The sequence below is a fragment of the Abrus precatorius genome, unplaced genomic scaffold, assembly GCF_003935025.1.
Source record: "Abrus precatorius isolate BTA unplaced genomic scaffold, Abrus_2018 Scaffold6, whole genome shotgun sequence".
NCBI lineage: Eukaryota > Viridiplantae > Streptophyta > Magnoliopsida > Fabales > Fabaceae > Abrus > Abrus precatorius.
Window position 1 is genome coordinate 17,236,373 of NW_020874406.1, and position 60,665 is coordinate 17,297,037.

At 32.8% G+C, this 60,665-nt stretch overlaps 4 protein-coding genes, 1 long non-coding RNA gene and 3 other non-coding genes across 10 annotated transcripts; 4 read left to right on the top strand and 4 right to left on the bottom strand.

The window, feature by feature from the left end:
* Positions 1–2,636: 2,636 nt before the first annotated feature.
* LOC113869486 (protein AE7-like 1) lies at positions 2,637–6,268 on the bottom strand. 2 transcript variants are annotated; one of them, XM_027505817.1, is made up of 5 exons: positions 6,052–6,268; positions 5,848–5,953; positions 5,649–5,748; positions 4,199–4,244; positions 2,637–3,023 (listed from the first exon to the last, which is right to left on the bottom strand). In XM_027505817.1, exons 1-5 carry the CDS (start codon positions 6,161–6,163, stop codon positions 2,923–2,925), a joined length of 465 nt encoding a protein of 154 aa, XP_027361618.1. In that variant the 5' UTR covers positions 6,164–6,268; the 3' UTR covers positions 2,637–2,922. The 2 variants fall into 2 exon arrangements, with proteins under 2 accessions (XP_027361618.1, XP_027361619.1); XM_027505818.1 differs by having other exon boundaries at positions 2,890–3,023; positions 5,848–5,941; positions 6,034–6,268.
* A 2,609-nt stretch (positions 6,269–8,877) lies between these two features.
* Positions 8,878–12,070, top strand: LOC113870289 (vacuolar sorting protein 39-like). The gene is made up of 7 exons (XM_027506879.1): positions 8,878–8,910; positions 9,681–9,741; positions 10,106–10,326; positions 10,560–10,802; positions 10,956–11,399; positions 11,503–11,601; positions 11,813–12,070. Exons 1-7 carry the CDS (start codon positions 8,878–8,880, stop codon positions 12,068–12,070), a joined length of 1,359 nt encoding a protein of 452 aa, XP_027362680.1.
* Positions 8,893–8,966, top strand: TRNAI-UAU. Its single transcript has one exon. It is a non-coding gene; the product is annotated as a tRNA-Ile (tRNA).
* Positions 12,071–14,158: 2,088 nt separating the features above from the next.
* TRNAQ-CUG lies at positions 14,159–14,230 on the top strand. Its single transcript has one exon. It is a non-coding gene; the product is annotated as a tRNA-Gln (tRNA).
* Positions 14,231–16,311: 2,081 nt separating this feature from the next.
* Positions 16,312–16,596, top strand: LOC113870290 (protein RADIALIS-like 3). Its single transcript, XM_027506880.1, has one exon. The coding sequence runs from the start codon at positions 16,312–16,314 to the stop codon at positions 16,594–16,596; it is 285 nt and encodes a 94-aa protein (XP_027362681.1).
* Positions 16,597–17,995: 1,399 nt separating this feature from the next.
* On the bottom strand, positions 17,996–19,167 carry LOC113870003. Its single transcript, XR_003505515.1, has 3 exons — positions 19,051–19,167; positions 18,274–18,471; positions 17,996–18,186 (listed from the first exon to the last, which is right to left on the bottom strand). It is a non-coding gene; the product is annotated as an uncharacterized LOC113870003 (long non-coding RNA).
* Positions 19,168–20,724: 1,557 nt separating this feature from the next.
* On the bottom strand, positions 20,725–29,582 carry LOC113868407 (nucleolar protein 6). Of its 2 annotated transcripts, XM_027503953.1 has the most exons (27): positions 29,290–29,546; positions 29,045–29,206; positions 28,746–28,911; positions 28,539–28,655; positions 28,330–28,460; positions 28,079–28,229; positions 27,464–27,531; positions 26,961–27,059; positions 26,744–26,859; positions 25,589–25,763; positions 25,393–25,503; positions 25,222–25,300; positions 24,952–25,095; positions 24,747–24,860; positions 24,369–24,490; positions 24,210–24,292; positions 24,007–24,131; positions 23,795–23,915; positions 23,581–23,718; positions 23,001–23,097; positions 22,779–22,904; positions 22,250–22,342; positions 22,057–22,162; positions 21,557–21,699; positions 21,361–21,450; positions 21,123–21,244; positions 20,725–21,025 (listed from the first exon to the last, which is right to left on the bottom strand). In XM_027503953.1, exons 1-27 carry the CDS (start codon positions 29,425–29,427, stop codon positions 20,965–20,967), a joined length of 3,198 nt encoding a protein of 1,065 aa, XP_027359754.1. In that variant the 5' UTR covers positions 29,428–29,546; the 3' UTR covers positions 20,725–20,964. The 2 variants fall into 2 exon arrangements, 1 of the variants encoding a protein (XP_027359754.1); XR_003505367.1 differs by having other exon boundaries at positions 20,740–21,244; positions 21,553–21,699; positions 29,290–29,582.
* Positions 29,583–40,217: 10,635 nt separating this feature from the next.
* On the bottom strand, positions 40,218–40,324 carry LOC113870585. Its single transcript, XR_003505606.1, has one exon. It is a non-coding gene; the product is annotated as a small nucleolar RNA R71 (small nucleolar RNA).
* Positions 40,325–60,665: the final 20,341 nt, after the last annotated feature.

The window sequence follows — 60,665 nt, forward strand, 5'->3', positions numbered from 1 at the left end:
TTTCATTGTTACTCTTATGTTATCGATCGATCGATATTTGTTATTTTTAAATATTTATTTTCTGAAACAAATACAAATAATGGGTATAAAATAAATATGCAGATATCTAGAAAGTACAGATATGTTCATAACCACTAAATATGGATTGAGTACAAATATTTGTTATTTTTAAATATTTATTTTCTAAAACAAATACAAATAATGGGTATAAAATAAATATGCAGATATCCGTACAGATATGTTCATAACCACTAAATATGGATTGAGTAAAAATATTTGTTTAAAACGCAGATAGATAGAGAGATGAATATTATATTACACTATCGTAGCTTAACCGTTGCCATCCCACGTATATAGATTACGACTTTAATATCAATTATAAAATTTTCAAGCAATCCTTAGGAATTTTGGAGAACTCTATCATCAACAAAATGCAGTAGTTGTGCTTGTTACTTCTTCGTTACGTGCACACAAATGACTTATCAGCTATAGTAATGCCAAGGTCCCAGGCATCCACAACACCTTGAATAAGCTTGAAGCATATATTTTTCTGAAGGCAGATTCTATTAACAGCATGTGCAAATTTCATTGAACATAATAGTTATGTTAACAACCATTTGTTAATTTTAATCTTTATATAAAAAGCAGTCATAAAAATTTCAATTATAAACTTTTTACAATCTCGAAGATTAATTAAAAAGTTTATTAACTAAAAAAGAAAAAGCAGAAAATTGAATCACCATCCCTGAATGGGCCAGCGCTTATCTGGATCAGGAAGCCAAGAAGAGCGTTTCTTCTGCTGCTTCACCACCGTGAGACCCTCTTGGGCAGAGGAGATTCTTGTGAAGGAGAAGAAAACCTTCCCAAGAAGCCCCATACCCCTTTTTTGCTTCTTCTGTTTTTCACTCAAATCGTGTTCCCCACTTAGCCTCATGGATTGGGAGAGTCTCTCATAGCCAGCGATTTTCGCACATTCCGAAGTTACAGATTCGGATGATAGCAGTATGTGTTGTGATCTAGACAACCTGAAACTTCTGCTAAATTCCATCAACCTCAACTTGATGAGGTTACTATGTTTCTTTTGTTCTTAGTCGGTGTGAGGAAATAGAATGAATGGAATTTTAATATTTGGGCGTAATTGGTTGGGAAATGTTAGGATTATAAGTATATAATTGCGGATTCATTTACAAATCGAAGAAAGTGAGGGTCAACTCTTGATGGACATTATTTAATAGCTGTGTCTGATAATAATATTGTTAAAACATGCGTTGGGGGTTGATTGAGTGTGACTTCAGTGCACCATAAAAAATTTGGGATGTCTATCTCTTTCTTTGGTTTAGAATTTGTTTTTGACTTTTCTACTTTTTAAACTTTCTTGTTTTATGTATTTAATAGCAGTTTGTTGTGTTTGCTTGCTCTTTGTGGGACCTAAATTGAACAGAAGAAAATTTAAGTGCATTACTATAAGTAGTTTTTAATACTATTTTTAATTAAGATTATAATTTCATTTTACTGTAGCTGTTATATAATTTAATATTAAAATAAAATTTTAATTTTAATTGATAAATAACAAAAATGAAACATAAAAATCAACGTATTAATTTTATCCAATTAGATAAAGCAAATGACAAATTCAGCAATAAACGCGAATACGGGTAGATAAATAAAAATTGGATATTCTCCATTATTGTACAACAGGACCGCTTAACCCCAACTCAGCAGGAAATGCTAATATGGGGTATAGATAAGAACTGAATCTTCGTTTTTAACAATTACAGGATCTGTTATAGTTGGAGTGAAACATTATCATATGGAAATATCATTGTTATTTGGGTTGTTTGACTTTAAATAACTCAGAAGAAAATAAAATTTTGCAACCATATACTAAATTTTATTTTATGTGATTTCTCTCTTTTCTTTTCCTTAAATTTAGAATAAAAATGAAATCGTTCTTTCTATTACATATTAAAATTACCAAACAGTGCAATAACAACTATTTTATTATATTCCATTTTGTTTAAGTATCCAAAACCATAACATGCAAGTATCCACATCAGCCCAATTGTCCGGACCTCCTCTGACAACGCAGAATACCCAGGGTTGCCCTTTAGAGGTCTCGTTTTTATTCGTCTTTATCCAAATAGAGGTCGGTGGGAAATTGATGATTCTAATTAGACTTACGACTTCCATAATTTCTATTCATATAATATAAATGTAAATCAAACATAACATTCACTTAATTAGACTTTTTAACATAAATAAAAAGAGACTATACAGTATATTCTACGAATATAAATTGAAACTTACAAAATTTGGTTATGAAAAAATGCAAATAAGGTAATTTTAGCAAAGGGAGATTTCACATTTCCGAGTGTATACATTCCAAAAAGGTCTCAAAGCATCACTTCTGTATCCAATATAAAATCTGAATTTCAGAGTCTTCGACAAAAAATAAATAAAATTAGTGCACTGAAGACTAAACCGCATTAATAATTTTTCATCTGTTTGAGACACAGATCGACATGTAACTGTAAATATAATTATCATTTGTCGCATCACACATACAGGAAATTATACTCACTTTCAACCTAACCAAATTAAACGGCTTGGCGTGAACTATGAATACAAGGACCGGGTCAACCTGTAAACAGACTCACTACATATTCCGTAAGGTACAAAAATATGGCAAAACGATGTCTAACTTAATCTACATGCATACCAGTATACCACATGCTAAACACAATGTGGAGTTGGGGAGGGGAGGGGAGGGAAGACGCAAAGTTACCTCCTATGAAAATCAAAGAGCTAAACCTTCTTGAAAGGTAAATCCCTTTCAAATAATTTCCAGATTGACTACTTTTTATTGCATCAAGAGCGGCAAATGCCCTGTACAGAGGTTATTATGCAGGCATATCTGCTTGTTCACAGTTCATTAGAGTAGAGGCACTCATCCACAAGCTGGCGGAGGTTGGGATTCTCCAAGGCAGCAGCAACTCTTTCTTTATCATTTAATTGCTTATTGACTGCATGAGAAAGATATGTAGTACTATTAGGAGTTCATGTTGCAGGAAGAAAGGATTCCAAAGAAACTGTAGTTCCTGAGTGAGGCATAGGCAAAATTGGAAGTGTCATGAATTAAGTGCGCATAGTTGTCTTCAGGAGAACATAGAAACATGAAATTTTTTGTTAAATTATAATTTTAATCTCTATAACTAACTTGTTTTGCATTTTAATTTCTATACAAATAAAATCCTATATTTGTTCTTATATATAAAAAAATTAAAAAATAGTCCTTATTATTTATTAAAATTATAACATTACTGTAATTTTTATTCAAGGGCAATAACAATAACTAAGTTTTATTCCACCATGTGAGGTCCCTTACAGGGATCACATGACACCATTGAGCTCATATTAAACTAAATAATATATCCTATGCAAGAACTAAAATGTAGAGCTTTTATATAGAAGGACAAAAATGAAGTGCAAGTATAAGAATTAAAATGAAAAATAGTATAAAATATAAGAAACAAATTTAACATCTTTTTAACTTTGATAAATGGCAAAAACTAATCAAGAAATCATTTTTTATATAAGGACCAAAAAGTAGGTTTTTTTTCATGTATGGGCTGAAACAAAAACAGTGTCAAATGTAGGAATCAATTCATAATTCAACCAAAATTATTAGTATTGTTTGAAATGAAATCTTTCCTAATGTTAAATGCTGCCAAAAACAGAACAGAAAAAAGTGAAGAAAAAGAGAGGGGAAGGGCTTAATCCCAGGAATGGATCTTCTTGTGTACATGACAAGACATGGACATTAAATAGACCCTCCCCCAAAATGAATGTTCATCAAGTCTACGAATCTTTTATCATAATTTAGCTTAATTTGGGTAAGTTTCTAGATAAATATTTATAAGAAAAGAAAATTAATATAAAAAAATAAATAAATCTTCTCTCACAAATTAAAAATAACTTATACTACTCAAGTTTTAAAAAAGTTAAACAAGAGAAATTAAAATATATATATGATTTTAATCGATAGGAGTTTAATTTATCTTCTTATTAATTTTTTTACTCCTACAAGTACTTATGAAGACATTTATCCAAACTAGGCCCTTGTCATGTTGAATTTTAGCATAAGGATCCATCCCTTAAGTCTTAAATGTTATGGTATGAACAATTGTTTAAACTTTACCTGAATCTTCATCAGCATGTGATCCTGGAGAAACCTTGATATCCACCTACAAAGAGAAATATGAATAATAGATGAGATAACTACCAGGCAGAAGACATTCTAAGATCTATACAGACATTTAATCAGAGTGGAAGACAATTTTCAGCGTGGAGCATTTGCAGTTCACATGAAAAGAAAGAAAGCCTCCTGCATGAGTGGAGATTCAAGAGAAAGGGTTGACAAAATAACATGTCACCAACCAAATTCAAATGAATGAAATAACACACTTCAACGACAAAAATATCCAACTACGTTTATAGAGATGCACAAAGAAAGTAATGCAACGGAGTCCCTTGGCATTACCATATGCAATTATTGATTAACTCAGTGGAGCCACTACAAACTTCCACACATGGCATTCACGAAATATATCCAATCCCATTCAAGAAGCTAGAACTAGAATCTAATTCACTCAATGATTATCTTCATTATTTTGTACATGGCACAAGGATCCTACCCCAAGCATCATAAGCACAAATCACAGAATCGCCCCCTCAAACTGCCTATATTCTTCAACATTCGCTACCTCAGCTATGTTCAGCACCAAACATATCAACATGATCATTTGAGTACTATAATTCCTTCCTCAAATGTCTTTCAATATCTTTTTGTCAACATCTATCCCCCTATGAGTTGTCAATTCAAATTCACTGATTTCTTTGTTCACTGTCACATCTCCCTGCCCCCTTAGAAAGCATTCGTTTTTTCAATTCATTTTTCTTTTCAAAATACTTCAATTGGCACACACCTAAATAGGCCAATTCTACAGGTTTGTGCTCAATTTCTCGTGGAATCAAATTCTCATCAATACACATCAAGGAAACGGACCCTGCTCCTGTTATTTCTACACAAAGGACATGGTAAAAATAAATACCATTCTTAACTTCCGTTTTGATGGACTGAATATCTTATGCAGGAAATTGAAGAAAAACACGACTTTTTCCAGGAAATCTACATTGGAAAAAATACATTGCACACCGTTCCCGCTTTTCTATCCAATAATCACAACCACTAGCCCCATTCCACAGAATTGAACACTACAAATAAGAACCAATAAAGAGACCTGCAATTCCATAGAAACGCATCACACTTCTTGTGGGAAAAAAATAAAATTTGCCGAGAATGAAATAAAAAAAGAACAAATCCCCACCAAGATAACGGGAAGTTTCAACCAACGAGAATCCTATTCACTTTTTTTTTTCCCTCTTTCAGTTTCTTTTCTTACTATTTTAACACCATCACACGTTACTAATTTCCAGCCAGCTGTTAAGCTTCAAAAATAAATAAATAACCGTTTCTAAGCAATCAGCAAATGATACACCTCTCTAACCAGTATACGTTTATACTATAGCAAAGTAAAAGCATGCAGAAAAAGACATGTATCAGAGAAGAGGATTCAGAGGCAACAAACTTTGTAATGAGGAGGGAAATAGTGCTTTAGTTTAACTCGCAGACACAGACCAATGACGGTGGCCATGCTACAGTGCTGCACGGTCGGCGTAAAAGTTATTCTAAACAAAATTAAAGTCAAATTAAGAAGGGAATAAATAATTTTTACTAATCCTAAAATGAGAAACAAAAAAATAAAGAAATTAAAAATAAAAACTCACAAAATCCTTCCTAATTTGTCATCGACGGTGATTGATTCCTCAGAGAGAACACTGAGCTGTTCCAAGGAATAAGGATGTTCGGGATCCCTAATATCCCTCACGAAATTTGTCAAATCAAAGTCAAGGATTCAAAAGTTTTGCACCGAACTCAAGCCATCGCAAAGTGAAAACAGATAGAAAATGAAGTGTGCAGAAAAAGGATATCATAAATATCGAGGGGATCAACGGCGTCGTCGGCGTGAGGATCTTCGGAACGAGCGATTCTCTCTTTCTTGGCGTGAACCACGGGATTCGCATTGATCAAACCCAGCGTCATCGCTTTCCACTGTCACTCTCTCTCTCCCACACGCTAATTTCTCAGTCACGGGCGTTCTTTTCGCTTCCTCCATTTATACATGTTACCATTTTGTCTCACAAACAACCTCATGTCAACATTCTTTCAATATTAAATGCATTTAATGTTTTTTAATATTTATTGCTTTATATTTAGTAAATATGATCATTAACATAAAATGTTACTCCTGTAAAAATATTTAAAATCATTATATTTCTTCAGAAGATTCAATTTTGATTGTTCAGAGTTATAGATTTTTTCTAAACAAAATGTAATTAATTGTACTAATAAAACGTGATTCAAATTTTATCTATTGTTAGTGACTCAAATAACTCGATGGATGTATTTCATAAAATTAGTAAATAAAATAATTAAAAGATACAAATAATAATAAATCAGTTAGTTGAATTAACGTTGTTTAATAATATTACTCATTAAACTGATTTATGAGTGTAAAGTGATATAAAAGCATGAATTTAATTGAAGTTTTTTTTTTTTTTTGGATTGCATCGTATTGTTAAATTAAAATAAAAATTTAATATATAATTTTATTTTAAAATTTAATAAGCTTAAAAAATTAATATTTTAATTATGATTTTTCAATATTTTATTATATTGAATGGAATAAATTTTTTACATGTATTTTTTTAATTAAAAACTGAAATATAAATTAATTTTAAATTAAAAAATGTTTAATGCATGAAAAATTACTTGACGAAATGAAAAAAAAAAGGAGGTTTATTTAAACATGGATCGAGATAAAATGAAATTGTGTGTAAGATTTATGAGCATGTTTGATTTATATTATAATTTATTTTTAAAAACATAAAATTAAAAACTATTTTTAGAAAAGAAATAGTAAACGAGACTTTGTGTACTGTTTTTTTTAAAATGAAATTTACTAATCTAATTCATTTTTGTAATATTATTATGAATAACCGTGTGTATAAATTTCTATACGAAACAAACATTCATAAATAATAAAATATTAAATAATTAAATTTGTGTGAAATTTATAAATTTTATATATTTTATTAAAAATTTAAATTGAAGAGTTTAACTGATTTTTTTTAATAACAGGTTATAAAAAGCAACCCTTTGCTTAATTTAACATCACGTGTCGTTTATAATGTTTGTTTAAAAATCATTAGATTTTTTGGTGATGTTTTTGTGTTTTAATTTATCTTAATTTTGTTAGATTGAATATATTAAAAAAGTAATATACTTTATGCTTAAAACACGGGATTATGACATGCTGTGGTTTTAAAGAGATTCATTATTTTAAAAATCAATAATAAATCCCTTTAAAGTATTGGTTAAAAATGAAGCGAAACACGGTTATTAAAAAATATTATTAATATATATTTTCCCATTAATTTTCTTACAAACTAACAATAATTTGATTTATTTTTCAATTTTTAATTGAGTGTCCCAAAAATCTTGATTAACAAGATTCTTATTAAAAATCACATCTAAAATTACTTTCTTTAACAAAACCGCAAAGCGCCTTCTTCAATATTTTCTCCGAACCTCCGTTAACATTTAGAGTTTTACTAAATATTAGCTCAATCGGTACTTAAGATGCTAAGATAATAATTAATCAGCGACATTGATATTTATGTCAAATATTTTAAACTTAAACAAAGAACCAACGTGATAAATATGTTAACAACTTAGAAATTAAAATAAAAACCCATTAAATTTGGATGAAACTAACCAAAAATTATAAAGTCAAAGATTAAGATCACAATCAATGCTTTTGAATATGAATATTAATCGTACAGTTATATATCATATTTAAAAGAAAAATTGTATCACGTTTAGCAATAAGCTTACTCAAATATATATATATATATATATATATATATATATATATATATATATATATATATACTCGTAGTTTAAATATAAAAATTTTAAAAAAAGTTTATCTCATAATAAAAGTAAAAATTATTAATTTAATTATAGTGTAATGACAATATAAATATTTTATACCATTTTTAATTATAATTACCATATTTGATTTTTATAATAACTATTAAGAAGACATGTTGACCGTATATTACAATTAATTGAGTGTAAAAATATTTACATTAGCAACATATTAAGATTAAACTAAAAATTAGTATTAGTTTTTAATTATTATTATTTAATTAAATAATAACGTAAATAGTACTTATTACCTTATGTTTTGTTTAAAATTATAAGTTTCAAACCCAGCAAGAAAGAAAAAACATCATATTGATACATTATTCAGAGTTTTTACTAATCCTTCATGATTTTATTTTCTAATATATATAATCACGTATTTTATTTACATTTTCATTTCTGTCATAAAATTTTTAAATATTTTCTGTAACAAAATTATTTTCAAAATTTTAGTACATTTAAGTAAATATTTTGTTAATATTTTAATATTATATGAGTATTTATATTATAAATTTAAATATAACGTTTATTAAGATAAATTTTGAAAAACAAAAAAAATGTAATTATAAATTTGTCGTAAATTTCTTCAAACTTATCATTTTCTAAAGAAAGACCCTGCCTCGATCATCAACATGTATTTGCGTTGATAACCATTAACAAAGTAAGCTATATACTGTGGCCATTTTTGAACAAATATATTATTGGCAGTTTGTTCAGAAGTGATTGGTGGACTGGGCTTGGGAGTAAGCTGATTATTGTATTATACAATGGAAAAGCAACACGGTCCCGTAGCTCAGTTGGTTAGAGCGTTGGTCTTATGAGCCGAAGGTCGCGGGTTCGAGCCCCGCCGGGACCAATATTTGTGGTTATATATATATATACACACATTTTAAGTTGAGTAATTATTCATCTAAAAATAAAAGAGTTATATATATTATTTTAATAAAAGTTATAAGCTGGGTTGGTTTATACCGCAAAAGGTTATTGTAATTAACCTATGCATGTCAGCAATTTAAGAAAATTTAGATGGTTTGTATGACTACATGACCTTTTTACAGCAGTACGGAGCATATATTTTAAACATGCTACATGGCAATTAGAATGTTATAAATCTAGGCTGTTAGCCCCGTTTCATATCTTCTGTAATATTTTGTGATCTTTTATAAAACTATACTTGTTTTGATGAATATTAAATATGTAACTTACCCTAGAAACCAAGAAGAAAGAGTTGTTTATGTATCTTTTACATAAAATAAACAGTGATTAGTATAATTAATGTATCTGTCTCTTCTTTTTGGAAGAGCAAGCTGAAGTAAGCTTAAAAAAAGAGAATGTGGGATTGAAGGAGCGAAAAGCGTGGGAGAAGAAAATGGTGCACAGCGCGTACGATTGTTTGGAAGTGGTAGGCAATTGCCCTGCCAAGATCGAAGCCATCGAATCGTACGGGTCGAAGCTCCTCCTCGGGTGCTCCGATGGATCGTTCTGAATATACGCCGCGGAATTTTTAAAAAGTTGTCACGGCTAATCTTTTTATTATTGCCTCTAAGACTAATATAGGTGGTGCTTTTAGGAAGTAGTAGTATCTGTAAGTCCACACTCCACAGAAGTTGGTGGTGTATTTATTGTGCCAGGTATTATAACGTGTTCTAGTGTTAATGGAGATTATATGAAGATATTCTTCTTTTGCATTATTTGATAGTCTAGATCAAATGACACTTTATCGTTAAAATACGAACTATTTTGGTTTTGTGGCTCTGATATGCTAGCAGCAATAGTTTGAGCTTTTTCCTATATGGGCTAATTCAGTTCTTTTCCTCTGCATCTAGCTGTACTAGAAAGTGTTGTCGGTGTAAAGTCACTCACCAATTAATTATAAAAAGATGTGTTCAATCTCCATTACATGTGGATTTTAAGTTTTCCAGGAGACTCAAAATCCTCCAAAGCAAAAAAGTTGTTTCCAATTCTTAGTTTTTAATTTGGTGGTTTCTGATGCAGCCGCTTGTGGGACCGACCCCATACTTGTTCTGGAGTTCTCAATGCTTGTTCTTGAAAGCTGTCCATCTCAAACTGTTGAGCTCTTTCTGTCCGGAAATATTCCAGCTGATATGGTGAACTCATATTTGAAGCAGCATTCTCTAAACATGCAAGCTAGGTACTTGGAGTTTATGCTTGCAATGAATGAGAATGCCATATCGGGCAATTTGCAGAATGAAATGGTGAGGACCTCTTGCATCTTATTCAAAGGCTTCAAGGAATGAATCAATTCTGTTTTTTATTTTGGCTTGATGGGAACAGGGTTTTTGGTGGATTTCATGTAAATAGCTAGTAAATTTTTTGCAAAAGCATTATGGTGATGCTGCTGCAAACTCAGTTGCTTTATTGTCAACACGTTTTATATTTGATTATTAGTAGGAGAAAATCTCTGAATTTACAGTATTCTGCAATGTAGGTACACATCTATCTTTCTGAAGTACTCGAGTGGCATGCTGCTTTAAGTGCTCAACAAAAATGGGATGAGAAAGCTTATTCCCCAACAAGGAAAAAGCTATTGTCTGCCTTAGAGAGCATATCAGGATACAGTCCAGAGGCTTCGCTAAAACGACTTCCACCAGATGCTTTATATGAAGAGCGAGCAATATTGTTGGGAAATATGAACCAACATAAACTGGCATTATCTTTGTATGTTCACAAGGTAGATCAAATATATATCATCTGTATTGCGATGGGGAGACTCATTGATGTTGACATTTTCTGATATCCCTGATGCATAAGTTCATTGCTTCGTGTATGAGTGTCATATAAATCAGTTTTTATGCTAATGAATGAGTGTGTTTTTCATTTGTAGCTTAATGTCCCGGAACTGGCATTGTCTTATTGTGATCGGGTCTATGAGTCTACTCATCTGCCATCTTTAAAATATTCCAGCAACATATACCTTGTGCTTCTACAAATCTATTTGAATCCTCGAAGGACCACATCAGGTTTTGAGAAGAGAATTACAAATCTGTTATCCCCACAGAATACAACCATTCCAAAAGTTAGTTCATTGACATCAGTAAAAAGTAGAGGCCGAGGATCAAAGAAAATTGCTGCAATAGAGGGTGCAGAAGACACAAAAGTTAGTTTGAGCAGCACTGACAGTGGCAGGAGTGATGGTGATGCAGATGAATACAGTGAGAGTGGTTCTACTATCATGCTTGATGAGGTCCTTGATTTGTTGAGCCGCAGGTGGGATAGAATAAATGGAGCTCAGGCTCTTAAACTTTTACCAAAAGAGACTAAATTACAGGTATCCATTGCTTGCTAGTGCACTATAGCTACACAATTACTTTTACTGGTCAAACTTTTGTTAGTTTCTTCAATCTGGTATGAAGTGCATCTATAATATGCAGGACCTGCTTTCGTTTCTTGGACCCCTTCCGAGAAAATCTAGTGAAATGTACCGAAATTGTTCAGTGATAAAGAGCTTGAGACAGAGCGAGAACCTTCAGGTAAGCATACACCGGGAATAAAAAATTTATCCATCATTAAAAGTTTCTTACTTCTGAATGGAATTATTGGACAACATCATTAGTTCGTACCTCATAGTATTTGTACTGTAGGATGTAACATGGCGGAGTCAATGAGTCGCGCTCTTGCGCATTTGCATACTTTTGTTTTGTTAGTATCTATCAAGTAGCATAATTCATTTTGTTCACACAGGTGAAAGATGAACTCTATGGTCAGAGGAAAGCAATTGTAAAGATAACCAGTGATAGCATGTGTTCTCTGTGCCATAAGAAAATAGGGACTAGTGTTTTTGCAGTCCACCCCAATGGGCAAAGGAGTAGGCAAAGGATCTCAATTGAGGAAGCGATTGTAAAACTGAAGGGCCATACCGATGGGTGGTCCAATTGTCTCGTGTGTGTGTACGCTTTTTACCCATGGTACCTGCTGGTCGGTGGATTATTACCGCAGTGACACTGTGATATGTTCGGGAATTCTTTTTTACAGTCAGTGTAAAAGGTGAGATTTGGTATGTGAAGAGCTCGATGTGTTTATTTTCTTGTGATGTAAACATTCGGGTTAGAGGGTCGGACATTTATTTGTTTTGAGCATTGAAAAGGAGCAGATTTTGCCCCTCTTTTTTCTTATGTGCTGTATTATCTGCACTAAATATATAAAAGTTAAATTTCAATATTAATTATTATCAAAATATATTGATAAATTGTATATAGTGTTGGAAAGAATTATAATAATATAAGATTCTTACACTAAACTCTAAACACAGATAAAATGTACTACTTCTGATCTTTTTACAAGAAACAAAAAATTAAATATCTAAGATTAAGAAAATCAATTAAGTCACTTATTTTTTTATAAATATAAATTTTATTTTAAAAATATTCATGATATTAATTACTATAATTAGTAATTTATATAATTAACGATGATACTAATAAAATAAAGTATAAAAAAAATTTAATAATTAATACTTCTTCAATTTATTATTTATTCTATATAATAAAGACAAATAAAATATTTTATTTTATTTTTTATAAAAAGAATAATACACATATTTTTCATGATTTGGCTGTGTATGGTTACATTCTATAGAAACTCTAAAAAAAATAAAAATCATGATACATATATATCAAATGCAAATTCAAACTCTAAATATATAATGTATTTAGAGATAGTGAATCTCACAATGCAAATTTTTTGCTAATCCAAATAATTTGTATTTTTTAAATACAAAAATAAAGATATAATATAATATTACAAATGTTGTGGTAAATAATATTTTTTTAGTGAGATTTTAGTAATTGAAAATTTAAAGCTTATAATCAAGCATTGAAAACATTGAAGTTACATGACAGTTCTATTGAAGATAGTGTTAAGATGAATAAGAAATTAAATGAACATTGATAAAATTTATTTTAAAATGAAAGTCATGTATAACATATGACAGTTATTAAGATTACTTGAGAATTTATTATGATTGAGTATAGAGTGCGAATTTTCTTTCAAGATGTCTATGGGACCCTCCCTCCTCCAACAAAGGTCAGAAGTTTGTTTGAGAATAAAACTTTATTAAAATTGTTTAATTCATCATTTAAAATTATATTACAACTACTGAGACAGTATTTTATAAATATATAATTATTTTAAATATATTAACTATTTTTTTATTGTTCAATTAGAATAAAAGAAATATCTTATTCTTCAATTTTTTTAGTAGATCTTTGAACAGGATTTTTCAACCGAGAAGAAGTTTTGAAGATGTATTTAAGTGTTAGAGTAACATCTGAACAATTATTGTAATTAATTAATGCCCTTAAAAAATAATGATTATAAAATTATAATCAACATTAGTGTAAAATGTTTAAATATCTTATAAAATATTTTAATTTTATAGTTTACTATTATATTATATACTGACATTTTTAATAAATATTACATGTTTTTACGGCTCAATTCATATTATATATTTTCTTTAATTCGAACATTTTTTTTAGTTAAGATTAACAAATAAATAATAATCTTTGCGACTTAAACATATAAGAAGGTTTAACTTAAAATTATTCTTTTAAATAAGAAAGCCTCGTGACTTATGTATGAAACTAAAATTTCTACTACATTTGTGATTTCACACTTATCTATCATCATTTAATATATTACTCCTTAATGTGGTATATAGGTAGCCTTCTTAATAGTTTAACTCCATCGAGGTATCAATTATGACAAGTTAAGCATATAAGAATAATTCAAGATAAATCATTAATCTTTTAAGTGTAAAAGGTTCATGCTTTACGTATAATATGAATATTCTATTCAATGTGAGATTTATAAAAACAATAATGATTATTTATCATAACTACTATTATATTAAATATTAAGGAATATCTAAAAACATACAAAATTTAAATATAAATAATTTATAATATTAATTCTTTATATTCCTTTGGATACTTAAGTTTAATCGATAAATAAAATGGTATGTTAGGGGGCAAATAAGCAAATCACTTTTAGTAATGTTATATTATATTTTATGATCTCAACACTAAAGGTCCCATGGTCTAGTGGTCAGGACATTGGACTCTGAATCCAGTAACCCGAGTTCAAATCTCGGTGGGACTTCTTCACATTTTACTTTCTTATTTTTATTAATTCATTGTTTGGCTGTTAAATAATAGCTTTCATTGTTATTATTTTATGTTAACTTCCATTATCTTTCTCGTAATTTTATGTTTAAAAGCAAACTCCATTTGCAAACCTAAAAACCAAACAGACTCTTAGTCCTACAGCTTTTTATTATTTTTTTGGTCTCGAGTCCTACAACTTAAGGGAGGCCTAGAAAAGATTGGTCAAGCCCTTCGCATAATACTAATCTGCAACCAAGAGCCAGGTTCTACCTACCTTTTTTCTACGCTGTGATTCTACAAACCTTAGCATTAAAGATATGAAAAGGGTAGAACTTGGCATCCTAATTACAACATTCACTCTCTGTTTTTTAAACAATTTAATAATTTTATTATTATTTTATAAAATCAATAAACAATTTTTAATGTAAAATTTTAGATTTTAAAAAAATATAAAATAATAAAATACAAGCTATTGTTTGTCTCTGAGGGGAATGAAATGCACACTTGCATGTTGTAATAGCAAGGCGCAACTGAATAGGGCACGAGCGAAGCATCTAAGGAGTTAAAAACACGCGTGTCCACACGCGCAGGGAACATCACGTGGAGTTTGGATGGACGCAAGGATGCAGATGAGACAGTGAGAATCGAGGCCCTATAATTAAATTTTGTCGAAGGAACGTTCTCGTACCTAATACACTTACTAAGAATATTAAGGCGTACACGTGTCTCTACGTTCTTGAATTCTTCAATCCACGTGTTATGTCTTTTGTGTCCTATGTTTCTCTTCAATCGATAAGGAAATTGCTGGAAAAACTCAAGTTCAACAATGGCTTCTACATGTCAAGCCCTTTTTGTTCGGTCGTATCATGTCAAGTACAATTAAATGTAATTTTCATTCAGTTACGCTGGTCACGTGAAAAGAAATAAACGACAGAGTCAAAATATTTATAGAAATTAAGAAAATAAGTAAATGTTAAACTAACACAGTAATTATTCGTATTTATTTTAATTATTCCTATTTTTATATAAAATCGGTAGGATAATAATAATTTTTCCTATCCGAATTGTAGTTTTATCCTTGTTTTTGCTCTTATAAATGAAAAAATAATAATTTTCTTAGTATATGATTAAACGTTAAATTTTGAAATCAAATTCTGAATAATTTATTTTACTATGGGAGACACACGATAGTATTAATTTTCAATTTATGGGAATGGATATTTTAATATCAGTTTTTCTATATTTATAAAAAAAATTACTCTTTTTTTTTCTCTTTGTTGGCATTAAATTAATAAGATTATACAAAAAATTGTATATGTCAATGAAAAAAAAAATTCAAATGATGTAATCATATAAAAATCATATGTAAAACAATCCTTTTAATAAACAAATGAAAACCTCATATGAAAAGTTTGTTAATGAACTTTTAGAACAAGTAAAAATAAAATTAAAATATGATAAAGTTTTATGTGCGGTCATTAGAGCATATATTGATAAAGAAATATTTGTTTAATATATATTAATTTTTTTATTGTTTTTAAAATTATTAAATATACTGTTTTCATATATTCGCAAATCTCCAAACCCAACCTCTAGATTTCATATTAGCTCAAATTTTCATTACACAAGAACAAAGCATGGGGGTTATTGGGAACGAAATCCTTATTTATTCTCAGCCTTTCAGATAGAACCCAGGAAGACTTGAAAGGGAAGCAACTGAGACTAATCTTTAGAACTAAACCTTCTAATTAATCAACAGCTGCACAATCATCTTATAATATAAGCACAGTATTTATAACATGTACTTTTGTTTGACAACTTGCAGCCTTTCCATATATAAGTTTAAATGGCGCACCAATTACCAGTTTTGCAGTGTCATTTCTTGAATCTAGTGTCCTTATAATATTCACATTAACAACTTCCTACTTCATTGTGTTTCCAACCAGTCTTCTACCTATTCCTTTCCCACTCATTTACTTACCTTTTGCAGTCAAAGATTCTTCCTAATTTAGTGACTAGTTGTTCACAGGATTACCTCTTTCTTCCCGTCTGAAATCCTATCTGATTTGGGTAGCAATGACATCTAACACACTTTCTTCTCCTAACACCAGTCTAAGATGGACAACAGAGAAGAACAAACTGTTTGAAAATGCTTTGGCAATATATGATAAGGAAACCCCTGACCGTTGGTACAACGTAGCCATGTTTGTTGGAGGAACAACTGAAGTAGAAGTCAAGAGGCAATATGAGATGCTTCTAGAGGACATCAAAAACATTGAGTCAGGCAAGGTTCCCCTCCCTGCTTACAGGAGAAATGCTGCATGTAGCAAAGTAAACATCAGCAATGCAGAGCAAAGGTAACATATATATGTATGATCCCCCCATTAGCATTATTGTGGCAACAAATTTATTGTGGAAACTCTCAATGAAAGAGTTACTCTCTGGTAAGTGTGTATTTGAAAAACATGTTCAGCAAAATATGTAAACATGTATCCAATTCAAAAATTATAACTAGATCCATGACTATTCAAATGTGAATTCAAAACACGCACGAAGTGTATATTTAGATTTATGTTGGAAAAGTCATAAATACATGTTTACTTTAGCACTTTTGTAACTCTCGGGTAGGATCTATGTTCACAAGTTTTTCAGCATGGTTTTAAACACATACTAAGTATGTTATGCCACAATTTTTTAATAACAATTCTCCTAAAGTGGGATGGGAATAGTTCTTGAAAGTGATCAATATGTCTTTTAATCCTCTACTTACCTAGGAGCGGCAGGTGTTGATACTCATCACAAATCGACAATAATAATTTATAAGAATTCATGTTTATATTAAGTAAGTCTAGTAGTATAAAAGTTGGTTGCCTACCCACCTCTTAAACTACGTGAGAAACTAAGGCAATAGAAAAAGATGTAAAGTACAAGTTACTCCACTCTCATGAATAAATAGTGTATATATCACAACCGCTTATTCTGAATTATCTATATAATTTGCATGCTTCAAAGGCACAGTTTTATTTCATTCGAATATCTTATTTAAAATTTGATTATGAATCTTACACTTCTTCTTTTGCAACCTTAATTGCCTAATAAAAGTAATCAACACTTCCCATTTGTTTCATAATTGCATTTTTTTTTTCTTTTGTTATAAATTGTGTGCAGGTTGAGAGATTTAAAACTCTAGCTGAAGAATGATCTTCAAAGGGACGAGGAACAATATTTCTCAAGAATTTATGTTAACAATTATGAAACATCATCGGGTCAGTAACGCTGTTTTTTCTCTGAACTTTTCCTTCTAGGTGTGTAATAAATTTCATCCATGCTTACTATTTGACATTTCTTTTTATGTAAAGAGAAATTAAAAGAAAAAATAAAACTCAAATAAGCGTTGCTGCAAATGACATATTGAGCTTTTACTTTCAAACAACTCATACTAATGAAAACTGAATTCAAAGATAATGCTGAGTTTGGTTTATCTTGCTAACTACGTGCTACTACAAAATGTAGCCAGAGCTAATGTGTTTAGATTCCCGTTTATCAATGTGTTGGATTTATATTTATAAATTTTTTCATCCATATTTTCACACATATTTATTTTAATGCTTATAAGTTGAACCATTGAATTATATGTGTTAAATTCATAAACAATTGAAGTCACGAATGATATAATGAAAGAATCCAATCAGTGAAACGATCAAATTTCTAGGCGGTGAAACACAAATGCATCACAATTCACAAATCTGCTATTGGTGTAGTAAAGAAATATCCTGCGTCGAAAATCTGAGGTCTTGGGATATACTATAAACCCTTTTAAGGTAACCCTCCACTGATGTACTGATGATGATTCACGAAAGCCTTCTAGTTCCTTCTAGATGACTGAAGGGGTACAGAGTTTTCGTTTGTGCTGTCACCGCTTTTCCCAAAAATCTTTGATGCATTAGCTATCTGTTTCAAACAAGATAGTATAATTTATCACTTACGACATCATCAACAACAGAGACTTTGTTGTATGCATCCACAGTAGAAACTTACCTTTCTAATTGTGTTTCTCAAGCATGTCTTGTGTTCGTCCGCAGAAGCATTTATAAATTCATGAAAATGGTTTCTCAAATTAGAGACGAAGCTCCCATTCTCAGACTTGTTTCTTTGGCAAAATGTGACTCTTGATGCTGTGTTGACTGCTAGTTTCTTGTCAGTCTGTTTGTTGTTAGAACCCATTCTAGCCAGCACCTACCACAATCTTCCACCAAGATTTTTGTATGAATCTATCTGTTTAAAACTGATCTTGAATGCTTCTCATTTCACTTCCTTTTTATTTCATTTTTGAGTAATATAACCTTATATAACAATTCAGCAGTTAACACATCCTTTCACTGAAGATATTAGAGCTTGACCATAATGAACCCATTAAAAGGAACCTTCCTCTTCCATAATTTTTCTACAAACACCACTAAATCGACAATATAGAGGGAAAGGGAAGGGATAATATAGTTTTTATTTTTAAATTAAGAAAATTATATAATATATATAAAAACAAACAAATGGTAAAAAGACATAAGGTTAAAATACCATTTTATTTCCTTCGTTTAAGAAATTAAAAAGGAAAATGGTAAAAAGACACAACATTGTAGTTAATCACTGAAAGTCTGAGAAATAACGAAACAGAACTACTGCACAAACCCATCTAATATGTCTGCATAAAACATTCTTAAGAAATAACATTCACTATCTAAATTGTTGGAAGCGTCGAATTAAAAACAGAGTAAAAAACAAATGCATGGAAAAAGGAGAGAAATCATAGTGACTTACTTTGAGCGAACAACAAAAAAGGGAAGAGCAATACTGTGGCAAAGTTCAAGAGCTTCTGTTCTGCCTTTCATTCATGTCGATCCCACATTTGCTGTAACAATTGGTATCATTTTGTTTCCAAACGGTGTCGTATACCCACTTCCGCTGGGTTTCTGATTTTACGGGAGCGTCGACACAGAATTGAGTGTGTTTTTTTTTTTTTTATATAATTGGTCCAAAAGGTAGCCTAGCGTTGGATTGAAGGCAGGCCTATTTTAATTTACAGCAGGCCTAAGCCCATTAATTAAGACTCTTGTCTCCAAAAGACCGTTGGAGCAAACACAACGGGATTAGAGAAAACAAAGGAAAAGGCAAGAGAAGAGAGCACGGGAAAACGGAAAATTCTTTTAAAAAGTGAACTGTAGCTTATTCTGTTTTTCTATTTTTTTTTTCCTCATAAAGTTGTGAAGGTCATCGTATGTGTCAAAGCTGGCCTATATGATAAGATATAGACGAAACAATTTGAACAGGATTTAATCCCAAAATCAAACAGTTGGGAAGCTATGTTTGAAAACTTTTTTTAGAAAAAAAAGGAAGAAATGATGAATTTTTAAAATTAAGATTGTCTGTAAAAAAATAAAATTGAGAGGCTTTGTAATAATTTATTATTTTATTTTAAAAAATCTCAAATTAAATAATATTTTCTTAAAATGCAAGTTATCCTACAATTTCCTTCCAAATCTATTTATCCCAAACATGTATCCTTAATAAACCCAGTAATGCATGAGGTAGAACTCTTCAGAAACTTAAGTGGAGTTACATGAAAACAGTATTTTATTTTGTATCAATCCCTTAACTTCTATCATTTTCACATTAATCAGTCCGTTGGCTACGTGTTTAAATGTCCCAGCTATTCCTTAATCCTTATGCATAAGTGTCTCGGTTCAATGAAATTACAGAATTGATGAAAGCTACCCTTATCGCAAAATTATTCTTAAGTTTTCATTGGAGACGCTTAAAAAGTTCAAAGACAACTTATAAAAATAATTTAAAACTCTTAGAAGCTCTTTTATCTCATTTTAATAATTTTCCTAACATAAACTATTAAGATAAACTGTTTATAACTTTTTCCAATAATTTTTATAATTAATTTTTTTACATAAATCCTCATTTAGAAAGAGCTTCCAGTATATGATTCATAGGTAAGTAAGCTGCAAGTCATCTCATATTTATTAAAACCTAATCCAATACTGTACAAGCACCACATTTACTCAATTTCCATAATGTCCTCCAAAGACAGTATATTGGATTAAAGAATTCTCTTGTAATTTGAAAATATATGATGGACGATGGCATAAACAAGCATTAGTCCAGCAAGTAGATTTTACAGGCTATATATCAACCAATCAAATCCATGGCTTACAAGTTCAGCACCTGCATGGTTGGTGCATATTAGAATTGATTTTGCTATCCTATCCAAAGGTTGATGGACCAAGAAATAGAAAATTCCGAATGCAATGTTTTCATATTTTTTTTTGTATGATGATTTTTTTTCCCCTAAATTTTTAGCCCTGCTTAAGATTTTAATTTATACTACAATTTATTTTTAAAAACTATAAACTGTTTTTAAAAAGTAAATCAAACATGCTCCTGAAAAATGAAAATAAATAAAATTCAACTTTTGCTAATACTTATCAAGAAATCCCGGGGAAGAAAATGAATCATTGAGCACTTCAAGTACATCAAAACCCTACATTCATCTGTATGTATGTTACGTATCAAGGGGAATCAAGATATTCGATTGAAAATGTATATTGTAATTTAATGACAACATATTACATCAGCTTCTTTATAAATAAGAATCAACAACTCTATTCATCTTTCTTGGGCAGCCGAGCTGTGGAGGTGGAAGTGAAGTATATACACACGCACAATCTACAATAACTCTCCATTTTCCCTCAACAGAGTAGAACTACGTTGAACTGATTCCTCCACGCTAATTAAAATTAATTTTCTAATTAATAAAATTAGCTAATTAATGGGACAAAATTTTTTCATTATACATATTGATAAGATAAGCAAAACAGTATTACTTGAGCTTTGGAGGCTTGAGAAAGTATATACTCTTAACAAAACCTTTCCCAACTTCCCCCACAGCTTTTAACACCTTGCCAGGGTTATATCCTTCATCAACTACTTCCTCTTGCTTCCGCTTCTTTAAAAAGGAAAAGAAAACACGGTGATCAGAATATCCATTTTTTGAGATATGCATAGTAAGAATTCATAATATACTTTGTGCAAAATCGACCAACATAAATGCAATTTTCACACCTTCGAAGAATATGATTCCCCCCACGTTAGGCCAATAACATCACCTCCTAGAGAATCATGCCATATTTGGAATGTGGTGGAGAACTCTTTCTGCAAAGTGATAAATGAAAGCATCTAAATTAGCAAAGAGGATGGGGAAATATCCTGCAAATGAAACAGCATTGTCTTCAACATTAAATCATTCACTAGTACTTACCTCTAAGTCTCTGATAAAATATCTTGATGGATCAAAGTCTACCAGCAATTTATTTTGAAGTTCCTCCTGCCTACCCTTCAAATCTCTAGGCAACAAAAAGGGTTGGAAACACTTGCTAGCATGTACTTTAGCAACTTGTGTTCCTGCCAACATTGCAAATGAGAATATGATTTGATTAGATAAGCATAACTCAAATGAAAAGCGGATAAAATAAAATATGAAAACGTCAAGCTATCACTAATTATTGTAACTTATTGATTCCTTAGTCTATTGAAATTTGAACCAATATTATTTTTATTATTATATATGTTTTATAGATCTAGAGCATTTACTATGATGTTATTGCACTTGACCACTTGCACAGGAAAACCTGTTATAGCTATCAAATTATGTATTGCGTTGCCACAAGTAATTATCCCCACCAACTAGTAATAAACTCCTCAACCTTGAATCATTTATGGACTTTAATTATGCAAACTACCAGCTACTAAGAATTGTACCGTGAGAAACATCTGACGTGAAGAGAAGTCTCTGGGGATATGGGAGTTTGTCCTTGTGCAGAATAATTATTGCATCATAATTGTTCAAAGGAGTTCGAAAAAGGCACTGCAGCAAGAATTAAAAGATCATGAAATATCTTGTACAATAAAAAGCTGAAACAAACAAACAACTGAAAAATGTGTTTCCACTCACCTCCCATCTATAAGGACCAATCTCTTCCTGATATGTGAGTTTCATTAGCAAATTGGCACTGCTTTGGGCATAAGCAACTAACCTTTTAAGTTCCTGTTAAAATTAAAAATATTGATAAAGCATCCCAAGGCAACCAATAGCTCATTGTAAATTAGCAAGTACTCAAAACATATGTAATGGAATCGAGTAGTGTCAAAACATTAGCAGAAGTGCAGAACAGAATACTTATGTATGGAAATCTTAGTATAGTTCACTGCTGGAATTTCCCATATATTTCAGCGCACACAACTTTTACTAGACCCCAACTATTGAGGACATTTTAGCAGTAAACTTATTTTTATTTAAAGGAAATTCAGCACCCAAGCAATATTATATTTTACAATAATTCCTAGAATTACGTGACTACAAAAAAGGGAGTGAGGAAAGAAATGGCAAGTAACAAACATGTAAAAAAGGAATACGATGAACAAACTTTCAAATGAACTATTTGACAAAATTAAAATTATATCCAATTTAAAGAACAACTAACCATTGCACTGGGTGATAATCCAGTCCAAGCCTCAGATGCTTTATCATAAGTTGTAGCTAAGAACATTGCTGGCCCTAAACTTTGTCCTTTCTCTCCCTGACCTTTCCTTCTGAGCAAAAAGTTGTCCTGAAAATCCATACAGCCATCAAGAAGTACATATATTTTCCAAAGACCAACATTATTCAGTTTTTACATAATTATGTGTACTCAGGCACAACTTACATTTATTTCCTTCTCATCACTTTGGCTCAAGTCATTATTTATGTCAACAACCAGCGGAGAAAAAGTCCAATCATAGTTTGAGATTAGTCGCAGGAACCTGTCAATAAAATCAATGAGCATAAGATGGTATTGTAATATTTAAAAATGCTTCTGAATAGGCCTAGGCCCTTTGCAACAATCGGATATTTGAATGTTGAGTCTTGAGAATTGTCCATCCCAACTTCATACCCAGTTGTGAAACCCCATCATAACATGCAAATGGCCATATTATCTGCAGTAATATGGTTCAGGATATTCCACCAAGAAACTTGAGTCTAAAGGAGTATACCAACTACTGTCTAGTTGGACATTCAAAATCTCCCAACCATATGTTGAAACTTTTGGTCCATTTAACCAGCAAGAATGAAAGGAGGAAATAATTAAGGAGCAGAGAAAATAGTCCCAAACAGTTTATTGTAAAAGAGATGAGTGCAATACTAGACAGTACAGGATGCAATGCTCAAGCAATACATAAATAGTCATTTTATCTTGTCAAAATTACATTGCCTATTAGACAAGTAACAATGATTAGGAAAGTCACCTTAAAAGCCCAGTGATCCGCGAGCAGGGCACATCAAATGGTAAAGGATTAAGAAAGAGATATGCAACCAATAGCTCAACAGCCTCCTCTACCAAGCAAGCGGAAAATAGATGTGAAGCAACCCATCGCTTAGCAAGTCTAGACATGTAAAAGCCTACATGAGTTACAGATTACAAATGGAATATAGCTTGACATAGAAAATTCAATTATTCACCTAACCACTGCACCAAATATTGGATGGCGACTTTGTAATCCATTGATCATGCTAGCGTGCTGACTACAAGTAAAAAGTTTCTTGTCAGCAGAAGGAACACGCTTCGCTTGATCGTTCCCAACTGCATGTTAAAACGGTTTGGTAAGTCAAACTGAGAAGAGGCATTTCCAATTATATTATCAAAACTATATAAATGAACTGGAAGCACATACTTTCCTTTTTGAGCAAACTAAGCCCCCTCTCGTGCAAAATTTTAAGACGAAATGCATATCCAGACATTAACACATCTACATTATCCTCAGTGGCAGTACATGACACCCCCCACATCTTTTGAAGACTGCCATAACATAATCTATCATATTAAATATTGAAAAAGAATAAGTTCCTGAAATTAATAAAGAATCTAAGTCCTCACCTCTCTCCAATTTGAATAAGGAAGCTAGATTTTGTTTTTTCAATAGCAATCTCATCCATCGGCCAGTTCCCAGAACCTTCCAGCTGTTAAAAGCAAAAAATTAGTTCTTCCATGTAAAAATGCCAGTTCATCGAGCACCATTGGTTTATAAAGCCATACCTGAATCATAACTTCCAGTGGTTCAATGCATGATGGAACTAACTTAAGCAGTCTGAGAGATTCAATTTTTTCACTGGCAAGAAGATGGGGTTCTGGAGGAAAGACTGATGTAAACCTGAAAGCTGTAAAATGATAATACACACAGAACATTGACTTAGCTCAAGGTTTACTGAGATTCAACATGTGTAACTTAAACACTGTTATAATTACTTTTTTTTTTTTTCTTTGATGATAAAAAAAATCAGTTCTCAACAATAAAAGCACACACCACAACCAAGCATTAATATGGTCGGGTTCAAAAAATGATAAAATAAAACCTGTAAGGATTTAACAAAAGCACGCACCACAACCAAGGGTTTGTTCAGGAGGGTAAAATACCTGAGTCTAACGGTTGAACACTGGACACCTTCAAAGGGAGGTCTTCAATAAGACGCAAACGCTTTGATAAAACATCAAATGCCCCAAGTAGACTTCCAGAGTATGATACAGGATCTGTGGGTCAATCATTTCAAAAGCATCACAACTGCTAATAAGATAAAAGCATAATAAACAAAAAGAAATGAGAATTCATAAAGATTGTTACCTCTTGCACCGTGAAGCAAAGAGAAATCAAGTTGATCCACAATGACTACAATACTTTCCTTGGATAAAGAAAGGTGCCGACTAAGAACATGCTCAGCTATTCTTTTTAAAATAAGATGCTTTGCCCATTGCTCACTTTCCCATACTAGGAATTGTTTTAGGGAGAAAAGCATCACCATGTTAGTAGTCATCAAGTGTCTTAGCCAACAAGACAGGAAAGTTAGGATGATCATACTGAATAAAAAATGAATTGTAACAACAAATGTCTCACCTGTGCTTTCCGCAATTCTACCATCTTTAAATCTTCTAAGCTCAGCTTTCTCTCCCCAGAACTTTCGAAATTCAAGAGCCTGTTTCAAATCGTGGGTGAGGGATGTATTGCATGCATAGCAACACAAATTCAAAAACAAAATGAAAAAGTGGGCATGAGCAGAAGAATAACCTCTTCTTTACTTTCAGCATTTGGACCAATATCAACCATCCTAAATGCTTTCTCCAATGTACTCACTGAAATCCCCACGAACAAGGGCTCTTTATCAAGTACAGACAAACCCTGAGGTTGTGAATTAAATTAGAAAAACTCAAAGCATGAAATGTATTTTAAATTAGACACTGAAAATCCATGCCCGAAACCATACATCATCTACATTCCACTGGCATTGAGTGTTTCTCCACGTAACTTGAATGGATTTTGCTCTATCATTCAACCCTTTAGATAAAATACAATGTATTTTCTCCTCATATGATCTCCAGCACTCATCATCCAAACAGAATCCCGATGCATATACCTCCTTCTTTCCCTTCAAATTTATTCTATAAGAACAAAACACGCATTAAGATAATTTGCCGCTTTTATAACTGGAAGCAAGTCATCATGAAAATTATTCTAGAAACTCAAAATACCCATCATGGAATACAGTACATAGATAAACAGCCAATAAGTGTCTATCATCCAGAAGAAAAGTAAAGGCAAGAGTTAAAAAAGGTAAACAAATCTCTTGTGTTATCAGGTAGCATAAATAAGCAACACATGTATCGTAATAAGGGCCACAACCACAAGGCTGTTTATTTACATGATTATACTTATTATGCTTCCCAAAATCGGTGTTATTATATCCACATTCACCAACGTTAGCTATTTCCGACACCTTTCAGTTCAAATATCCCTCTGGGTAACCAGCAGAAACTTAAGATGCCACAAAACCTTTGAACAAGAAGACCCATATATTTAGTTTAATACTAGCATATATCAATAACCTTATATGTATTCTCTTCAGAATACCACTCAAGTAATTGCTGTTCCACTTTAGAACCCATTTAAAACTCCCAATTTAAAACTGTAGCCTATCCAACTGTATTTTGCTGATCCTTTTGGAGACACTGTGCTTGATTCCCATTGATTAAATTTTATTTTTTCCACTAGAAAATTGATGCCTTCGTGGAGAGCTGAAGTACACAATACAGATCAAAATGTTGGAAACTAGACATTGTAATCTTTAAGAGAACAGCCATCAGCACCAACAGTTGCAAATATAGGCTGGAACAATACCACTCAGGTTTCACAAGACATGTAAAGAATACCTTCTTTTTTTTTCCTGCCTGCTCCAACATCTTACACTAGTGAGAGTATAACTAAAGAATGTAATTTATGTACATGACAGTACAAGCAACAGCATAAAGCATGATGAAAATTTCAAGTAGTAATCTGGAAGAAAGCATCGGTATAATATTATCCAAGCTGTAGAGCCCTCAAACAGACTATTAGTGACAAACAAACAGTGATGAAACAATACCTCATACAATAGTCATATTTAACAGCATAGTCAATCTTGGTCATAAAAACTTCCTCAAATCCACCATCTCTACACTTCTCCATGCACCTAAGTGTCAAGGAAGCTGCATCTTGAAGCTGAATATAGAAGTAAATAAATAATCCAAATGAGTGCGGTGATATTGTTAGTATTGCACAAAAAGAAAAAAAAAACCAAGTCAGTGAGTGGCCTAGACTACCTGTGTAAAACCAATTCTAGTTATTCGAAAAGCCAAATTGAATCCTCCAAATGGATGACAAATGATGACTGGAAATGACTCTTTAAGTTGCATCTTTTGCTGCAAATGGAAATCGTAAACACAACATATTGCATGAGAAATAAACTTTCTAGCAAACAATGTAATGAACATGGCATATTGTGTGAGAAACATTGCAAATGTGTTACAAATACAGCAATGAAGGACTCAGAAAATAAAGGACACTCATCCCAGAAAATAGAATGTTTATTTTCCATCAATTCAGGATTAACGCTGGTGTGTGAGCAACTGAAAATATAATGAAGCTACTTTTTAATGATGGGTCCAAAGCTTAATACCACATTAGCAAATATGATTTATTTAAAATTTTGCACCAATCAAATCAACAAAACAAAAGAATAGATGAAAAATTAAACATGAATGCAAATGATACACAAACTAGAATTACAAAAGTAAATAATAATTAAGAAAGTAGAGATCAGAACCTCTTTTGTTATATTGCTCTGGCCTTCTTTTGGAAAGTAGAGTCCTCGGCTCCATGACTCTGAGGTGGCTGCAAAACCAATAGCAATAATAAATACCTATCTACTGTAGGAATACACATCAGAGCCCCATTCCCAGTCTATGATATTTTTTGGGTCAGCAGTAAATTGCCTACAATTTCACTAAGAAACTGCACATGGCAGAAAAGATCGTTCTTTCTTTTGCAATTCCTTTGGATGAAAAAGAAAAGGCATTGGTTCAATTACAGAACTAATAAATTGAAGATATTACAGAAGAAAAACAGTGATAATGCATTGAGAATACAAAAGAATGGCAAACACTGTATTAATCATCAAAATAATCAAGTATAAAAGGAAGCTAAAAAATGTTTTCCCTAGCATTTTTTTATGAAAAAAGGATGTGCATCACTGCATCACAAGCACAACATATTACACAAGAACTAATACTGTGTATGTATATACATTGACAACCATAATTTGCCAATATGAACCGCGTCATTCTCATATCAGACCAAATTGTGGTACACTAACATGATAGGGTGAGCTGAACAAAATGAAGTAATGAACTGAACTGCAAAGGAGAGTCTATATGCGTACCAATGAAGTTCAAGGTAACACGAATAATTTCAGTTGCCTTCATTGAATTGCTAATTTTCTGCTTAGAAGCAAGATATGCCAGTATGACAGATATCAAATATCCATTCAGGCAATCATGAACATATATCGAAGTTCTTTGTCGAGCCCAAACCTAAAACAATGAAGACAAACGCTGACTTCAGTAATCCCTAGTACATTTTTATTTATTGAACACTATTCATAGATGCCCAAAAAATATTCAAATATCAAACCTTCAGAAGGATTAATGCTTCTCTTAGTTCCTTCCATCCAAGAAAATATTTGTTGATGAATTCTGTATCCTCTATAAACATGTCTTCCAGAATACTAGAATTGTACTTCGGTGTAGCCTGAAGGGCAGTCCCTTCAGAATATTAACAGTCAATCATCAACAATCTGTATCAAATCGGAAAAAACAAAATAAAAAGCTTAAGGCACAAACCATGATTCAGATTGTGAATGTTGTTGCGCTTCAGGTTCAACTTTTTTATGCTAAATATAGACATAGCCGACGGAATAATTCTCACAAAAAAACCAGGAACATCAACAAGCTTTGCAGCTGCAATCATTTTCCTTGTCAGTTGCGCCAATATCACTTTTAAATAAAACGCCTTAAAATTTAATTGCTAAGCTAACACGAAGTAAAAACCTGGATACGCAATGAGTAAGGGTTTTCTGGCTTCATTCTGTAGAGTGGACCATTCAACCCTATCAATAGATGGAGAAGTCTCCAAGTACTTCTTCATCAAGCAGAGATAAAGACACCTCTTAGCATGGTATCTATAATTCAAATAATCCTTCTCGTGGAAGCACTCCTAACAAAACAGGAAAAAAAGAGGTAAAAACAGTTACAACGATCGAACCATGCACCTCACGTTGATAAATTAGATTAAACACTATTTAATTAATATACATAAGTATAATTATCCTTCTTTTTCCGATGAGTACCTTCGGTAACCGTATAATGAGATCGACATTAATTTCAGGCCTCGCAAGGCTCTGTATAGAGTAACTGCCTCCGATCTTAACAAACGTTGGCTTCTTAAACTTGAACTCCACCTTATCAGTACCAATGTCCGTAACAAAACGCGATGCTAAATCAGCAGTTACCTGAAAATTCACGTGCATTGAGAAGGATGAGTATTGAATGCACGGAGAATCGAAGAAGAGGTAAAGACGGAGAGAAGAAGGACCTTAAAATCGTCGGGGATTTTATCGATGGATGCTTTAATGGCGGAGACGGTGTCGTCGACGAGCTTAGAAAACTGATGTGAGTAGTCCACGTGGACCTCCTTCAACAGCTCCGCTACCTTTAACTCCGTTGAGTCCATCACAGCGACGTCGCCCTCCGCCGGTGTGGGTGTGGTGAAGACGCAGCAGAACGAATAACGGCTTCTTCGGGTTTAGGGTTTATGGCAGAGCAATGGCGGTTGACGTATTAAGTGACTACGCAAATCTTTTAAAGAAGTGCTGCACAAATAAACATAAGGCTGTTGAACAAAAAAAGATAGAGATAACACTGGATTGACTTTGAAATTTTAAGAGATAATACCTTATTTAATTTTACGGTTTCTTTACTTAATCAAATTAAGTAGGCAAAAATTATTTTTTATACACGTGGAAAAATACATTACAGTTTTTTTAATTAAAATTAAAGTTTTTATGGAAATTAAAAATATTAAAACAGTTTTTTAATCACTTTTTTAACTTTAAATTAATCTATGCCACATATGTTGTTAATTTATATTAGGTTGACTTTTTAGTTTTGCTTTATTATATAGCAATAAATACTTTTTTGGATAGATAGCAATAAATATTTTATGTTATTTATCTTACGCATTCTTTATAATATCTTTTCAAATATGTAATATAAAATTTAGATAACAAAATATATGATATATAAATGAATTTCAATTCATAGCTAATACTTATAAAATAAATAAATTTATAAGACATAATTTAGATAAAAGAATTGATGAAGAACAATATTAGTAAATACTTATATAAAAATACGTGGTAATTTAGTTTCATGGGTAGATAAATAGAGAGAGATATCCTAGTTTGTATTTAATCATTAAAAAGTAAAATAAAATTTTGTCATCCAAAATTGAATAATAATAATAATAATAATAATATACATGTAATTTTTGCTTAATTTTGCAAATAATATTACATTGATTTTTATTTTTATTTTTAATTTAAAAATTAAATACTTCTGACTTATGTTCTATTATGTTTGGAGAAATTTAGATGATGTCTAACAAGAGTTATATTAAGAAATTTTAACAATATATTTTTAAAAAGAGAGAGAAAAAAGTTAACATAAAGTCTACTTAAAAATATTATTTTTTTAAGAGTATTTCATAATTTGAGAAAGTATTTTATTAAATAAATAAAATTCATGAATTATTTTTATATTTAATATTTTAAAATATGAAAATATAATATTTTAAAAAATTTATAAAAATATAGTGTTTAAAAATTATTAATGACAATTTTTAGTAAAAATACATAAATTCAGACGTAGAATAACAAACAATTATAAAATATCAAAATTCTTTAATGATAATTATTTTGAAAGATATTTTTAATTTTATTTCAAAATATCATATTTTAGTAGTTTTTTTTTATAAGATTTAATTCCATTAAATTAGGTGTTTGTTTAGATTCTGTTAATAAATTGCCTATTTCTAAGGATAATGCAGGTAGTTTCTTTAGTTCTGTTTAGATTTATCATGTAGATAGTGGTCTACGTGGGCGAGAAGGATTTTTTATTCTATTTTGTAAAGGCTTATAAATAGCCCTATTTGAAGTCTAATAAAAAGCATTTTAGTTTCACTTGTTTTTGTTTATTATTCTTCGAAGCTCTTTACAATCTGGTATCAGAGCTCCCTTGCAAAAAGGGCTTGATAGAGAGTTAGTGAGAGAAACACATGTAAGGAACGATGGCAGCTGAAGGGTAGAGTATGTTGACAATTCCTAAGTTTGATGGGGATTATGAGCACTAGTCTATGCTCATGGAAAACTTGCTACGTTCCAAGGAGTAGTGGCATTTGGTAGATACCGGCTACATTGAACCAGGGAGAGGCAACATCCTGACTGGTCCTCAGAGAACAGAGCTAACAGATATGAAGTTGAAAGATTTGAAGGTAAAAAATTACCTTTTTCAGGCTATTGACAAGACGACCTTGAAGACCATCACCCAAAAGGACATGACTAAACAAATTTGGGACTCTATGAAGACAAGGTTCTAAGGTGATGAAAAGGTGCGTAATGCACAATTGCAGGCTCTTCGGAGGGAATTTTAGATTCTTGAGATGAAGGTTGATGAGTCAATTATGGACTGTTTTTCAAGAGTGGTGTTAGTTTCTAATGATAATGAGCAATCTCAGAGAAAGCATGGAAGATGCAAAAATCGTAGAAAAGATATTACGTACTCTTCCCAAGAATTGAAACTTCGTTGTCTGTGCTATTGAGGAATCGAAAGACATCAAAAATCTCTCAGTAAATCAATTGCGAAGTTCTCTCTTAGTCCATGAACAAAAATTCTAAAAGAAGAATCTTAGTGAAGAGCAAGCTTTAAAGGTAACAGTTTAGGCTAGTAGAGGCAGAGGTACAAGTACAAGAGGAAACTTTAGAGGTCAAGGTCACGGAAGAGGACAGTTTTCTTTTAACAAAGCTACTGTGGAATGTTACCGTTGCCACGAACTCGATCATTTCCAGTATGAATGCCCTACAAAGGGAAAACAAGCCAACTATGCTGAGTTAGATGAGATTGACAAGATGTTATTGATGGCCTATGTCGATGAAATTGGCAGGAAAAGAGAAGACATTTGGTTCTTGGATTCAGGTTGCAGCAATCATATGTGTGGCAACAAAGCCTTGTTTGCTGAGTTAGATGAAGCCTTTCAGACAATGGTGAAGCTTGAAAACAACACAAGGATGCAAGTTTCAAGGAAAGGGAGTGTCAAAATAGAGGTTGATGGTGTCAATTGTATTGTTGGTGATGTTTACTGTGTACCTGAGCTTAGAAACAATCTTCCAAGCATAGGGCAACTCCATGAGAAAGGTCTCAATATTCTTATAGGATCTGGCAAGTATAAAATATATCATCCACACAAAGGTTTGATCATTCAAATTGAAATGACAGCTAATCGAATGTTCATCTTGGTGGCTAAGACGTTGTCATTCTCTTCCTAACCAAAGCAAGTAGTGTGCTTCAACATAGCAACTAAAGACCTCACTCACTTGTGGCATTGTAGGCTCACCCATATTAGTAACACGACTCTTCAAACCTTGCAGCAAAAAAAAGATGGTCCATGGGTACTTGAGCTAGTAATCTCGAGTGAAGTGTGTGTTGATTGCTTGAAAGGAAAACAACATTGAGAGCCTATTCCAAAAAGAAGCACATGGAGAGCAACTCAGAGGTTAGAACTTATTCATGCTGATTTGTGTGGTCGAATTTCTCCTATCTCAAATAGTAGAAAAAGGTATATGTTATGCTTGATTGATGATTATAGTGAAAAAACCTGGTCATATTTTTTAAGTCTGAAATCAGAAATGTTTGCTATTTTCAAGTCTTTTAAGACATCCGTTGAAAAAGAAACTAGTCTTGCAATCAAGTGTTTACAAACAGATCGAGGAAGAGAGTTCACGTTTATAGAGTTCAACAATTTTTGCCAAGAAAGTGGAATTGAAAGGAAACTAACAACGGTATATACACCACAACAAAACAGAGTTACCGAAAGGAAGAATTGCACGATGATGAATTCAGTGAGAAGCATGTTGTCAAAGAAAGAAGTTCCTAAACTTTTCTGGCCTTAAGCAGTAAAGTGGGCAGTTTTTGTGCTCAATCGGTGTCCTATTGCAACTTTAAAGGATACAACACCAGAAGAAGTATGAAGTTGAGTCAAACCATCAATTGAGCATCTTAAGGTTTTTGGATATGTGTGTCACATACATGTGCTGGATTCAAGAAGAACTAAATTAGAGGACAAAAGTTTTAGTGGTGTCTTTTTGGGAGTGAGTGATAAGTCGAAAGGTTATAAAATATATGATCTTATGACAAAAAGGATAGTAATCAATTGAGATGTAGTGTTTGAAGAAAAGAAAAAAGTGGGATTGGGACAAAAAATAATAAATGCTTGACGAGTTTGAATGGGGAGAAAGTGAGCATGAACTAATCGAAGATGAATGCAACGATTTTGGAATAGAAGAAGAAAATGTGACAAATGATGCAGCAATAACTTCTTCAAGTTCCAGATCTCCTTTGACTCCCAATTTGAACTTAGAAGCACGTAAAAGAAACTTACCACCATGGATGAGTGAATATGTGAGCGGAAAAGGCCTGTCGAGGAGTGAAAGTGAGGAAGCCACATATGCGAATTTTGCATTTTTCACAAGTGCAGACCCATGATTTATGAGGAAGCTGTGAAGAATGAAAATTGGAGAAAAGCAACGGAGGTTGAGATTGAAAGCATACAGAAGAATGGTACATGGTTCCTTACTGACTTACCTGTAGAAGCAAAGCGAATTGGAGTCAAATGAATATATAAAACAAAGCTAAATGAACATGGTGAAGTAGAGAAGTTTAAGACTCGGTTAGTTGCAAAAAGGTGTGTGCAAGAGTACGGGATTGACTATGCTGAAGTTTTTGCACCAGTGGCTCGCATGAATACAGTCAGAATCATTCTTGCTTTAGCTGCTCACAAAGGATGGAAAGTATATTAGCTAGAGGTGAAATCAACATTTTTACATGGAGAGTTAATGGAAGATGTGTATGTTGACCAGCCTAATGGTTTTGAGAAGAAAGAGGAGTTCAACAAGGTATATATAAATTGAAAAAAGCTTTATATGAACTGAAACAAGCTTCACGGGCTTGGTTCAATCGCATTGAAGCTTACTTCTTAAAAGAAGGATTTGAAAAGTGTTCTAGTGAGTAGACGCTCTTTGTGAAAACCAATATTAGAGGTAAACTCTTGATTGTAAGTTTATATGTTGATGATTTAATATACACTGCTAATGATCATGCAATGACAAGGGAGTTCAAGGAGTCAATGATGAAAGAATTTGATATATCAAACTTAGGAAAGATGAGGTATTTTCTTAGCATAGAGGTGGAGCAGTTGGAGAATGAAATCTTTATTAGTCAAAAGAAATATGCAAATAATGTGCTTAAAAGATTTCGGATGGAGGAATGCAATGCTGTGTTGAATCCTATAGTCCCTAGTTTCAAAATTTTGAAAGATGAAAATGGGGTTGTAGTTGATAGCACTATTTACAAGCAAATGGTCGGAAGTTTATTGTACCTAACATCAACTCGTCCAAATTTGATGTATGTAGTTAGCTTAATTAGCAAGTACATGTCTCAACCTACAAATCTCCATCTTATGACTGCAAAAAGGTCCTAAGGTATGTGAAGGGAACTATTGGACTTGGCATTTTATACCAGAAGGATGTCTTGACTGCCTACATGAATAGTGATTATGCAGGATGCTTGGAGGACCGAAAAAGTACTTCAGGATATGCATTTATAATGAGCTCAGGGGTAGTAGCTTGATCATCTATAAAGCAACCAATTGTGGCTTTATTAACAATGGAAGCCGAATATGTAGCAGTTATAGCATGTGCATGTCAAGTAATGTAGATGAAGGTGATTCTTACAAGGCTTGGTTGTGATGGTGATGAATGTACAACCATTTTCTGTGATAATAGCTCAACAATCAAATTATCCGAAAATCCAGTTTTGCATAGAAGGAGTAAGCACATTGGAGTTTGATTTCATTTTTTAAGAGACTTGTCTAATGAAGGAGCAGTTTGTCTAGCTCATTGTGGGTCGCAAAAACAGATTGCAGACATTTTAAGTTGGATCAGTTTCAGAAACTTAGAGGTTTCCTTGGAGTGTGCGAATTGCTAGAAGTAAACTAAGCAACATTGCTTAGTTTAAGGGAGGCTTTGATAAGATTTAAGTCCTTTAAGTTAGGTGTTTGTTTAGATTTTGTTAATAAACTGCCTATTTTTAACGATAGTGCAGGTAGTTTCTTTAATTCTGTTTAAATTTATCATGTAGATAGTGGTTTATGTGGGCAACAAGTTTTTCTTATTCTGTTTTGTAAAGTCTTATAAATAACCATATTTAAAGTCTAATAAGAAGCATTCCAATTTTATTTATTTTTGTTTATTGTTGTTCGAAGCTCTTTACATTTTCATGTATATAAAAAAATTAAATTGACGTCTAATATGAAATTACTTTACTCTTTTGATTTTTATTAAGAATAATTTTTTTTTCAGGCAGAGAAATACGAACACTCAGGCCCATTTATCATTTGCTAATATTTCCCATTTTGTCATCTTAGTGCTTACTACTGAGTATCTCGTGTTGGGCTAAACCCCATTTAGCACCGATTTATGGTCTCGTTGCTCACTCAAAACGAAAGGGTCCAAGAACCAAGACTGAGCATTTCTACTGAGAGTTGCTTGAGTTGTTCTTTTAAATAACCAATGGTTGTTTATTTTAGTTTATTATTCGAGATTTATGAACTGTTATTTTAAATCATAAATCGTTCTTTATTTAATTTTTAAGTTAAAAATCAAGAAAAAAGTAGGCTTTTGATATTAACTTTTGAAAATAAAAAATAGAGTTGATTTTAACTAAAAAATTGCTTAAATAAAAAAAGTGATAAATTTGTTAACAACCGACTGTTTGTAGTTTCGATTTTAAAGGGATGTTATGTGATCACATTACCTCATTATCCGCATCCGTTTTTCCACGCGAAAGTTGTTTTACTGACTTTTCAGAGTAGGCTCAATGATGGAAAGAGCTCCATAAATATTTTGCTATCTTATTGTTTTAGGTCAACCTGAGTTCGCTCCACCTTTAGAACATATACACACCATCGTGATTGAGTGAGTGAGGATTTGAAAAGACCGAAAACTTCGATTACGAATCAACTTGCAATGGCTGGAAGTTAGTATTAATCGATCCATTCTTCACTTTTGCATAGCTGTGACAGTATTTTTTACATTTGGTATCAGAGCTTTCATGTACCCCTGCCTTGCTCGTTTTACACATTCAAAAATTTATTTTGGACATAGATGTTGTGTGTTTGACCCTTCTTTTATCAAAATAAAAAATTTATATGTTTTTCGCATCTAAAAACATTTCTTTTCACATTTGAAATTTTGAAATCGGGTATGCAGGTCGTAACCGGGTCAAGCCAACCTGGCTAGAGGTTGAAGACAACAAAGAAAATGATTTTTGCGTATTTTCTGAGTGTATGAACATGGAGTTTTGTACGTGCAATAATATTGATTTGTCAAAGATGGCCTAGTGGTAAGTAGCACCTTGGCCTTAGTAGAAGGCGCAGGTTCGGAACTCATCCTAGCACTTTTGTCCAAATGTTTTCTGTCCTTAATAAAACCAAAACAATTTTGGTCCTGAGAGGGTTTTAGGTATTGAATCCAAAACCTTGAGATGATAAACTAAAGTGACTGCCATTAAACCAAATCCTTATCCTTGTCATATATGTGATTCTGAACTATATATATATATATATATATATCCTTATGACTAGCATGATGTTATTAAATTGCATGATATTATTAAATTTTTACACTTAATTTCCTTGATATTAATGCTAATATCTGCCCCTTTGGAGAGAGAGAACTAATGTTTGGTGATGAATATAATTTTAATAAATTAGAGAGTAGTCACAACACCTTTGATTGATTAAAATTATATATATAAGTTTTAAATCACATTGAAAAATATTAATTGTAATTGATTATATATAATGTGATGAAATTTACTCACAGAAATTTTATTGCATGTGTATGATTAATTAGGATAAAATATTGGATTATATTTCTTAATTTACCCACAAGAATTAAGAAAAAGAACATAATTTGATAGTTTTGTCATAACGATATATAATGAGTCTAATTGAATAGGACTTTAGTCCACATGCAAGTTTTATGTCATTAGATTCATGAATTAAAACATGTTTGTATTGGTAAAACATGATATTTATTTTATCCTCAAATTATGATGATAAGCATGTGGTATTTTGAACTTTGCAGTTTCTTAATCTGTGAATATTTCTGATATTAAATGTGGTATTCCCAAGCTAAGGGGTGACAATTATAAGATCTGGAAGGACACAATTCTTCTTCATTTGGGCTGGATGGACATTGTTTATGCTATTATGAAGGACGAACCACCGGCAATTACTGAGACCAACACTCCAGATGCAGTTGATCTTTATGAAAAGTGGGAGAGGTCTAATCGTCTTTCTGTGACTTTCATAAAGACCAACATTTCTGCTGGTATTCGGGGTTCTATCGATCAGCATAATAAAGTCAAGGATTTATTGAAGGCCACTGGTGAGCTATTTACTACTTCTGATAAATCTCTTGTTAGAACCCTTATAATGCAATTTTTATCCATGAAGCTCACTAGGATTAAAGGAGTGCATGATCACATCATGCGCATAAGGGATATAGTGGCTCAGCTGAAAGCTTTGGAAGTTACCATGTCAGATTCCTTCTCGGTACACAACATTTTGTGCACCTTGCCTCGTGAATATACCCCCTTTAAGATCTCTTATAACACACATAAGGATAAGTGTTTTGTTAATGAATTGTTGACCATGTATGCTTAAGAAGAGCAAAGGTTACTAATGGAAGAAGGAGAGAGGGTGAACTTGACCACTTCTACGAAGGGTAAAAAGAATCAAGTTAATCACAAGGGAAAGCTTTCTGTTCAACCGGACATAAAGAAGGAATCAAAGTGCTTCTTTTGTAAAAAGAAAGGACACATGAAGAAAGACTGTCTAAAATTCAAGACTTGGTTGGACAATGATGAATCCATATTTTTACTGATATTTTAGCATAATTCTAGCTCATTTAACAAGGAAAATATATGAAGAAAGCAGAAAAACTCAGAAAAAGAGAATGATTGAAAGTTTTATTTCAATTTGTAGTTATTTTCGCATTTGTAGAATTTATGCTTAGTTCTTAAGGAATTTATCTTGTTTTTGAAGGAATAATCTGAGCAAAAGTCATGGAAATGGATTATCAATGGAAAGGAAGAGGAAGAATGGCAATGTTGGACTCCAAAATACAAGAATTATGAGATGCAGGCTGGGCGTGATCACTATTGTTAGTGAAAGTGATCATTCTAGAACCTAAATGAGAAGAGGAGCCTGTGCGTAATCACTTTTATTTACAAGAGTGAGCGTTGCCAGTGTGCGTTATCACTTTCGCCAACGAAAGTGAACGTTCCAGAGAGACTTCATTCCTGATGAGCTGCGCGTTGTCACTTTTGCCAACGAAAGTGAGCGTTCCAGAGGCACTTATATCAGGACAGCTTGCGCGTGGTTACTATTACTCACGAAAGTAATCACGCGCAGCCCTCGATCTCCTGCGTTGCCACTCTTATGAATTAAAGTGAATGTTCCAGAGAAGCCTTCAACTCTGCAAGTTGCGCGTTGTTACTCTTGCTCTTGAAAGTGAACACGCGCACTACATAAAGCTTCTGCGTGGTTACTTTTGTGAAAAAAAGTGACAACGCGCAGAACTGGGGTTTCTATAAATACATGATTGAAGCGCGAAACTGGGGGTCTTTTGCTCATTTTCTGTTTTGTTAGTTAGATTCTCGTTGAGAGAGAGTGGAGAGAAGATTGGGGTCGAAACTTGAAGCTCCAAGAAGAGGGATCGGATTGGAGCTCGTGACCATGGCTGCTCTGCATTCTTCTTCATCTTCTTCTTCTTCTTCTTTCTCTGTTTTTGTTGCAATGTGTGCTTAATTTCCCATAGTTAGGGGTTTATGGAACTCGAATTGATATATTAATTCGACTTTATCTTCTGAACTTTAAGTTCTTGGATTAATTGAGTTGTTAATTCTGCTTTTCATGCAATCTTTGAATGGAAATTCATTTGATTAATCAAGAGGAATCTTTACCAATGGAAATTGGATTGTTTGCTCCGATCTGAATTGGCAACCAGAGTTTAGGGATTTCTAACTATCCTTCATTGCTATTTCATTTCATCACAAATCTTATACTCTGTTTTTCTGCAAGTTCTTTACTTTTGATTGCTTTGATTATTGCTTTTATATGATACAACTCTCTTCCCAAATTCGTAGGGCTCAAATGGTTATTTTTCTGTGAAGTGATAATTGAGTTCCTAATTCCCTGTGGAGATGATACTCGGATCTTAAATTTACTCATTACTTGCTGCAATCCTAGTGCACTTGCTAGTGTTTAGATTGCAAACAACAAGTTTTTTGCGCCGTTGCCGAGGAATTTGAGTTTCAATATCATTAGTAACATAAGAATAGTTAGATTGAGTATTTTGTTTCTCTGAATTTCTGTAGTATTAGTCTAAAGTTAGACATTTTGTCCATTCTGCATAATTCTGCAGCTTTTAAACTTGTGTTTCAATTACTTTTACTGATATTTGCTGCATAATTTTCGTGGTGCAGTTCTGAATACTAACTTGTAGTTTACTTTTGCTTCATTTTGATTTGTATATGCGTGGCAAAAACAAAAACAAATCAACTCTAGTCTTTGATCCTGACATAGACATAACCTTAAGGAGATTGAGAAAAGAGTCTAGAGCAGAAAAAGTCATAGGGAGTGATAGTGAATTAGAAGCTGTCCATTCTCCAGAATTTCAGAACAATCCTAGAGTGAAAAGAACACCTACATCTTTGAGACAACTAAATTCAGAAATAGAGATGGCAGAACAAAATAGAATTAGAACATTAGGGGACTATGCAATTCCTAACATGCAAGGTTTTAACTCTTCTATAATCAGGCCAACTATTCAAGCCAACCATTTTGAGATTAAACCTGCCTTATTACACTTAGTCCAACAAGATCAGTTTTCTGGTGCAAATTCTGATGGTCATAACCTACATATTTCAAATTTTCTACAGCTATATGACACCATAAGAATAAATGGGGTTCGTGAATAAGCCATCAGACTGAGACTATTTCTTTTTTCCTTGAGAGATAGAGCAAAATGCTGGTTACAAGCTCAACCACAAGGAAGCATTACAACTTGGACAGAACTTGTGAACAGGTTTCTAACCAAGTACTTCCTTCCATCCAAAGCTGCTAAGCTGAGAGGAGAAATTACATCCTTTGTTCAGCAAGATGGAGAATCATTGTATGAAGCTTGGGAAAGATACAAAGAATTGCTAAGAAGGTGTCCACATCATTGTATTCCAGATTGGATGCAATTGGAAACTTTTTATAATGGGATGAATGCAGTAACAAGAACAATGGTTGATGTTGCTGCTGGAGGTTCATTAAATACAAAGTCCTTGGAAGAAGCTCAGAGGATTATTGACATGATGGCATCTTCAATGTATCAGAATTCAAACTCAAGGAATCAAGGAAGAAACTCTGGTCATGAAGCTAAGGTTCTGGAAACTTTTCTTGCACAAAATCAGCTACAAAATCAAATGTTTTCAGAACAATTAGCTGCCTTAACACAACAAATCAACAATCTGCAAACAGGGAGTATGCCTACCAGTCAGCTAAGTTGTGATTTTTGTGGAGGAAACCATGTAAATGGTGCATATGAGGCATCCACAAGTGAACCACAAGAGCAAGTGAATTATATGAATAATTTTCAGAGACAACAGCCATCATATCCCCCTGGATTTCAATTTTTGAATAATAGAACTCAGCAGTATTCTAATTGGAATAATCAATATTCTGCTGCAAAGAATTCTAACCCAAATTTTTCTTTTTCTAATGCAGGTCCAGCAACACAACAGCCTTATTTTTAGAGGAATTCATCCACTCAACCTCAAGGAAATCAGAAATTTTCCAGACCTATGAATGAGAGGTTGACTGAGATGGAAGAAACTATGCTGCAATTCATGAAGGTGACTCAAACAAGCTTCAAAAACCAAGAAGCTTCCATGAAGATACTAGAGACACATATTGGACAATTAGCTGAACAGCTATCCAGCAGGGATGAAGGAAGATTTCCAAGCAATACAGTAATCAATCCTAAGGAGCAATGTCAAGCTATAACTACAAGAAGTGGAGTTGTAGTTGCAAGTCATAAACCTGAAGAAAAGAAAGTAAATGATGTAGCAGAGAGGAAAATTGAACAAGATCTGCAACGAGGGAATTTTAAACTATTGAAGAAAGACCATTTAGAAGAAAAAGAAAAAGTTCCCATGAATTCTGAAAGGAAAACAAAAAAGCAACTCTTTGAGGAAGCTTGTAAGCCAATAGACCCAGAAAAATACAAGAGGCTGCCTTATCCTCAAAGAGTCCAAAATCCTAAACAAGAGGAACAATTCGAAAGGTTTATGAATGTCTTTAAGAAATTACAAATTAACATTCCTTTTGCAGAAGCTTTGGAGCAAATGCCTTCATATGCAAAGTTCATGAAAGAACTACTTTCCAGAAAAAGGAAGCTATAGCATGACAAAACAGTACCTTTGACATAGGAGTGCAGTGCCATTCTTAAGAGAAAACTTCCTCAAAAGCTGAAAGATCCTGGATCATTTAGCATTCATTGTGAAATAGGAAACTGCACTGTGGGAAGAGCATTGTGTGACTTGGGAGCAAGCATAAATCTGATGCCATTAGCTGTTCTACAGAAACTTGGCTTAGAGGAAGTGAAGCCTACCAACATTACACTGCAGCTAGCTGATAAATCATACACTTATCCATATGGAGTTGTTGAAGATTTATTAGTTAAAGTTGACAAGTTCATTTTTCCTGCAGATTTTGTAATTCTGGACATGGAAGTGGATTCTAACATTCCTTTGATCCTAGGGAGGCCATTTCTTGCAACCGGGAGAGCTTTAATAGATGTACAAAAAGGTGAACTTATGCTTCGAGTTCAAAATGAGAAGGTAATATTTAATGTGTTTGAAGCTTTAAAATATCCAGCTGAAGATAATACATGTATGAAGGTAGATATACTGGATGCTTTTATTACACAACACCATATGAAAGAAATTGATGAAACTACTGTGTTAGAAGAAATAATATCTGCAGGGAATGACAAATCTGAAACTCTGAATGAAGAAGATATCATGGAAATGCAGCAGCAATTGGAAGCTCTGCCGATGCAAAAACCTGCAGAAAATTTAGTGAAAGAAGAGCTGAAAAAGGACGTTAAAGAAGAAGAAAAGCAGAAGCTAGAACTGAAAGAACTTCCTTCACACCTGCGATATGCATTTCTGGATGAGAAACATGAAAATCCAGTCATCATCAACAATGAACTTAAGGAAGAACAAGAGGAAAAATTGTTAAGAATCTTAAGAGAACACAAATCTGTAATTGGCTAGAGTATTGCAGATCTGAAAGGTATAAATCCCTCATTTTGTAAGCACAGAATTTTATTTGAAGAGAATTTTAAGCCTGTTGTGCAGCCACAAAGAAGGTTAAACCCAGCCATGAAAGAGGTAGTTAAAAAAGAGGTCATGAAGCTGTTAGATGCAGGAATAATATACCCTATTTCTGACAGCAATTGGGTAAGTCCAGTCCAAGTTGTTCCAAAGAAAGGTGGTATGACAATTGTACCTAATGAAAAGAATGAACTTGTCCCTACTAGGACTGTGACTGGATGGAGAATGTGCATAGACTATAGGAAATTAAATAACGCAACCAGAAAAGACCATTTTCCACTACCATTTGTAGATCAAATGCTAGAAAGACTTGCTGGACATTCATTTTATTGTTTTCTTGATGGGTATTCAGGATATAATCAAATAGCTGTGGATCCTTTGGATCAAGAGAAAACTGCATTTACATGTCCATTTGGAGTCTTTGCATATAAGAGAATGTCATTTGGTCTGTGTAATGCCCCTGCCACTTTCCAAAGATGCATGCTTTCTATTTTTTCTGATTTGGTAGAAAACATCATAGCAGTGTTCATGGACGATTTCTCTGTTTTTGGTGATTCTTTTGATGATTGTTTAGCTAATCTATCCACTGTTTTGCAGAGATGTCAAGATACTAACCTTGTGTTGAATTGGGAGAAGTGTCATTTCATGGTACAAGAAGGCATTGTCCTTGGTCACAAAATTTCAGAGAAAGGAATGGAGGTGGACCAAGCTAAGATAGAAATCATTAGTAAATTACCTTCATAAAAGATTTTTCTAAGATTGCTAAACCCTTGAGTAATTTACTTATAAAAGATGCAAATTTCATATTTGATGATAATTGTTTGCATGCATTTTCTGTTTTAAAAGAGAAACTAATTTCTGCACCTATTCTTGCAAAACCAGATTGGAAATTACCTTTTGAACTCATGTGTGATGCAAGTGATAGTGCAGTGGGTGCTGTGTTAGGACAGAGAAAAGATAGGAAATTATATGTTATCTATTATTCAAGCAAAGTGTTAAATCCTGCACAAGTGAATTACACAACAACAGAAAAAGAACTTTTAGCTGTTGTACATGCTTTTGATAAGTTTAGACCATATTTAATGGGTTCAAAAGTGATTGTATACACTGATCATGCTGCTCTTAAATACCTTTTGACAAAACAGGATACAAAACCCAGGTTATTAAGATGGATTTTGCTACTCCAAGAATTTGAGCTAGAAATCAAAGACAAGAAAGGAAAATAAAATTGTGTAACAGACCACTTGTCCAGACTTCCTTTGGAGAGTTTAACCACTGAATCATTGGAAATAAATGAAGAATTTCCAGATGAAAAGCTGTTTGCAGTGGAAAACATGCCTTGGTTTGCTGACATTGCAAATTTTAAAGCCACTCAATTCATTCCAAAGAGGTTTACTTGGCAGCAAAAGAAGAAGTTCTTATATGACAGCAAATTCTATGTGTGGGAAGACCCATATCTGTTCAAAATTGGAATAGATGGGTTAATTAGAAGATGCATTCCACAAAGTGAGCAAGCTGAGATACTATGGCATTGTCACAATTCAGAATATGGAGGCCACCATGTAAGTTCAAGGACTGTTGCAAAAGTCTTGCAAGCAGGTTTCTTTTGGCCTACACTCTTCAAAGATGCCAAGAAGTATGTGGAAAACTGTGATAAATGTCAAAGAACTGGAAATATTTCAAGAAGACATGAGCTGCCATTAACCAACATCTTAGAAGTGGAACCATTTGATGTATGGGGGATTGATTTCATAGGACCATTTCCCCCATCATTCTCACACGAATACATTCTAGTTGCAGTGGATTATGTGTCTAAATGGGTAGAAGCAATTCCCACCAGATCAAATGATGCAAAGGTAGTGATTTCTTTTATAAGAAAGAACATTTTTTCAAGATTTGGTGTGCCTAGAGTGCTGATAAGTGATGGAGGTACTCACTTCTGTAACAAGTATCTTAAAGCTGTATTAATGAAATATGGTGTGAAGCATAAGGTTGCTACTCCATACCATCCACAAACAAGTGGACAAGTGGAGGTTTCAAATAGAGAGATCAAGCAAATTCTAGAGAAAGTAGTGAACAGTTCAAGGAAGGATTGGTCAAAGAAACTGGATGACTCACTGTGGGCATATAGAACTGCTTTTAAAACTCCAATTGGTATGTCTCCATATCAGCTAGTATTTGGAAAGGCCTGTCACTTACCTCTAGAGCTGGAGCACAGAGCATATTGGACTACCAAGTGGCTTAACTTTGATTTGTCAAGTGCTGGAAAGAAGAGAGTTTTACAGTTGCATGAATTGGAAGAATTCAGACAACAAGCTTATGAGAATGCAAAGTTGTACAAAGAAAGAACCAAGAGGATCCATGACAAATTTATTCTGCAAAAAAATTTTAGACCTGGCCAGCAAGTACTATTATTCAATTCAAGATTAAAATTATTTCCAGGGAAACTGAAATCTAGATGGTCTGGACCATTTTTAATTAAGGAAACTTCTCCCTTTGGAGCAATTCTTATAGAAGATCTGAAAACAGGGAGAGAATTCAAGGTCAATGGCCAAAGATTGAAGATCTATCATGGAGAGGAGTTTACAAGGAACATATCATGCATGAAACTGGTTTCTCTTAAGTGAGAAACATTTAATGTCAAGCTAATGACATTAAAGAAGCGCTTTGTGAGAGACAACTCACATTTCTAACCCAATTTAAGTTTTCTGCATTATTTTTGAATTAACAGTATTCATAGAAGTCAAAGTCTGAACTTTTCATCTTAGTTACCTTGCTGAATCTGATGTTTGGAATAAATCTGGTGGCTGAAACAAGAATGCAGATTGGAATTAATTAGAATGCTTAAAGTTCTTGTACAGTCTGAATAATAGTTATCAAATTCTGTAAATTTTCTGCAAAATACAAAGTTCTGCATCATACTCGTCATATTCTGTAATTGTGATGCAAAAGGTAAATTTTGAAGCATGCTAAATCTGTCATTTGTAGCGAATCTGATAAATGCAATTGGACTTCATGCTATAATGTGTTATGAAAAAGTCAGAATTGCATTGTGAATATGTTAAGCAGAAATTCTGCAGAATTCAACTGTGATGTTTGTTGCATTTGTAATTTGGAGCGAAAATGATGAATGAATTGAGAGTTCATGATAGGAGTGTGTAATGTAAAAGTCAAAACTGCATAAGTAGGGAGTGAATACATGTTCTGCAGAATTCAGCCTTGGATGAATGTCGCATATGTAATTAAGGGTGAACATGATGAGGGAAATAGGTATTTTATATGGTGAGTGTGTATTGGAATGATTATGATTTGTTAAGTGAGCCAATTAAAGTTTGGAGAACTTGGATTGATGAAAGGAATCACTCTTTTGCAGGAAAGCAATCACGCAAAGATGGAATTCTGAGATTTCCCCTCTGGAATAATCACTCTCGCTGATGAGAGTGATAACGCAGAAACTGACTGGGAAACACAGCTCTCTGGAACAATCACTCTCGCTGATGAGAGTGATAACGCAGAGGCAGATGAGAAAAACACACTCTCTGGATCACTTCCTTTCCTTGTCAAGAGTGACCACGCGCAGGTAAGTATGGAATATTTCATAGCGCGTTACTCCTTTTACTGATAAAAGTAACCACGCTCAAGCAATAAGCTTGCGCGTTATCACTTTGCCCAGCAATAGTGATAACGCGCATTGCATTCAAAATTTCCAAGCTCTCTGGAACACTCACTCTGTTCGACAAGAGTGATAACGCATAATTTTATTAATAAGGGAACGTTCACTTTTCACTTAAAAAGTGGTCACGTGCACACGTGTGACCCCAGACTCAATATAAAGGAACCACGCTCACATCCATTTAAACCTAAATCCCCATTTCCCTCTGAAATTCCTCTGACTTTCAATCTTTCGTGAAGCAACCAGCAAGCAATTGCTCCCTCTTTTTTACTGTCATTCACATTTCTGAAGCTCAAGATACGTTCTCTGCATTCTACGAAATTGTATTTAGGGTCTTTTTTTGTTGCAACTCTGGAAAAATGTCAAAAATGGCAAGTGGGGAAATATCTTGAGCGTATTCAATTTAAGGAACTTTAAATACTGTGAATAGGTTTTCAAAGTCATTCAATCTCCTCTGTTAACATATTCACATCTGCATTATGCGAAAAACCTGAACATGACTTTGAAAGAAATAGAAATAATCCAGTTGCCATCAACGAAAATACTCTTTGCATGCAATATTTGAATGTTGATGTCTGAACTAAGTTGTATGGAACGAGTTACTGCTGTATATTGCACTGCATGATTGTACAAATACCATACTGATAAGTCCTGCATTAAGCTGATATTTAGTCTTTGATGATAATGAATGAGTGCACTGTTCTAATTGTATGTGATTCAAAGAAACAATAGGCAATATTCTGGATGGAATTTTACTGTCAGAAGATAATTTCTTTTAGGAACCATTCGAGCATGTATTGCACTTCTAGTGGGCAGGATGAAAGTGCATTAGTAGTTGAAATTTGGTTGAAAATTGTGATTCTTTTTCTGCATTCTTGGTGAAATTGTGAACTCTGAGGGAACAAATTAGGAAGGCCAGTCTAAAATCCCCTGAATATGGTTTGATTAATTTTGTACCTAAGTGCTGGTATATCTTCCCTCATTAATCACTTTACTTTGTGATGATGCAGGGGTTGAAGTTGGAGAATACCAAGAGAAAATCAGATCTGCTCCCCCTATCTCTGTCTCAATGGTAAAGGAAATCTATGCCACCACCTCCTGCACTTCAGCTGCACCTATCCCCACCCAGTTCAGAAAGGAGAAACCAATGAAGATGAAGGACATCATACATCTTTTGGTTGAAAGGCAAAATCAATTGGCTGAACGACAAACTGAGCTCCACAACAGTTTGAAGGCAGGAACTATGCTATTGGAATGTGTGTTGATGAATCTTGGTTAGAAGATGGGAATGACCAAAGATGAACTTTATCACACACCAGATTTGGCCGAGAATGCTCAATGTCTACGATCATCAGTCTTTAAAGACTTGCCAATCTACAAGACTCATTTTCCACAGCCAACTGAAGAAGTGGTGGAGGAAGAAGAAGATGAGGAGGATGAGGAAGAAGATGAAGATGAAATTTCTGATGAGGAGGATGCCCAAGATGACTAGTTTAGGATTTTTGTTTTCTTTTCTGTTAATTCGAATTTTCTCTTGACGGTCTTGTAATTAAGTTTCAAACTTTTTGGTTTCATTTTAGAATTTGGGTTTGTAATTTTCACACTTGGTATATTTTGGTTTCATGCTAATTCTGAACAATTATGTTTTGAACACACATTAATTCTGCAGAATTCAATCCCTTTTCACTTGATAATTGACGGAATTGTTGGTGTTTTGTGCAGAAAATGTCACAACCACACAACACTCACACACCATGGAAGCTGACACTTGCACAAGCTGCCATAAAAAGGAGATTTCATTCTCTACCTCTTATTCATGAGTTAGCTTCACATTACACTGAATTATTCCTGAAAAACACCAAAATACTAGAATAGATAATAAATTGCTGGCTGTTAATCAAATAAAAATGATTGACAATTATGTGAATTCTGTGTGAATTTCTTTTTAAGTTATTTTTCCCATTCTCAAAATGAGATCACACTTGTATTTTAAAAAATGAGGCAGTTGCCACTAGGTGCATATATTTCTGAAAAGTGCATTGTGTTTTCATTAATCTACATGATCACTTATAAATACCTAGTGAGATTTGAGCTGTCTAATTCTTTTTCTTGCGTGATTAATCATATTTGGCTGCATTCTCTAGAACTTGCCCTTGTTCTTAAATTGAATATGTATGTTACAGTTTTCACCCACATGATAGAGGCTATGATTGATATCCTAGTCAGCCTAAATGCCTTCCTTTATGATTGAATGTCTTAGTTCACCCTTTTGAGCTTAATATCCCTTTTCTTGAAATTACCTCATTATAAGCCTTGCTGAAAAACCAATTTTTACCATTCAAAAGATCAGAGGCATAATGAGTTTAATTAAGAATGAGTTTTAAAACTAAGTTTGGGGTGGTATCCAGATTTTAATTGCCTGAGGACAAGCAATGTTCTAAGTTTGGGGTGGGAAATAGCATGCTATCTAAGTTTGAGTTCAACAAGCCAGAAAGAAAGAACAAAAGTGCTGCAGTAAAATGAAAAATTTATGAAGCAAAGCTGTGAAAAGAACAAAAATGTGAGTTCAAAAGAAAAGAAGTGCAGCAAAGTGCTGCAAAAAAAGATTTTAAAAAAAAGAAGAAAAGAGATGAAAATTCTGCTGCAAGAAAATTTTTGTTTGCTGCATAAGTGAGAGAATTAAGGAGGAATAATGCAGATCCAGGATAGTTTTAAAACAAATCACTCAAAATGCCTCTGATCTTTTGAAATTGCATGTATTGTTTTCCATTTTCTTTGATACCTACCTTAACCTTAGCCTTGTTATAACCTGAAAAAGTCCTCTAGATGTGTGATTAATTGTACTAAGCAGAGGAGATGGAGAAATTGGGCAAGCATATGGTAGAGTGCAGTGAAATTGATGATTTAGAGTGAAAACAGCACCTAAACACTGTTGAGTGATGAGAGAAACACTTCCAAGTGAGCTGTGATCATGTTGATTAATTGTACTCACATGAATTTTGATGAAAAATATGAACTTAGGTAGCAATTCTTACTCAATGATGATTATGCAGTAGGAATATCATGATGAGTATTTGGATGAACAACTTGATTGAAAATTTTGCAGAAAACACAGAATTAGAAATTAGAAAAATATGAAATAAGCAGTTTATGAACTGAATTTGAAAATGGAGGAACTTACCCTTGATTTAGTTTGATTTGCTTGAGGACAAGCAAAAATTCAAGTTTGGGGTGGTGATGAATCCATATTTTTACTGATATTTTAGCATAATTCTAGCTCATTTAATAAGGAAAATATATAAAGAAAGCAGAAAAACTCAGAAAAAGAGAATGATTGAAAGTTTTATTTCAATTTGTAGTTATTTTCGCATTTGTAGAATTTATGCTTAGTTCTTAAGGAATTTATCTTGTTTTTGAAGGAATAATCTGAGCAAAAGTCATGGAAATGGATTATCAATGGAAAGGAAGAGGAAGAATGGCAATGTTGGACTCCAAAATACAAGAATTATGGGATGCAGGCTGGGCGTGATCACTATTGTTAGTGAAAGTGATCATTCTAGAGCCTAAATGAGAAGAGGAGCCTGTGCGTAATCACTTTTATTTACAAGAGTGAGCGTTGCCAGTGTGCGTTATCACTTTCGCCAACGAAAGTGAACGTTCCAGAGAGACTTCATTCCTGATGAGCTGCGTGTTGTCACTTTTGCCAACGAAAGTGAGCGTTCCAGAGGCACTTGTATCAGGACAGCTTGCGCGTGGTTACTATTACTCACGAAAGTAATCACGCGCAGCCCTCGACCTCCTGCGTTGCCACTCTTATGAATTAAAGTGAATGTTCCAGAGAAGCCTTCAACTCTGCAAGTTGCGCGTGGTTACTCTTGCTCTTGAAAGTGAACACGCGCACTACATAAAGCTTCTGCGTGGTTACTTTTGTGAAGAAAAGTGACAACGCGCAGAATTGGGGTTTCTATAAATACATGATTGAAGCGCGAAACTGGGGGTCTTTTGCTCATTTTCTGTTTTGTTAGTTAGATTCTCGTTGAGAGAGAGTGGAGAGAAGATTGGGGTCGAAGCTTGAAGCTCCAAGAAGAGGGATCGGATTGGAGCTCGTGGCCATGGCTGCTCTGCATTCTTCTTCATCTTCTTCTTCTTCTTTTTTTCTCTGTTTTTGTTGCAATGTGTGCTTAACTTCCCATAGTTAGGGGTTTATGGAACTCGAATTGATGTATTGATTCGACTTTATCTTCTGAACTTTAAGTTCTTGGATTAATTGAGTTGTTAATTCTGCTTTTCATGCAATCTTTGAATGTAAATTCATTTGATTAATCAAGAGGAATCTTTACCAATGGGAATTGGATTGTTTGCTCCGATCTGAATTGGCAACCAGAGTTTAGGGATTTCTTAGGAATAAGGAGACCTAATTCTGTAATCTTATAGCTCTAATTCTTAATGCAACCTGAAATTGAATCTCACCTAAGGGATTAGGGAGCTTTAGTGGATTGTTAGGATCAATGAGTTAAGGAATTAACCTTTGGCTAGGTATATGTGAAACTGATTGTCAATTATTCAATTGCTTGAATGTTCAAAGGATTTAATTGGATTGATATTGATATTCTTGTGAAGTAAATTCCTAACTATCCTTCATTGCTATTTCATTTCATCACAAATCTTATACTCTGTTTTTCTGCAAGTTCTTTACTTTTGATTGCTCTGATTATTGCTTTTATATGATACAACTCTCTTCCCAAATTCGTATGGCTCAAATGGTTATTTTTCTGTGAAGTGATAATTGAGTTCCTAATTTTCTGTGGAGACGATACTCGGATCTTAAATTTATTCATTACTTGCTGCAATCCTAGTGCACTTGCTAGTGTTTAGATTGTAAACAACAGATAAGAAGAGTAATCTATTTGCTTTTGTTTGTTATGAATCTAATATGGTTGATATTAATCATAACACATGGTGGATTGATTCTGGTTCTACAATCCATGTTTGTAATACCTTGCAGGTTATGCAAAACTCAAGGAGGCTAGTGGGAAGTAAGCGATGCATCTACTCAGGGAGTAGGATGAGTTCACATGTGGAGGCCGTTGAGATTTGCAGTTTAACTTTAAGTAGTGATTTTATTTTAAATTTAGAAAAGATATTTTATGTTCCTAGTTTTTCTAAGAATTTGATTTCAATTTCAAGACTTGCACATTTGGATTTTTCCTTTAATTTTTTGAACTCTGATTTTACTTTATTGAATAATTCTTAAATTGTTGGTTTTGCTAAACTGTGTGATGGTCTTTATTCTACTACTTTGCAAAATAATGTCACTCATAATTCTATGCACGTTACTGCTGGGGTAAAATGATGTGTTGTGAATAAGGTATCCTCTATATTGTGGCATCGGAGATTGTGACACATCTTCATTGAGAGAATTAAGCGATTAGTAAATGAATGAGTACTTAGTACTTTGGACTTTACTGATTTTGGGACTTGTGTAGATTGCATTAAGGGTGAGCAAACTAACAAGTCTAAAATTAGTGTCAAGAGGAGTTCAAACTTATTGGAGATCATTCATACAGATATTTGTTGTCCAGACATGGACGCAAGTAGTCCGAGATATTTTATCACCTTCATAGACAATTACTCACGTTATATGTATATCTACTTGCTTTATTCTAAAGATGAAACATTGAATGCCTTTAAAGTTTTCAAGGTTAAAGTAGAGCTACAATATAGAAAGAAAATTAAGATTGTGAGATCAAATCGAGGTAGAGAATACTATGGTAAATACACAGAGAATGGACAAGCACCTGGTTCATTTGCGAAATTTCTTCAAGAACATGGGATTGTTGCCCAGTACACTATGCCTAGTTCTCTGAATCAGAATTGTGTGACAGAAAAAAGGAATCGAACTTTGATGGACATGGTGAGAAGCATGAGGAGCAATGCAAAGCTTCCTCAATTCTTATGGATTGAAGCACTAAAGACAACGATGTATTTATTAAACAGAGTTCTAACTAAGGCTGTCTCAAAGACACCTTTTGAACTATTCAAAGGTTAGAAACATAGTTTGCGATATATATGCGTTTGGGGATGTTCGTCTGAAGTGAGAATTTATAATCTACAAGAGAAGAAACTTGATCATAGGACTGTTAGTGGGTATTTCATTGGATATGCTGAAAAATCCAAAGGGTATAAGTTCTATTATCCATCTCGTAGCACTAAAATTATGGAATAAAGAAATGCAAAGTTTCTTGAAAATGATTTGATTAGTGAGAATGACCTAATTCAAGACACTACTCTTGAAATAGATCATTATAAAGTTAAACCCTCTGAATCAAATGATAGATTGGTAGTCATTCATGCTCTTCCAGTTCAAGAGCGTATTAGACAACTAGTTATCCAAGTTTCACAAGTTGTTGAATACGATTTGGTAGATCAAGTTATTAACGAGGAGCCATAAGTGAATGTTGATCAACCCATTGAGGAAGTGGTTGAACAACAAGTTCCTCATCAAGATAATGAGACAACATTAAGAAGATCTACCAGAGTCAAAAGGTCAGCAATTTCTAGTGACTATGTGGTGTATTTACAAGAATCTGACTATAACATAGGAGCCGAAAATGATCCTGAAACATTTTCACAAGCCATGAATTCTAAGGAATCGAATTTATGGTACAATGCCATGAAAGATGAGATGGATTCTATGGCATCTAACAAAGTCTGGAATCTCGTTGAGTTGCCTGATGATGTAAAAGTCATTGGATGTAGATGGATCTTTAAAACCAAGAAAGATGCACAAGGTAACATTGAGAGACATAAGGCAAGACTTGTTGCCAAAGAGTTCACTCAAAGGGAAGGCATTGATTACAAGGAGACCTTTTCTCCTGTGTCTAAAAAGGATTCTCTTCGAGTGATTATGACATTGGTAGATCATTTTAACCTTGAGTTACATCAAACAAATGTGAAGACAACGTTCCTCAATGGTGATCTAGAAGAAGAGGTTTACATGAAATAACCTAAAGGATTCTTCTCTAGTAATGGTGAGCATTTAGTTTGCAAGCTTAATAAATCTATATACGGATTAAAACAAGCCTCCCGTCAATGGTATCTAAAATTTCATGAAGTCATACCTTTATTTGGTTTTGAAGAAAACATCATGGATCAATGTATTAAAGGTTAGTAGGAGTAAGATTTGTTTCCTTGTTTTATACGTGGATAATATTTTGCTTACGACTAATGATAGGTGTATGCTATATGAAGTGAAACAATTTCTCTCAAAGAACTTTGATATGAAAGATATGGGTGAGACATTTTATGTCATAGGCATTAAGATTCATAGAGAAAGATCTTGAGACATTTTGGGTTTGTCTCAAGAGACCTATATTAACAAGGTTTTAGAGAGGTTTAACATGAAAGATTGTTCAACAAGTTTAGCTCCCATTGTGAAGGGTGATAGGCTTAAATTGAGTCAATGTCCAAAAAATGACCTTGAATTAAAGGTCTTATGTCTGCTCAGGTTTGCACTAGACCTGACATTGCATTTGCAGTTGGAGTTTTAGGAAGAAAGTAATGAGATATCTTCAAGGAACAAAGGATTACATGCTTATGTACAAATGGACTGATGCTTTGGAAGTAATAGGCTACTCTGACTTAGACTTTGCTGGCTGCATTGATACCAGAAAATTTACATCTGGTTACATTTTTATGTTAGCTTGTAGAGCTGTGTCTTGGAGCAGTGTGAAACAGACCTTGACTGCTACTTCTACTATGGAGGCTGGATTCGTTTCTTGTTTTGAGGCTACCTCACATGGTGTATGGTTGAAGAGTTTTATATCTAGCCTTAGAGTTGTGGACTCTGTATCTAGGCCGTTGAAGGTGTACTGTGACAACTCTGCTGCAGTATTTGTGGCTAATAATAACAAGAGTGAAAGTCGAAGTAAACACATCGACATCAAATATTTAGCCATAAGAGAACGTGTTAAGGAAAAGAAAGTGGTCATTGAGCACGTTAGCACTGGGTTGATGATTGCTGATCCTTTGACTAAAGGCATGCCACCAAAGAATTTTAAGGATCATGTAGCACGAATGGGACTTGGTTTCATGATGTGACAATCATTATGTATAGCTTTATTGTTTTTTATAAGACTTTTATTCAGACTTGATGTTTTCTCTTTCGTTTTGTGTACACTTTTGTTTGTTTGAGAAATATCATTTTGTTCTGACCTTGAATGAACATGTGGTTTATTCATTAAGTTGAGAGTTAGTGTTAAGAGATTTGATATACTGTGATACATGGAAGATAATACTCACTGTTAGAGGAACTGTCACCATGATTCATATATTTGGTTTCTTTTTATGGTTGATAATGAGACTAATGAATCAAGTGGGAGAATGTTAGCAACTGACTGTTTGTAATTCTGATTTTAAAGGGATATTATGTGACCGCATTATCCCATTATCTGCATCCATTTTTCTACGCGGAGGTTGTTTTATTGACTTTTCAGAGTGGGCTCAATGATGGAAAGAGTCCCATAAATATTTTGCTATCTCATTGTTTTAGGTTAACTTGAGTCCGCTCCTCCTTTAAAACATATACACACCATCGTGATTGAATGAATAAGAATTTGGAAAGATCAAAATCTTTGATCACGAATCAACTTACAATGGCTGAAGGTTAGTATTAATCGATCCATTATTCGTTTCTGTATAGCTTTGACAATATTTTTTACAAAATTATCACAGGATTTTCATAAAAACTAATAAAACATAATTTAAACAACTTTTAATAATTTTACAAATAAATGTGCTCTATACTATAAATTTGGTCTACAAACCCTAACTTTAAATGCGATAGGCATAAAGGTAAGATTAAGATATCTAAACAACATCAGTAGTATAATATATTGCCATGAAAAAAAAAGTGTACATTTTCAAATATTAGAGGTGTTGAATATACTGCCACGTACAATATTAACGTTCTGTTCGGGTGTTATGTGGTAAAATTAACTTTTATATAATATGTTAAATTATAACATTTTTAATTAAAAATATATATTATTAACAAAAACAATGAAATATGGGATAAAATCATAATTATAACGATAAAAAATGTTTTTGATAAATCAATATTAGTTGTTAATATCAAATACAGGACTAATAATAATTACAACATATAATTATAATAAACAATAAATTATTAATTTCTTCAAAAAAATATTTTATATCTTATATAATCTTTAATGTCTTATAACAAAACAATAAAGATGACATTCATTTTTTTAACAATATTGTGGTATAAAGAAAACCCAAATAAGTTTTAAAAGGATTGCTAACCATATTTGAAATATAAAACACGAGTAAATATATTTATTAAATTGTTCATTATATCAACAGGCATGTTAAATCAATATGGTTGAAGTTCATAATAACAAACATGTTAATTATTTTGACTCGATATTAAAAAATGTTAATTTTCACGTCGAATAAGTTAAAACTTTAATTTATATGTATTGAAAAAATGTTGTATTAATAAAAAATAATAATTTTGATTATAAATAATATAAAAATTATATTTACAATAAATTTTCATTAATTAACAATGCAATAAATTTTATATTCACAAGACACTAAATATCATAAATTTATCAAAACATATCTTTTATATAATTTCAAACTCTAACTTTTAAAACCCGTTTTTAAGTCTGAGTCTAGATAAAATAACAATTATATTTATTCTTAATCAACTATTTGTTAAATTATTAAATATAATTAATTTATCATGTTAAATTAACAAAGAAAAAAAAGATAACAATTTTTTTTTAAATATCCTTAATTTACTCTATTATTCTCATCCCTCTATTTTCTCCCTTTACTCTCTTCTTTTCTCTCACCCTCTTTTTTTTATTTGTATGTATATTTAAAAAATATATTAATATATATATATTTTAAATATTTTAAATTATTCATATATTTTTTGTAAATTAAAAATAAATAGCTTGTAAAAATTAAAATTTAATTTAGTAAATATAGAAAAAGTAACAATTTTGTTATTTTTTACTTATCTATATCATATTGTTATTTCTAACAAGTTTGCATCATTAAATATAATAAAAATTTATCACACTCTTATCATATTCTATCTACTTTTATCCCATCCTCTTATTTTCTTATTCTATCCATCTTGATCCTATTTTGGACACTAGGTTCTTAACGCAGTTATATTATTTTTTTTTATTACACATTATATCTATCTCATTTTAAATGTAATTTATCATTTAGTAAAATAAATTATTTTTATTTAAAATGTTAAAATTATTACAGCAATTATTGATGATAAATAATTTTAGAATCATCGTAGTAATTAATTAATAAAACTTATCCATAACAAACAATAATAAATTAAAAATAACTATTATTTTTAATAGTGTAAGATAAAAAAAACTTAAAACAAATAAAAATATTTAATTGACATGTAACACATCTACTTGTAAAATGTATGTGATTTTTAGTAAATTTAATAATGTATTTTAATAATATTTGTTCTTAAGTTTAAAAATATATCTTTTAATATAGTCATGTTTATTATAACAAAATATTTATTTTTAATAATAAATATTATTCTATTTATTTATATATTTTTTAAAAAATTTAAAATATGAGTATAATGCATCATATTAAATTCAAGAATTTTACCATGTCATCTTATATTTTTAAAATAACAATTTTATTATTTTACAAATTACATATAAATAAAAAGTATTTTTTGTAATTTAAAAAATATAAAAATGTAATCATTTTGTATTTAATAATTAAAAGAATTTACAGACATAACGAAAAAAAGAATTTAAAATGATTCTAAATTTAATTTGAGTGAAACGTTGTTTAACACTGCAAATATATTAGACCCAACCTTGTCCATTACACATTGTCAAATGCGACCAAACTATGTGCATTACGTTGCCACACCGCAACTTTCCCCCTCTTTCCGTTAGGCGTCAGGCAGTGTGGCCCACGCGCTCTGCGGGTGCATAGAGATTTTAGGGAGAATAGTTGGGCAATAAAAAAAAAAGACAAATTCCCAAGTCATTATTAGTGAGAATCTGATCTGATTATGCTCTTTATCAAGTGGAAACTAAGGGATTTGCTTAATCATCCACCCATAGTTCCTAGTTGAATCAAACCCAAAACGAGAGCGTGCGTGTGCAACTGGTCACCGCTTCACAAGCGCAGTTTTGCACGGTCTTACATGTAATGCTTTCGTTAATCATGATATTACGTGGCTCGTTGGATTTGGTGGGCCTCACCTGCTCCACTGTTCCAATTTTTAAAACACTACAACTATTGCCAAAATCGTATCTATTGCCTAATCCGACAAAAATCCTTAAATCAATCTATTCAATAATAATAATAATAATAATACCATCCACCAAGATGCCACGTGGGTGTCATGGAAGCAGTTTCTTGCATTGCATGCATGCAAATGTGTTCAACAATGCCTATTGCCTGGAGCCACACTTTGATACTTTATTAGAATATTATAGGCCAGTGCATAGATACAACAGTGCATAAAACAAATAACACAATTATTACTAAAATAAACTTTGGGAACGAATAAAATTACATTCCTCAAAAGCAACAAGATACAACTGGAATGTCTGTCTTTCTCTCGCTTGGGGGTTTGGGATATTTTTATTTTATTTTTTCTTTTTGGTTTTCAAATTTGATCCATCGAGACCAGAGAGAGACCTTTTGGCTAGGTGGGTTGGGATCCGATTGGTCCAGTGATTTTGTTGTTGACGGGATCTTCTTTGGCAGAGGCAGGTAAGGTTTCAAAGTACCAATATTTGAAGAAGTGGAATAGGAATAGGAGGAAGGAAAAGAAGGAGCAAAAATTAAAGTGGCAAACCAAGGGGGAGGCAAAGGACCAACACTTGAAAAAAGGGAACCGTATTGTAGGAGAAACCCCCTAATAAGCCGTCCTACCTAAGAAAGTTAACTTCTTGTCAGTATCATAACATCTGAAACCACACTCTGTACCCTCTAATTGTCTCCTCTATGGAGATCTAAACTTTTGGTCAATTGGTCAAAGGTGGTCTTGAACCACTGTATATATTGTATGCGCCTTAAAAGAACGTTTCTTTATCTTTCTATTTTTTAATTTATTATTATATTATGACTTGTCGTTTATGTTTGGAAGTAATTATGTAAAAAGTTAAGCAAATAAGCCTGTTAATTTTTAATTAAACATGAAATACTTTAAGGTCAAGTGGGTATCTACTGATTGTTTGATCCCTTGCGTGCTATCCACATTTTCATTTTCCAAACGGTGTTATGAGTGGCATACATATCTAGAAAAACAAAATTCATATATGCAAAACAAAATAAGAAGTTAAATGAATACGCATTATTTATCTGATGAAATAAAAAGATAAGGATTTTGTCATAATAATTCAGGCAGGTTTTACAACAATTTTATTAGCATAAAACTCATTTATTTATATTATAATATTTGTAATAAAATTATAAACAATGTATGCTGCTTTTAGTTAAATTGTAAACGTATTTAATTAAATATATTGAAGTACATTATATACAAATTCGAGATTGAGAGACCTACAGATAGAAAAGAATTGTATAACACCAAAATTACAAAATATAGCAAATCTTAAATAAGTGAGAAAAGTTACAAATAATTAAATGCATGACTCTTGTCATTTTTGAGAATTGTTAAATGGCTCTAACTAGGCTATTTATAATTTTGACTTAAATTCTCTTTGTTTACGTAAATTCTTACTCATTTTATAATTAATGGTTTCTAACATCTTACAATTTTACTTAACTTAGTGGGAAAAACAGCAACCTTTTAATTCATCATTTCACGCAATTAAAACTGAACTGAACCATATTGGGTCAGTTTGGTGGAGGAGGCATCCATATGAATAGTAATGACCTGAATATAAATGAATCGTGAACAGTGTCGGTGTTTAAGCAGCACTTTCTTCAAGATAAGTCAGCCAAAAAACAAAGATTAAAAAAATGTTAAGCTGAATTATTTAGGACATTCAGCGACGTGCTAACTGTTGTGTGTCAAAGGTTGAAGTGGGACACTAGGTAGTAGCAGCGTTGGATCCTACAATATGTTCTGTGACCTTTTTCGCTAATTAAGCCTCTTTTTTCCCCCAGCTTCCCGTTGGAATTTTAAGTTGTGTACGTAAACATGGAATCATGGTTTGAACTTTGAACCCTTTTGCAGATGATCACGAGATTAAAGTCTATATTCAATGTCTCTTGTGTTGTTGCTGCACTTGGTCTTTGGAGTACCCTAGTACAATCATTTCAAATTTGGACAATATTATCTCTCTCTCTCTCTCTCTCTCTATTTTTATTTTCTCTTTCACATGATTTGAAACTTGGATTCGAGAATTGATACTCCCCTGGCGAATATATTCTATTGACAAATCTGGTTTCCAATTTTCTTTTTTCTAATGGTATAGTTTTTGCTCGTAGTTCACAAAGCAAATAGAGAGCATCTTTTGGAAAGTGGTGGTCGTCCCGTTTGTCGAACTGTGGTTCATCAATCTCTAGACGATCTGATTCTCACTCTCAGTGAATGTTTTTGAATCTTTAGATCGAATGGGATCGATATTCCAGAGGAGTTTGTTTGGGCTTGGCTCGGCTAATGGCTATGATGATGTGGGGTTTGTGTTTTCTTTTTAAAACTCTAGTTTTGGATTTCATTTTAATTTTTTGTGACCCTTTTCTTTTCTTTTCTTTTCTATTCTATCTTTGACCCAGAGAAACCTCTCTCTAGTGGCATGGACTACACTACACACACACACACAAAAATAAGGCAAATATGAAGCAAGTGTTGCTTTGCTTTGATGATTGGAGAGTATGCCAAGTATCCCGTTGGCATGCCTTTATATCTTTCTCTCACTCATCACCCTCTTTAGCTTTTTGGTGTTGTGTTGTGATTCAAACAAAAATCAATCAACATCTAAGGGATCTTCTCTTCTTCTACCACTACAACTTCTACTGTTCTCGCATAAGCAACTGCTCTTAAAAAGCAATGTGGTGATGAGGTTAGGATTCGGGGCATGAGGTTACTATCATGACAAGCTTGGCTTTGTGCTTGGATTCACGTGATTCCCACGGTACGGTAGCTGAGCCCCAAAAACTGGTTGTTGTGGTTGTTGTGGCTGCAGATTTGATGGATTGGACTCCCTATAACAACTAACGGAGTGGGGATGTTTGGAGGAGTGGTCATTGTTCTGTTGAAAATGTATCATCCTATGGACATAGACACCACCCCCGCAATTTCCCATATCCCACACTCATTAACGCGCGTCACACCCAACAAGTATAAATTAACACACTACATAAATAACTTTGGAATATATAACATTGAATTACAACATTTAATAAAAATCATCATAAATATTATAACATATCAAATGTATCCTTATTTAAGTAATTTAAATATTAATATTCTAATATTAAAAATTTATTCTTCTCTTTACTTG

Bases quoted from the DNA above. Each gene is read 5' to 3' on its own strand.
- LOC113869486 (XM_027505818.1), bottom strand. From the start codon at position 6,163: ATGACGCTGGGTTTGATCAATGCGAATCCCGTGGTTCACGCCAAGAAA. The intron at 5,942-6,033 runs CTTCATTTTCTA...ATTTCGTGAGGG, and splicing joins TGATATCCTTTTTCTGCACA to ATATTAGGGATCCCGAACAT. The intron at 5,749-5,847 runs GTGAGTTTTTAT...AATTTTGTTTAG, and splicing joins GACAAATTAGGAAGGATTTT to AATAACTTTTACGCCGACCG.
- LOC113868407 (XM_027503953.1), bottom strand. From the start codon at position 29,427: ATGGACTCAACGGAGTTAAAGGTAGCGGAGCTGTTGAAGGAGGTCCAC. The intron at 24,293-24,368 runs GTATGGCTTTAT...TGCTTTTAACAG, and splicing joins CACTGGAAGTTATGATTCAG to CTGGAAGGTTCTGGGAACTG. The intron at 21,245-21,360 runs GTGTGAAAATTG...TCCTTTTTAAAG, and splicing joins GGGAATCATATTCTTCGAAG to AAGCGGAAGCAAGAGGAAGT.
- LOC113870290 (XM_027506880.1), top strand. From the start codon at position 16,312: ATGACATCTAACACACTTTCTTCTCCTAACACCAGTCTAAGATGGACA.
- LOC113870289 (XM_027506879.1), top strand. From the start codon at position 8,878: ATGGAAAAGCAACACGGTCCCGTAGCTCAGTTG. The intron at 9,742-10,105 runs GTATTATAACGT...TTTCTGATGCAG, and splicing joins TGGTGTATTTATTGTGCCAG to CCGCTTGTGGGACCGACCCC. The intron at 10,327-10,559 runs GTGAGGACCTCT...TCTGCAATGTAG, and splicing joins GCAATTTGCAGAATGAAATG to GTACACATCTATCTTTCTGA.